The 72,089-nt window shown below is 35.0% G+C and overlaps 1 pseudogene; it reads left to right on the forward strand.

The window, feature by feature from the left end:
* The first annotated feature begins 13,290 nt into the window (after nucleotides 1–13,290).
* Nucleotides 13,291–41,638, forward strand: LOC148754630 (histone H3.3A-like; annotated as a pseudogene).
* The last annotated feature ends 30,451 nt before the right edge of the window (nucleotides 41,639–72,089 follow it).

Here is a 72,089-nt window from a genome sequence, read left to right on the forward strand (position 1 = left end):
AAGTGGGCTCTTTCCCTGCATCCCACAGCTGATCTCTCCTGCCGAGGGGGGGGCAGCCAGTTGGGCCCTAGGTCAGACAAAGGACACAACCTCCATACCTGGGCCCCTCTCCCCACTCTCCCAATCCTACCCCAGTCCTTCCAGAGATTTAAACTGGCCCCTGAACTAAGGAGTAGTGTCAGATTACAGAGGAGCCTTAGTGCTCAGGCTCTGGGAAGACTGGCGTGTAGCTCTGACCCAGGGAAGAGGCTGGGAAGAGTGTGATTTTTGCTGGGCTAGGAGAGAAGAGACTCCACCTCCACCCCCAGCCACTACCTTTTCTGGCCTGTGGGAAGAGTGTGACATGGCTGGGCTGGGAGAGAGAAGACCCTCAATCCCCAGCCCCCATCCTTTTGGGCCTGCCTAGAGCAGGGCAATTACAACTGCAGAGAAACTCCCAGGGTCAGCAGTAGGTAGCAGATGCAGCTCTGGGCTTTTAGCAGTTCAGAAATCTCCCACCTGCTACACACACACAAACACACACACACACACACACACACACACACACACACACACACACACACGGAAGAAGTGCCCTAAGATTCAGGAGAACTGGACACAGGGCTGGTGGTGCTACTCTCAGTGTGCATATGTGCAGGCAAGAGCAGAAACTGCACTGACTTTGTAGAAACTACCATCCAGACCCCTCAGCCCCACGCATCTAAATCTGCAGTCCCAACGTCAGTCTGAGCACCAGGTGACCAGCTCTGCCTGCACAATACACAGGGGAATCTTTGGTACAGCACAGGGCAACCTGGAGATTACTTGGTGGGCTTACGCCAAGACTGGTGTTGCTTTTTGTTGTTGTTTTTGTTGTTTTCTTTTGTCTTTATATTTTTGATATCTTTGTATATGTTGAGTGTGGGTTGTCGGTTGTTTTTACACGTGAATGTATTTGATTTTTTCTTTGTTGTTGTTGTTGTTGTTGTGCTTGGTGATTTGCTTTGTTCTGAAATTGCCCTACACCAGGACCCAGCTTAAGAAACACAAGATTCAACACACCCAGAGGCCAACTCCAGACCAAACCAGAGTACTACCAGGTTTGAACTACAAGTGACACACCCAGAGGGAATTCTCTACAGGCACAAGAGCCCATAGAGGCCAAACCACATTTAAATGGTCAACCCTCACGCAGCAGAACACCCTGCAGTGGGCAGAGCCAAGTATCACAAATAGTCAGCCTAGGAGTTAACCCCACCTACTCACAAGCGAAAAGCAATGAAAGATCTTCTTTAACAGGACAATATACACAATGCAAGAGTCACCTTTGGAGCACACGCAGAGGAGAAGAACGAAGTAGTGCAAGTCAAATATAATGGACACATACTACATAAGATAACCCAGCAAGAACTAAGAACTCTAGGGGATCTATCTAATACATCCAAGCAAACACAGAGAGTCAGCCAGAATGGGGAAACAAAGAAACATGTCCCAAATAAAAGAACAGAAGAAACCTCCAAAAATGGAACCAAATGAAACAGAGGTAACAAACCTATCAGAGACAGATTTCACAACACTGATGATAAGAATGTTTAAGGAGCTTAGAGACGACATCAAGAAGGATGTAGAAATCATAATGAACAAACAGTTAGAAATAAAGAACACAATTACCAAAATAAAGAACGCACTTGAATGAATTAACAGCAGGTTAGATGAAGCAGAGGATCAAATCAGAGACTTAGAAGACAAGTTAGCAGAGATCACCCAAACAGAACAACAGAAAGAAAAAAGAATAAAAAACAATGAATTATATCAGATAAATGTATCTTTTATCTTTTAAAATCCCCTTTTACCTAAATTTATCATGTGAGATATGAACTAATATGGATCAGTTTGGAAAAATCATAAATACGAGCTATTCTTTTTTGCAAATTGTTCTGAACCTAAGAAAACGTATAATTAGACCAAATAATATTCTATGTATTTCTTATGTTCCAAAGCCTTCTGGGAGTTTGATTTCTGTAATAAATATTAAAAGAAAAATTACTAAGAAAAAGAAAAAAAAAAACAATGAAGATGGTTTAAGAGACCTCTGGGATAACATCAAGTGCAACAACATATGCACCATAGGAATACCAGAAGGTGAAGAGAGGAAGCAAGGGATTGAGAAAATATTTGAAGTAATAATGTCCGAAAACTTCCCTAACCTGATGAAGGAAACCAACATACAAGCCCAGGAAGCTCAGAGAGTTCCAACCAGGATAAACCCAAACAGGTCCACACCAAGACACATTATAGTTAAAATGGCAAAGGTTAAAGACAAGGAGAGAATCCTAAAAGCAGCAAGAGAAAGACAGAGGGTTACATACAAGGGAACTCCCATGAGACTATCAAATGACTTTTCTACAGAAATATTGAAGGCCAGGAAGGACTGGCAGGAGATACTCAAAGTGATGGAAAACAAAGGCCTACAACCTAGATTACTTTATCCAGCAAGGCTATCATTTAAAGTTGATGGAGAGATAAAGAGTTTCTCAGAAAAGAATAAGCTAAAGGAATTTCTTACCACCAAGCCAGCATTGCAAGAAATGCTAAAAGGACTTCTGTAAATAGAAGTAAGATGAAAACAATCTAACTACAAATTTAAAAATGGCAATAACTATGTACCTATCAATAATCACTTTCTTTTTTTTAAATTTATTGGGGTGACAATTGTTAGTAAAATTACATAGATTTCAGGTGTACAATTCTGTATTACATCATCTATAAATCCCATTGCGTGATCACCACCCAGAGTCAGTTCTCCTTCCATCACCATATATTTGATCCCCCCACCCTAATCTCCCACTCCCCACCCACCTTACCATCCAGTAACCACTAAACTATTGCCTGGGTCTATGACTTTTTGTTTCTCATTTGCTTCTCTTGTTCTTTTGTTGTTTTTGGTTCATATACCACATATCAGTGAAATAATATGGTTCTCTGCTTTTTCTGTTTGAATTATTTCGCTTAGCATGATATTCTCAAGATCCCTCCATGTTGTCACAAATATTCCTATGTCATCTTTTCTTACCGAGGAATAGTATTTCATTCTGTATAAATACTACAACTTCTTTATCCATTCATCTATCGAAGGATATTTTGGTTGTTTCCATGTCTTGGCCACCGTAAACAAAGCTGCAATGAACATTGGAGCACACATGTCTTTATAGATAAATGTTTTCAGATTTTTTGGGTAGATACCTAGAAGAGGGATTGCTGGGTCATATGGTAATTCTATTCATAATTTTTTGATGAACCTCAACACTGCCTTCCATAACGGCTGAACCAGTCTGCTTTCCCACCAACAGTATATAAGGATTCCTTTTTCTCCACAGCTTCTCCAACACTTGTTACTATTTGTCTTCTTGATGATAGCCATTCAGACTGGGGTGAGGTGATATCTCATTGTGATTTTTCTTTGCATTTCTCTGATTAGTGATGTTGAGCATTTTTTCATATGTCTATTTGCCATTTGTATGTCCTCTTTGGAGAAATGTCTCTTGAGGTCGTCTGCCCATTTTTGAATTGGGTTGTTTGTTTCTTTGTTGCTGAGTTTCATGAGTTCCTTGTATATTTTGGATATTAGCCCCTTATCAGAGGCACTGTTTGCAAAAATCTTCTCCCTTTCAGGTGGTTGTCCCTTTATTTTGTCGATGGTTTCTTTTGCTGTGCAGAAGCTTTTAAGTTTCATATAGTCCCATTCGTTTATTTTAGCTTTTACTTCCATTGCCTTTGGAGTCAAACTCATAAAGTGCTCTTTGAACCAAGGTCCATATGTTTAGTACCTATGTTTTTTTCTATGAAGTTTATTGTGTCAGGTCTTATGCTTAAGTCTTTGATCCATTTTGAATTAATTTTGGTGCATCGTGACAGATAGCAGTCCAGTTTCATTTTTTTGCATATGGCTATCCAATTCTCCCAGCACCGTTTATTGAAGAGGCTGTCCTTCTTCCATTGTATGTTTTTAGCTTCTTTGTCAAAAATTATCTGTTCTTATTTATGTGGATTTATTCCTGGGTTGTCAATTCTATTTCATTGGTCTATGTGTCCGTTTTTCTGCCAATACCATGCTGTTTTGATTATTGTAGCCCTGTAGTACAAGCTAAAGTCAGGGAGTGTGATGCCTCCAGTATTGTTCTTTTTCCTTAAGATTGCTTTGGCTATTTGGGGTCTTTTGTGGTTCCAAGCAAATCTGATGATTTTTTGTTGTATGTCTTTAAAAAATGCCTTTTTGATTTTGATGGGGATTGCATTAAATCTGTATATTCCTTTGGGTAATATGGCCATTTTAACTATGTTGATTCTTCCATCCCATGAGTATGGAATGTCTTTCCATTTCTTTTTGTCTACTTCAATTTCTTTCAAAAGTGTCTTATAGTTTTCAGCATATAGGTCCCTCACATCCTTGGTTAAGTTTATTCCTAGGTATCTTATTCTTTTTGCTGCAATTGCAAAAGGAATTGTTTTTTGTATTTCTTTTTCTGAGAATTCATTGTTAGTATATAGGAATGCAATGGACTTTTGCACATTGATTTTGTAGCCAGCAACTTTACTATATTCATTGATTGTTTCTAATAGCTTTTTGGTGGAGTCTTTAGGGTTTTCTATATATAGCATCATGTCATCTGCAAAGAGTAGTAATTTAACTTCTTCATTCCCAATTTGGATGCCTTTTGTTTCTTTCTCTTGCCTGATTACTCTGGCAAGGACTTCCAACTCTATGTTGAAAAGCAGAGGTGATGGGGGACAGCCCTGTCGTGTTCCTGGTTTCCAGGTTTCTGTCTTCGATGTCACTGATTCTTTTCTCCATCTGGTCAACTCTACTACCTAAGCTGGTTATTTCATTCTTAATTTCTTCTATTGAGTTATTAATCTCCAGAAATTCTATTTGGTTCTTTTTTAAAATTTCAATCTCTTTTGTAAAATGCTCATATTGTTCTTTGATTGTGTTTCTGAGTTCATTAAACTGCCTTTCTGTGTTTTCTTGCATCTCGTTGAGTTTTTTCAGAACTGCAGTCTTGAATTCTCTGTCATTTAAGTCACATATTTCCATATCTTTAAGTTCCTTTTCTGGAGACTTTTCAGTTTCTTTCTGAGCTGTTTTGTTGCCTTGGTTATTCATGGCAGTTACTGATTTATTATTTCTCTTCCTAGACATCTATAGGAGTGGCTTCTGCAACAGGTTGATAGGAAGAAGTCTTTCTTTTGTTTTCCAGTACTTGTTGGTAGAATGTTTTATTTTCTCTCCGACTGCAGCCATTTTCTTCTCTCTCACACGGAAGTGCTGTGTTTTCTCTGCACTATTCCAGCTTCTCACATGATGGTGGGATTCCCTGGGAGATGGGCTTCTCCTCTGTTAATAGTTTGTCTGGGTCACAGGGCACAGTGTCTTTGTGGGTATGCGGAGAGCTTTTGAAGTTCCAAAGATCTTCCTGCACCAGATTCACAGCTGGTATGTTTCGGCAGTTCTGTTCACTCCTGCAGGGATCCGCCCAGATAGATGGGGCCAGAGGCTGGGTGAGTTGTGAGAGGTGGCCATGAGTAACAGCGGCGACCACCAGCACAGTCGGTCCTGCTTCCACAGCTCCTTCCCCTTTGCTGGAACTAGTTGGGCTATGAATCTGTGTCTGTGGTCCACAGTTCTCAGAACAGCAAACATTCTGTTCCTTTGATCTGACATTGCCACCATTCCACTTCTAGCACCAGGCAGTTGGGGGAGGGGCGAGCTCTGGGAGGGTAGGGAGGGGGTGGCTAGTCTCAGTGCCGAAGGCTTCCATTCTCTGCTTGGTAGTGAGGGCCTAAACCACCCTTTTCAGCCCTCTTCCCTCAGTCTTTGCTCCGAGGTCTCTGCCATGAGTGTTGGGTTCAACATTGTTATATGCTGCCCCCTCAGCCCTGTGGGCCATAAGCGGAGCCCCAGCAGTCCAAGTTCCTAATTCTCCCACAGCTGCGGCAGTTCCAGGATGCAGCAAGCAGAACACTGAGCCAGGTCTGTGTCTTACACCTGCGGGGCTCTGTTTCCGCACTTCTCCCTTCCCTCGTCCCCCGCTCCTGCGACTCGCCCACCTCTAGGTGTACCCAGCAGTGGGCCTCTTTGTCTTGCCTGTCTGATATGCATGGAGTCCTTTGTGGAGTTATTGTTGTTCGATTAGTTGTAAATTGCAGGGGAGCCTTAGAGAGGCTCACCTCTTGCCGCCATTTTGATGACGTCTCCAATAATCACTTTCAATGTAAACAGATTAAATGCTCCAATCAAGAGACATAGAGTGGCTGAGTGGATAAGAAAGCAAGACCCTTGTATATGCTGTATACAAGAGACTCACCTCAGATCAAAAGACACACACAGGCTGAAAGTGAAGGGTTGGAGTAAGATATTTAATGCAAAGGGAAATGAGAAAATAGGTGGAGTTGCTATACTTATATCTGACAAAATAGACTTTAAAATGAAGAACATATTAAAAGACAAAGATGGACAGTATATAACAATAAAGGGATCGATACAACAAGAGGACATAACCCTCGTAAACATCTATGCACTCAGCACAGAAGCACCTAAACATATAAAACAGATATTGACTGACATAAAGACAGAGATCAACAGTAACAATATCATAGTAGGGGACTTCAACACACCTCTGACAACAAGGGACAGGTCTTCCAGACAGAAAATCAATATGGAAACAACAGCCTTAAATGATACATTGGACCACTTGGATTTAATCAATATTTTCAGAGCATTTCACCCCAAAGCTGCAGAATGCACGTTCTTCTCAAGCGCACATAGAACAGTTTCCAAGATAGACCATATGTTAGGCCACAAAACAAGTCTTGATAAATTTAAGAAAATTGAGATCATACCAATTGTCTTTTCTGACCACAGTGCTATGGAATTAGAAATGAACTACAGGAAAAAAAACTGGAAGACACACCAATTCATGGAGGCTGAATAACATGTTACTAAATAATGAATGGGTCAACCAGGAGATCAAGGAAGAAATCAAAAGATATCACAAGACAAACGAAAATGAAAACACGGCAATCCAAAATCTATGGGATGCAGCGAAAGCAATTCTAAGAGGGAAATTCATAGCATTGCAGGCCTACCTAAAGAAACAAGAAAAATCACTAATCAACAGTTTATCTTCACACTTAAGGGATCTGGAAAAAGAACAGCAAAATAAGCCCAAAGGGAGCACAAGGAAGGAGATAATAAAGATCAGAGCGGAAATGAATGAAATAGAAATGAGAAAAACAATACAAAAGGTCAATGAATCCAAGAGTTGGTTCTTAGAGAATATAAACAAAATCAACAGACCTTTAGCCAGACTCATTAGAAAAAGAGAGAGAGAGGACCCAAATGAATAAAATCAGAAATGAAAGAGGAGAAGTGACAACAGGCACCGCAGAAATACAAAAAAAATTTAAGAAATTACTATGAGCAACTATATGCCAACAAATTTGACAATCTGGAAGAAATGGACAATTTTCTAGAGGCGTACAACCTACCAAGGCTAACTCAAGAAGAAACAGAAAACCTGAATAGACTGATTACCACCAGGGAAAATGAATCAGTAATCAACAATCTCCCAACAAACAAAAGCCCTGGACCAGATGGCTTTACAGGTGAATTTTACAAAACGTTCAAAAAAGAATCATCACCTATTCTCCTCAAGCTCGTCCAAAAAAATCCAGAAGGAGTGAAGACTCCCAAACACTTTTTACGAAGCCACTATCACCCTGATCCCAAAATCAGACAAAGACACCACAAAAAAAGAAAACTACAGGCCAATATCTCTAATGAACATAGATGCAAAAATCCTCAACAAAATATTAGCGAACAGAATTCAGCAATACATTAAACAAATAATACACCACGATGAAGTGGGATTCATCCCTGGTATGCAAGGGTGGTTCAACATCCGCAAATCAATTAATGTGATACACCACATTAAGAAAATGAAAAATAAAAATTGCATGATCATATCAATAGATGCAGAAAAAGCATTTGATAAAATCCAACAGCCATTTATGATAAAAACCCTTAAGAAAGTGGCAATAGAGGGTTCATATCTCAAAATAATAAAGCCCATATATGATAAATCCACAACGAACATCACACTCAATGGGCAAAAGCTAAAACCATTCCCCTTAAGATCAGGAACAAGGCAAGGTTACCCACTTTCTCCACTTCTATTCAACATAGTGCTGGAAGTTTTAGCCACAGCAATCAGACAAGAAAAATAAATAAAAGGCATCCAAATTGGTAAGGAGGAAGTAAAATTGTCATTATATGCAGATGACATGATACTATATGTAGAGAACCCTAAAGACTACACCAAAAAATTATTAGAGGTGATAGATGAATTTAGTAAAGTAGCAGGATACAAAATTAATATTCAGAAATCAGTTGCATTGTATACACCAATAATAAAGCATCAGAAGGAGAAATTAAAAAAAACAAAAAACAATTACTTTTACAATTACTTCAAAGACTGTAAAATACCTGGGAATAAATTTAACCAAAGAAGTAAAAGATCTGTACTCAGAAAATTATAAGACACTGAAGAAAGAAATGAATGAAGATACAAATAGATGGAAACACACACCATGTTCCTGGATAGGAAGAATTAATATAGTTAAAATGTCCATACTGCCTAAGGCAATATACATATTCAACGCAATTCCTATCAAACTACCAACAACGTTTTTCACAGAAATAGAACATATAATCCTAAAGTTTATATGGGAACATAAAAGACCCCGGATATCCTCAGCGATATTGAGAAATAAGAACAAAGTGTGAGGTATAACAATACCTGACATCAAATTATATTACAAGGCTATAGTAATCAAAACAGCATGGTACTGGCATAAAAACAGACACATAGATCAATGGAACAGAACAGAGAGTCCAGAAATAAATCCTTGCCTATATGGCCATTTAATCTATGACAATGGAAGCAAGAATTTATGGTGGGGTAAAGACAGTCTATTCAATAAATGGTGCTGGGAAACCTGGACAGACACATGTAAAAAAATGAAGCTGGACCACCTCCTTACACCATATACAAAAATAAATTCTAAATGGCTTAAAGACTTAAATGTAAGATCCAAAACCATAAAATTCCTAGAAGAAAATATAGGAAGAAACTTCACAAATATTACCCGTAGTAAAATTTTTACTGATATATCCCCTCGCACAAGGGAAGAGAAAAAGTAAACATGTGGGATTACATCAAACTAAAAAGTTTTTTCACAGCAAAGGAAACCATCAATAAAACAAACAGGGACCCTACTGAATGGAAAAAGATATTTGCCAATGATATATCTGATAAGGGGTTAATATCACAAATTTATAAAAAACTCACTCAACTCAACTCCAAAAAAACAAACAACCCAATTAAAAAATGGGCAGAGGACATGAAGAGACATTTTTCTAAAAAGGACATACAGATGGCAAACAGACATATGAAAAAATGCTCAAACTCACTAATCATTAGAGAAATGCAAATAAAAACCACAATGAGATACCACCTCACCCCAGTCAAAATGGCTATCATCAATAAATCAACAAACAACAAGTGCTGGCGCGGATGTGGAGAAAAGGGAACTCTTGTGCACTGTAGGTGGGATTGCAGATTGGTGCAGCCACTATGGAAAACAGTATGGAGGTATCTCAAAATTCTGAAAATGTAACTACCTTATGATCCAGTAATTCCACTCCTAGGTATCTATCCAGAGAAATCCAAAACTCTAATTCAAAAAACGTTATGCTCTCCTATGTTTATTGCAGCAATATACACAATAGCCAAGATATGGAAACAACCGAAATGCCCATCGGTAGATGTCTTGATTAAGAATCTGTGGTACATTTATACAATGGAGTATTACGCAGCCATAAAGAAAGAAATGTTACCATTTGCAACAACATGGATGGATCTAGAGAACATTATGTTAAGTGAAATAAATCAGATAGAGAAAGACAAATACCATATGATCTCACTTATATATGGAATCTAAAGAAAAGAATAAGTGAATGAACTAATCAGAAACAGTTTTAGAGATATAGAGGAAAAACTGAGGGTTGCTAGATGGGTGGGGGGTGGGGATAAGGGGGAAGGTGAGGGGATTAGAAAACAGTCAATAACCACAGGATAGCCACGGTGTTTTGAAAATTAATTTGGGGAGTGTAATCAATAATGTTGTAAAGATTTTATAGGGTATCCGATGGACACTTGTCTCATTAGGGAGACCACCTCAGGGATGATTTAGATGCCTGATTACTGCATTGCACACCTGAAGCTGAAGCTGAACAATAATGAATGTCAACTACAATTACATATGTATATGGTTACAGGAAGCGGAGTACAGCATAGGAATAGAGACAGTGGAAATGTAATGCCTCTGTGCGATGTCAGAGGGATAGTGGATGGGGGAGGGGGTTCACACAGTGTGAGGGATATAAAAGATAAACGTCTAAGTTTTACTTTGTCTTGTGCACCTGAAATTAATAAAAGTATTGAAAAAAAAAAACCATACCTGTTAACACATGGATCTTTTCTGAAAACACCAAAATATAGTGTGAGACTCATGGTGTTGTTTTTTTCTCCCCCACACAAGTTAAATGCTCTGAGCAGTGTTCAGATTCAGAATACTAGATTACACTGGCAGAGTGATTGTAATTTACCAAAAAATTTCTTAGTGATCTGAACGTTTTAACAATAATTGCAAATAACATCACATCTACTAATATTACTCATCAATGGGATCCTATCTAACATATTTTTCTAAATCATTGCAGAAAATATGCATGAGAATTTTGACAGAAATTTTTATTGTTTTTGAGTCTTTTATTAATACTCTGGTCTTAATCACTTTTTCATTTACAAAGCAAGAATTACCTTTATCTGACTTAGAAGGCTTTCTGAATTATTTTAAATTAAAGTTTATTGAGGTGACAATTGTTAGTAAAGTTAAATAGATTTCAGGTGTATGTGCTCCAAAGTTCATTGCAGCTTTATTTATGGTGGCCAAGACATGGAAACAACCAAAATGTCCTTCGATAAATGAATGGATAAAGAAGTTGTGTTATATATACACAATGGAATACTATTTGGCTGTAAGAAAAGATGAAGTAGGCTTTCTGAATCTTGATCAATTGGTCTATCCTTGATTTTTAAAAATTCTTTGATAAAGACCATTGGAGACTCTGGGTGGGGAATTATTATCAAAGATAATTACTATGGCAGAAATTTTTAAAGTATCTTAGTTTTCACATTATTTAGAAGATAGGCAAATGGTGTTGCATTTATATCCATGTTTTAAAGCATTATTATACACACACACATATGTATATAATTTTTAAATTTAAGTCATCATGTTGTATTCATTAGGTGTACACAGCATCCCGGAATAATTTGGGCTTATGACAATTCTGTGTGTTTAGTATTCAAGTTTTCTTAGGAGAATTTGGATAGAAATTATTTTATATCAACAAATGCAAAATTTTTACTTGGTAACTTGGTTTGTGGCAGGGTGAAAACAAGGTATATTTGGTTAAAATGTGTAAATATGCAAATCAGCAAACTAGCTCTATGCCTCAAAGTATATAAAACAATGAGGTAATAAGTTTTTATATTTTCAAACTTCATTTTATCAAAAATTAGAGGTATTTAAGGACAAAAAGTCAATGTTGATGTTAGGGTGACAGTATATCCTTAAAGGTAAGAACATGATCTTTGGAATTAGATAAACCTGTGTTCAAATATAGACTTCACCACTAAGAATTGTGTTGCTTTGAGTACATTATTGTAAAATGAAGATAATTGCAGGTTGTGTGAAGATCAAATAACACAATGTTTATAAAGCTTTAGAAAATGTGTTAAATATACATTAGCTAAAAGATGTAGAGTTTGAATAATAGAAAGGTAGCCAGAGTGTAGAAAGGGACACATTTTTTCTCTAACCTGTACAGTATCCTTGCATGAATTAGAAAAACATTTTATCTCTGGGTGGATACAACCTCAAGAGTGCAGCTTGGCAACTGGATGGAACCTTGTGCAAAGCCAAAGAAATCTCTCCAGATTGTGGCAGATTTGCACTGGAATGCAGAAATTGGCAAACCAAGTGTAGACTGAATTCCAGCCTTCATTTGTTCCATCTCTCAGATGTTCTTATAGTTAACAACTTATGTAACATAAAACTCTGTCTCAACTTTTCTACCGAATATGTTTGTCAATTAATTTCTTCTTCTAGACAAATAAAGCCCTTTCCCTAATGTGAATTCCATTGACTACATTTTTCTCTATCTCATTACAAAAGTTTAGTTGAAGAAAACTTGTCCTAAGAGAAAAGAATTCCCCGACAATTCTCTATTTTGTCAATACTTGGCCAGGTGTCCTACTATAATGTCCTAATGGATCAAAGAAATGTAGTCCAACATTCTGGTGTTACTTCTAGCAAATGGACTTTAAAAACACGCCTATTAAAGGATTAGACTGGTTCTTCCAAGCTGTGATCACAATCCTCTCTGCAAACGTAATTTAAGAGTGCTTTGAGATATCAAGAGATGGAATCATTCTTGAACTGGTCAGAACCCAGACAAGGAAGTGGAGTATACTGGTTAAGGGGTGTGGGTTTGTGATCGAATAGGGTTGGATTTCATCCTGCTATTTCGTACTGCTTATTTGGCCTTGATCAAGTTCATTGATCTCTCTGAGACTTAGGGTTTTCACATGTAAAGGAAGATAATATTACCTTTGTAAAGTAGTTGTGAGGATTACCTAAGAATCTATATAGAAAACTGACATATTGTAGTCATTCAATGAATGGCAGTCATTTTCACTGACTACTGATGCACGTTCTGAAATGCCCAGTGTTATGTTCTGCAATTCCTAGCGTGAGTCAGATTAGGTCAATTTAGAGATGAATAAGCTCATTTGTATTGTATCCAGACACTGGAAGAATATTCAGACCATTTCTGCACATGATTGTGTGAGGCTCTTTCATGATCTTGAAAGAGATCCTGACAGAAGGCAAATGTCAGTTTCCTTGAAGGTAAATGATTTAGTCTAGGCAGTATGAAATCAATTTGACTGTTTGCCATTAGAAGGGTAAGACATGTAATTTTATATCGAACTTCAAATATGATGCTCTCATGTGGGCACTGAGAGTCTATGAAATTACAGCTAAAATTTAAAAGTATGTTTCTGAGTCTTCTGTAGCTCTTTGAGCTGTGGCTGATGCTCATTCTGTGGAAGGAGGGTGGCCATGGAGCACCTGGGGCCCAGCGAAGTGACAGGCTCAGACATATTGGGACTGGACCCGCGGCTGGCGGTCACCATGGGCTTCACGGGGTTTGGAAAATAGCTCACACATTTGATTTGGAAGCAGTGTTTGAACAAACTCGAAGAACAGCTGTGGGAAGAAGTGAGAAAACACTGGCGAAACCATTATTTGGAAGGCTGGGCGACAGGTGGCTCTCAGAGCTGTGTACACCACTGACGATTGACCCAGACAGTATAGAAAATTGAGACATATAACGAAAGTGGCTGTTGCTATTGAATCCCTACATTAATAAATTGTATCAGACATTTAATTGAGGTCTTAATTTCATATTGTCTCATTTGATACCAGGTGGTTGGCAATTCTAGGTACTACCTCAGGGTCTTCAAAGGAGACTGACTCCTCCACTGCTTTCTTTGGATTTGTTACAGATCATTCTTACACCAGAGAAGGGATATGTGCAACCTAATACAGCAGAAGGGGCTAGAAATCAGACAGGACTCCTGGAAAAATTTTAAGTAAATGTTGTTCTGGTACTTGCATTGTTAGTTTTAAAATTATAAATGTATAGCAGTAATATCTAATACTTAGGAAGTGAGCTTCACATGAAATAATTTTGGTCTCTGGAAGAATGACAGTTATTTGTTTGTGAAAAGGTAGATCTCTACATGTATTATTTATTATGTGAAATTTCAAACTCATACAAAAGGAGCAGTAATGAACTCCCATGTACCTATCACAAATTTAACTACTATAACAATTCATGGCTAACGTTATTTCCATTCACTCCCCCCTCAGATTATTTTGACACAAAATTTTGATACATTGTTTCACTCATAAATATTTTAGTTTGTGTCTTTAAGAATTAAGGATTTTTTTATTTCATTTTTTTTCAATTACAGTTGACATACAATATTATATTAGTTTCAGGTGTACAACATAGTGAGTAGACATTTCTACAACTTATGAAATGATCACCCTGATAAGGCTAGAAGAGATAAAGATTAAAAAAAAAAAAACTTAACCAAAATACAATTACCACATCCAAAAATATTAAATAATTTATTATCATCAAATAAGATACAAGGACATGCTATCTGAGGCATATTTACAAATGCTTTAAACACTTAATTTTTAAACATTTTAGTGAAAGAATAGTATACTATATTACTATAGTGTAGCTTTTTTGTATTTGCCTCTTTTATCGTGTGATATAAAATATTTTGAACAAGGATTGTCTTATTCACCTAAGGAAGTTTTATAGTCCTCAGTACCATGCCTTGCAAGATAGGTTCTCAATATGTATTTGAGATGATTTAATTGAATATAGAACCGTGTTCCAGACATCAGAAACATAGCAGCGTGAGCGAACCTCCTTGATCTCTCCCTTTGAAGTTACAACAAGTTGAAAAGCTGTAATTCAACACAGGATCCCTTGTGCAACACACAAACACATCTGAGAGATTCACACATCAAAACATCTGAAGGTGGGCGAATCAGGACAATCAGGGGAGAAGGGAAAGGACTAGAGCACAGACAGATACCATGGGCACAGTCCAGAGCTAATTGCAGTTCCCAGAGAGGGAAGGATTCAACCTGCAGGTGCACTCTGTGTGGCCCCAAGTATTCCTGCCTGAGACATGAGCATATAATATGGCTGAACCCAGCAATTGGAGCAGACCTTGGGGCAAAGACCAAATACAGAAATGCAACAGCTGTGGTCTAACAGCCCTCACTGCCAGGTAGAAAACTAAGCCACAGAACCTGGCCGGCTTCCCCCACCCTCCCAGAGCTCACCTCCTCTGTACCCTCCCAGTGCTAGCAATGGGCCCCAGAAGAAATGGTAACAGTTTCAGGTTAAAGAGCTGAAAATTTACAGCCCTGAGAAATGGAGAGACAGTTCCAGAGCAGTAGATGCACACTGTGGCGAATCCGAGTGACAATGATGGAGATACAGAGGCAAGGGAGCTGAGGTCTGGCAGTCACAATTACTGGCAGGAGAACAAAGCCACAAACACACTAGCTGCTTCTCCCATTCCACGCCACCCCACCCCCACTTTTACCAGCTGACCCCAGCAGGGGCAACCAGGGCTGCTGAGGTACACAGCTCTGCATCTGGCTTCAGGGGCAGCACTGGGATTTCAGAGGCTCAGAACCCATCACCCACCACATTCTCTCACAAAGGTGGTGCCCAGAGACCGAGGTGACCTGGTCACAGAGGAGATGCTAACCTCCTCAGGGAATGTTCCACTGAAAAATCATGAACAGGGCAAGAGAAAATAACTCTCCAGTGCTACCTACTAACCAACAAAAGAAAGGCCTATTACCATCAACCTGCTGCAGAATTCATTCCTGTAGATGCCCAGGAAGAGAAATAATCCATTAATTACTAGGAATAACCAAGGTAACAATGCATCTCAAAAACAAACTGGAAAATCTCCAGAACATAAACTTAAAGACATGGAAATATGTGACTTAAATGACAGAGAATTCAGGATTGCAGTTCCAAAAAAACTCAATGAGATGCAAGAAAACCCAGACAGGTAGTTTAGTGAATTCAGAAATAAAATCAACAAACAAAATGAATATTTTACCAAAGTGACTGAAAATTTTAAAAAGATCCAAATAGAAATTCTGGAGCTGCAGGACTCAATAAAAGAGATGAAAAATGAAATAGCCAGCTTAGTAAATAGAGCTGACCAGATAAATAACAGAATTGGTGATATCGAAGATAGAAATCTGCAAATCATGCAGATGGAATAAGAGAGAGACTTAAGAGTTGAAAGAAATGGAAGAACTCTACAAGAACTATCTGACTTCATCAGAAAGAGCAAATAAGAATAATGGGTATACGAGGAGGAGAAGAGAGAGCGAGAAGGGCACAGAGAACCTACTCAAACAAATAGTCAATGAGAACTTCACAAATCTATGGAAAGAAATGGATCCTCGAATCTAAGAAGCAAATAGAATTACCTCAATCCCAACAGGCCTTCTCCAAGGCATATTGTATTGAAGCTGTATAAAATCAACAACAAAGAAAGAATCCTCAAGGCAGCCAAGGAAAAGAAGATGGTAACATACAAAGGGAAGCCCATTAGATTATCATCAGATTTTTCAGCAGAAACTCTACAAGCCAGGAGGGAGTGGAACCAAATATGCAAGCTATTGAAAGAGAGAAATTATGAGCCAAGAATAATATATGCAGCAAAGTTATCCTTTAGATATGAAGGAGGAATAAATGTCTTTCCAGATATACAGAAGCTGAGGGAATTTTCCACCACAAGGCCTGCATTACAGGGCATACTGAAGGAGGTTATTCTACCTGAAACAAAAAGACAAAAGGATATAAAACTATGTGTAAGATTACTAACAGACAGACATCAGTAGGAAATGGCAACCCCTGCAGAGAATAGGGCACTATACACTTAAAAATACCGTAAAGGGTAAAGGAGGCAAAAATGTTTTTTAAAAAAAGAGAGAGACAGAAAAGAAGACAATTTGCTACTGCAACTCAGTAATGAATGCACAGCATAAATAGGGATAATTTGTGACAACAAAAACATAAAAAGGGAGGCAGTAAAAGTCTGAATTTGCAAAGGGGAATGCAGATAAGAGGTATGCTGAAGGAAAAGGACTACTGTATATATGAAACTTTCTTTTTCCTAAACGTAATGGTAAGCACTCAAAAGAAAATAAAAAACAGAACTGAGACAAATAACATAAAAAACAGAGGGCAAATAATCATAGACTAGCACCAAACTAAAACAACAGACAGAAACACAAAGACACAGAAACAATGGAGACACCAAGCTCCCAGAAAACGAAAGATAAAATGGCTGTAGAAAATCCTCATATATCAATAATTTAAATGGACTGAAATAACCAGTAAAAAAGGCACAGAGTAGCAGATTGGATCAAAAAACAAAACACAACCATATGTTGCCTTCAAGAGACATGTCTCAGCTGCAAGGACAAATATAGATTCAAAGAGAAAGGGTGGATAAGGATACTCCAAGAAAATGGCATCCAGAGAAAAGCAGGTGTAACAATACTTACATGTGACAAAACAAACTTCAGGATAAAAAAGTTACCAAGAGACAAAGACGTACATTTTATAATGATAAAGCTGACATTACAACAAGAAGATATAGCACTTATCAATATATATGCTCCCAATCAGGGAGCACCAAAACTACAAAGCAACTAAAGGGAGAAACTTACAAAACTAAAGGGAGAAACTTACAAAAACACAATGATAGTAGGGGACCTAAATACACCATTGACAGCTATGCATAGATCATCCAAACAGAAAATCAATAAGGAAATATCAGCCTTAAAAGACACATTAGACCAAATGGATATAATTGACATTTACAGAGCATTTCATTCTAGAACACCAGACTACACATTCTTTCCTATTGCACATGGAACATTCTCAAGTATAGGCTATATGCTAGGACACAAAAATAGCCTCAGCAAATTTAAGAAGACAGAAATCTTCCCAAGCATATTCTGTGATCCCAGTACTTTGAAATTGGAGATCAACTGTAAAAAGAAAGCAGGAAATACCACGAATATGTGGAGATTAAATAACATGCTACTGAAGAATGACTGGGTCAAAGAATAAATAAATGGAGGGATCAAAAGATACATAGAAACAAATGAGAATGAAAATACATGGTATCAAAATTATTGGGGTGCAGAGAAAGCAGGATTAAGAGGGAAATTTATATAATTACAGACTATCTCAAGAAACAAGAAAAATCCCAAATAAACAACCTAACATTACATCTTAAAGAAGCACAAAAAGAAGAAGAAATGAATCCCAAAGTCAGAAGAATGGAGTAAATAACACAAATTACATCAGAATGAAATGACATAGAGAATAAAAAGACAATAGGAAAAATTAATGCAACAACGACATACTTCCTTGAAAAGATTAATAAAATTGACAAGTCCCTGGCTAGACTCACTAAGCAAAAAGAGAAAAGACACAAATAAAATAATAAATGGAAGTGGGGAAGTTACAATGAATACCACACAAATACAAAGGATCATATAAGAACACTATGAAGGACTATATGCCACAAAATTCAATAACATCGAAGAAATGGACAGGTTCTTGGATATAGCATATAACCTTCCTAGAATGAATCATGAAGAACTGGAGAATCTAAATAGACTGATCAACCATGAGGAAATTGAAGTAATCATCCAAAAACTCCCTAAAAGCAAAACTCCAAGACCAGATAGCTTCGCTAGTGAATTCTACCAAAAACGATTTAATACCTGTCTTCCTCAAATTATTCCAAAACATTAAAGCAAAGGTAATATTTCCTAACTCATTTTATGAGGCTAACATTACCCTGATATCAAAATCTGCTGAGGATAGCACAAAAAAACGAAAACTGCAGATCAATATCTCTGATGAATACAGATGCAAAAATCCTTAACAAAATACTAGCAAATTGAATACAACAATACATTAAAAAGACTATACATCATGATCAAGTGGGATCCATTCCAGAGGTACAAGCATAGTTAAACATATGCATATTGATTAATGTGATACACCACATAAACAAAATAAAGCACAAAAATCGTATGATCACATCAATAGATACACAAAAAGCATTTGACAAGATACAACATCCATTTATGATTAAATCACTTAATAGAAGGAAAGTACCTCAACATAATAAATTATATTATATATATATATATATATATATATATATATATATATATATATATATATATATCCTCAGCTAATATCACACTTAATGGTGAAAAACTGAAAGTTTCTCCTCTATGATCAGAAAGAAGACGGGGATGCCCCTTCTCACCATACCAAAGTATTGGAAGTCCTAGCCAGAGCAATCAGGCAAATTAAATAAATAAAAGGCATCCCAATGGGGAATGAAGAAGTTAAAATGTCACTTTTTGCAGATGACATGATGCTATATATAGAAAACGCTAAAGACTCCATCACTAAGCTATGAGAAACAATAAACGAATACAGTAAAGTTGCCGGCTACAAAATCAACGTACAAGAGTCCACTGTATTCCTATATATTAACAATGAAATCTCAGAAAAAGAAATTAAAAACAAACAATTCCTTTTGTAATTGCAGCAAAAAGAATAAAATACCTAGGACTAAACTTAACCAAGGATGTGAAAGACCTATATACTGACATTTTTGAAAGAAATTGAAGAAGACACAAAGAAATAGAAAGACATTCCATGGTCATGGATTGGAAGAATCAACATAGTTAAAATGGCCATATTACTCAAAGCAATATACAGATTTAATGCAATCACTGTCAAAATCCCAGTGGCATTTAAAAAAATAGATTAAAAATCATCAGATTTGTTTGGAATCACAAAAGACACCAAAGAACCAAAGGGATCCTAAAAAAAATGAACAATGCTGGAGGTATCACACTCCCTGACTTCAGCTTGTACTACAGGGCAACAATAATCAAAACAGTATGGTATTGGCAGAAAAGCAGACATACAGACCAATGTAGTATAACTGAAAAAAAACCCAGAAATAAGCCCACATAAATACAAACAGATAATTTTTGACAAAGGAGACAAAAACAAACAATGGAAAAAAGACAGCCTCTTTAATAAATGGTGCTGGAAGAATTGGAAAGCCACATGCAAAAGAATGAAACTAGACTGCTATCTGTCACTGTGTACCAAAACTAACTCAAAATGAATCAAAGACCCAAACATAAGTCCTGAAACAATAAACTGCACAGAACATAGGTACTTGGGTGACTGGTTAGCTCAGTTGGTTAGAGCGAGGTGCTGATAACACCAAGGTTGCCAGTTCGATCCACACATGGGCCACTGTGAGCTGCGCCCTCCTAAAAAAAAAAAGAAATAGAAAAAACGAAAATAAAAAGGACATAGGTACTAAACTTATGGACCTTGGGTTCAAACAGGATTTTATGAATTTGACCTCAAGAATGCAAGGGAAGTAAAAGCTAAAATAAATGAATGGGACTATATCAAACTAAAAAGCTGCACAGCAAAAGAAACCATCGACAAAATAAAGAGGCAACCAACCGAATGGGAGAAGATATTTTCAAACAACACCTCGGAAAAGGGGCTAATATCCAAAATATATAAGACAGTCATACAACTCAACAAAAAACCCAAACAATCCAGTTAAAAAATGGGCAGAAGACCAGAATAGACATTTCTCCAAAGAGGACATACAGATGCCCAATAGACATATGAAAAAATGCTCAACATCACTAATCATCAGAGAAATGCAAATAAAAACCACAACGAGATATCACCTCACCCCAGTCAGAATGGTTATCATCAACAAGACAAATAGTAACAAGTGTTGGAGAGGCTGTGGAGAAAAAGAAACCCTCATACACTGTGGGTGGGAATGCAGACTGGTGCAGCCGCTATGGAAGACAGTGTGGAGGTTCCTCAAAAAATTACAAATAGAATTACCATATGACCCCGCAATCCCTCTCCTGGGTATCTACCCAAAAAATCTGAAAACGTTTATCTGTGAAGATATATGTGCCCCAGTGCTGAACATTCTTGATTTAGTATTACATCCTTTGTCTTGGACTGGTGTCGCATGAATCCAAAGTTTGACTCACTTTCTTAAAAGAAAAGTTACAAAACTCTGATATGGGCATTATTTATATCATGATTGGTATTGGAGTCTTTCCCTGGGTATTGATATCAGACTTGAGGAAAATAAGAACTTTGGTTCCTTTTAATAGCAAGTATGTCTGTGTATATGAATATGAACTGCTTAGTTTTTAAATTCTCTAGTAAAAAGGATGAGTTGCTATAACACCTCAGTAAAATATAAGTTATGTAAAATGTCAGGAAGTACTAATGGTACACATTGCTATTTAATGCTTTTTTTTTGTTGTTTGTTTTTTTCTTGAAAGCTGTAAGTGTATCTTGGAAATATGAAAGACCCTTTCGTAGAACTAGTATTATATTAGATTGGTGCAAAAGTAATTGCTGTTTTTGCAATTATTTTTAACCTTTAAACCACAATTACTTTTGCACCGATCTAATACTATGATGAGATAAATTAGGAAGAAAAATTTCTTTTTATTCAAATGCTAATTTTGGGTCTGGCCATGCTTTGGATGGATTATGAACCTTCTCTGTTATATGTCTGGAAAAAAACTTCCTTGAAAAAAATGATTAAGATAGGATCAAATATGATTCTAACAGATGAATTAATGATCCTATAATGAAATATTGTCACAGAGATTTTAGAAATTAGAAAAGCTCTAACTTTTTTTTTAACCTGAAACCCTCTTCCTACTTAGTTAAATCCTATATCATCCTCTAAGGCCTTGTTCATTTTCACCTTTTCTAGGTATTATTTCAAAACCCCTCTGGACATAATAAGTGTTCCCTGACTTTGTTTCCATAACTTTTTGAAAATGTCATAAATTTATTTTAGTATTTCTCATGTCTTTAGGATAAGACCCTTGTTCTTCATTTTTACACTTAAAATGTGTAACACAGAGCTTGCTACATGCTAGTTATATTTCTAAATGTTTAATGGAGAAATGTAACCAATGTAGTTAAGGTGATGTCTTTTTACTTTCTAGAATTTTGACACTAAACATTTAAAATTAAATTTCATTTTTTTATGAAATTGATAGGCTAGTGAATTGTTTAAATTCTAATAATAAGAACATCTAGATAAATCTTTAATAATATCTAAAAACATTTATTCTAGCTTATATTTATAATTATTTTATTTCCTCTGTATTTTGTTTATCTTAACTCTCTTCCTTTAAGTTAAATGGTTGCTATAATGATTGGCTCTGAGATTTTCAGGTACCAAATTACATTCATTTGAATATATGCACACACACACACAGTGGTACCTCAGTTTTCGAGCATAATGCGTTCTGGATGAGTGTTCGAGTTCTGAAACGATCGAAAACTGAGGCACGGTTTCCCCATAGAAAGTAACACAAAATGGATCAATCTGTTCCAGACCTTCAAAATCAACCCCTAATACTGCAAATTTCGCATGAATTTTGCTATCTAATGATACCATAGATCCATAAAATTATCACATTCGTAAACCGAAATGTTGGTCAATGGAGACGTTCGAAAACCGAGGTACCGCTGTATATATGTTTTTCTTATCTCCATCATCAACACACTGTGCCATTATGCTTCCAGGGGCCCTAAGTATTGCATAAACATTAAGCTGTGTCATTGCTTCATTCTCTTCACAGAAAGTCAAGCACACAAGGAGGTTAAATGATTTGCCTAAGGCAGTGTGTTGTGCTAATAACAGAACTGGGAATTGAATGAGAAGTCAGGCTCCCAGGTAATGTAAAACCTAAATGAGAAAGTATTTTTGTTGTTGCTGGTTCTGTTGCTTATCCTATTGTTCCTTATACTAATACATCAAGTATATTCTCTCTCTTTATGATCTTGTTCAGTGTTTGTGGGGCTGTACTAAATCACTGGTGCTTGTTTTAGATGAGAAACTATGAGAAGGAAGGGACTGCATGTATACTACAAAGACAAATGAAATTAGAAGTCAGCTCTACAATAAGCCTACAATTTTTTTTTTTATAATTTTACAAACCCTGCAATAAATGTTACTAGAAAATCACTATATGAGGAAGAACTGGGGACTTTTCCTACAAGTATTTGTCTTTGCACTTCCTTTCCAAATTATTATTCCAAGAAGGTATTAGACATATCATGATAGAAGAATTATTTCTCTCAACCAGCAGCAGAAAATAGAGAGATCTTGAGATTTCTGTTGCTCACTATGATTAAGAAAAAAAATTGACATGGATTGAGTATAGTTTATTTTTACAATGCCAATAATTATTGAAAAAGTTCGTTAGTCATTACTAATTTTACCATCCTGCCCCTAGTATGACAGAAATTCATTTGACAGACAATCTGGTAGTAAAATGAGTCAAAGATCATAAAGTCACAGCCTCATCATAGTAATAATTTAAATAGCATGCTAAGATTTATAAAAGATATTCCAACACAACATTACATGTGATTCTCACTTAAATTTGTATCCCATGTTATTTGTGATCTATCTTGACACCTGACTAACAAACGACCTATTTAAGACTAGAGAGAAATATCTTCTTATCTCTAGTCCAGGGTACTGTTCAATATACTACACTTCCAGAAATACCTTCAAAAGCATCAGATCTGGATTACTGACTTTAGTCAAGAAAGATAGTATTTCCATTTACAAGACGGGGTACCATGCTGCTTTATCTCTAACTAAATTCTTACTCCTTTCCAGATCCCATATAGTTAAATTCTCTAGCACAAATCACTGTTGTCTTTTTAAAACATTTTTTTGTTGTTGAAAACATATTCAAATTATAGAAAGTCAACATTTTTCACACCTAGTGGCTCTTATGATTTAACAGACACCAAAATACACTCTATTTGTCACACACATTATATAAATTCCAGTCATTATCATCTCTGCTGTTTTTCCTATTCATTGCCATATTGCTGTATATAAGTCAGGTGGGCCAGTGGTATGCTGCTAAACTGATTTGGGAGGAGAAGGAGAAAGCCTAATTTGTAGCATTTGATTATTTTTTATTGTGTAAACACTACCACCATTACTGACTTCAAGCTACCAATGAGACAGTATTGAACACAGAATTGTGAGGAGTTGTACATAATCAGCTCTTATAAGCTGGTATGACCTGGCTCTAGAACACCATGGAGAGGGAGATCCAGAACGTGAAATTGTGAGGACATGGACAGACTGGGTGAAGCATTTATTCATTGATTCAAGGATGTACTAAGCACCTACTCTATAACTGGGGTTCTGTTAAGTGCTTATGGGGGGAGATGGAGATAACATTTACAATTTTTTGAGGGTGTATTATGTGTTGAGCAAAATGTTAGGCCCTTTATGTACACATCCTAATTTTACCTTCATAACTTCCATATAAAACATGAATAATCGCCCTCTTTTTTTAAGATGAGGAAACTCATGATCACTGAGATTAAGGGATTTGTCCAGTGAGCAAGTAGCTAAGCCAGCATTCTAGATTATATCACAGTGTATCTTCAAAACACTTTACATTATACCTTCCTAGAAGAAAACATAAGCAATAAACACTGACATAGGTCTTAGCCATATATTTTTGGATATATCTCTTAGGGCAAAGACAAAAAAAAAAAGCAAAAATAAATGGGACTACATCAAATTAAAAAGCTTTTGCACCGCAAAGGAAATTATCAACAAAACAAAAAGGCGACCTACTGAATGGGAGAAGATACTTGTAAATTACATACCCAATAAGCGATTAATATCCAAAATATACCGGGGGTGCCATAAAAGTGTATATAAGCAGACACTTTGGTCAACGTCGGTCAAGTAGCAGTTCGCCATAATCAGAAGTGTCTGGACACTGATGGTAACCACTTTCAGCACCTCTGTAATTGCAGAAATAAAATGTGACTTGTATTCATCTTTTGTTATTGGTATACAGGGTCTGACAATTACATTCGTGAACTTGTTGCAACGATGTTGCTAACCTTTTTTGATATCAGAGGGATTATTCATTATAAATTTGTACCAACTGAACACACAGTTAACCAAGTTTATTGTTTGGAAGTGCTGAAAAGGCTGCGTGAAAAAGTTACACGACCTGAACTTTTCGCCAACAATTCATGGCTCTTGCATAACAACAATGCACCAGCTCACACGGCACTGTCTGTGAGGGATTTTGTAGCCAGTAAACAAATAACTGTATTGGAACACCTTCCCTACTCACCTGATCTGGCCCCCAATGACTTCTTTCTTTACCCAAAGAGAAAGGAAATATTGAAAGAAAGACATTTTGATGACATTCAGGACATCAAGGGTAATGCAATGACAGCTATGATGGCCATTCCAGAAAAATAGTTCCAAAATTGCTTTGAAGTGTGGACTAGGTGCTGGCATCGGTGCATGGCTTCCCAAGGGGAGTACTTTGAAGGTGACCATAGTGATATTCAGCAATGAGGTATGTAGCACTTTTTCTAGGATGAGTTTGCGAACTTAATTGTCAGACCTTGTGTGTGTGCATTAGTCATATATATATATATATATATATATATATATATATATATATATATATATATATATATATATATATATATTATTCAGCCTTAAAAAAGAAGGAAATCCTGCCATTTGAGACAACTTGGATGAACCTGGGGGACATTATGTTAAGTGAAATAAGCCAGATACAAAAGCACACAACCTACATTATATCACTTATATGAATAATCTAAAATAGTCAAACTCATAGAAACAGAGAGTATAATGGTGGGTGCCAGGAGCTGGGGGAGAGGAAAATGGTGAGGTATTAGTCAAAGGGTAGAAAATTTCAGTTTATACAAGATGAAGAAGAGCTTGAGATCTAGTGGACAACATAGCGCCTATAGTTAACAATACTGTAATGCACACTTAAAAATGTGCTAAGAGGGTAGATCTCATGTTAAGAGCTATAATGACGATGATGATGATGAAAAACCAATTAGCTAGGCTATTTACAAATCTGCCTTAGCCTTCATTTCCTGCTTGAATTCAGCTTAGAGATCAGCCAGAGATTAAAATTTACGGTCTTCTCAGGTCTTTCTGAGCATGAGTCCTGCACTGACGTGTATGGCTTTCTGAATTCTTTGATATTACACAGACACTTTAGAATACCCTAATTTCCCAAATAACATCTCCCCAGATTTTCAGTCCATAGTCTCAACCACAATCTTTACCCTATGTAGCCACTGGTTTTTAGTTCACTTTACAATGTTTTTGAGCAATGCACACAAATGAAAATGTTGGCACTTTTCAGCCCTGAATGAGTTCTGAGTTCTGCAAAATTAGATGAGTGCCTTGTGTCAGTCCTTCAGGTAGCTTCTTGACAAGTTAGAACAGAAAAACACAACAATTTGTGAATAAGGTATTACCTGCTTCCTTTGGAACCAGGGACCAGGGTTCTACACTGGGAATGTGGTCTGCTGTCTTCAAGATTATCTCTGAGCTGGGGACAAGGTGGAGCAAAAGCAAGTAAAAATGCCACAAACCTTTTTTACTATTTTAAGTTGCCTATTTCTTGATTTAGCATTCACTTGGTTACTGTAAATCTTTGCCTGTTTTCCAGAGTTCTGACAAAGTTGGTTCTGACAGTTGCTGCCTTTTAAAAAATTTCTGTGGAGGGTGTAGAGTTTGAGCTTCCTACTCCACCATTTTACTTATGTCATTCCCCACAAGAGGGTTTATTTTTAAATGGAAGAAAGTTGAGATATTTTAAGTGTGAATGAAAGAACCATTGGAGAGGTAAAGATTGAATCTATAAATGAATAGAAGATAATTGATGGAGCAAGTTCTCAGAAGAGGTGAGAGCTACAATGTGAAATGTTATTTCGCATAAAGAATTGCAACTCTTTTGATTCACATGTCATTTTAGATACACTTTTTTATTTAATGGAAAAATTAGACTGAGGCATGAAGAAGTGTAAAGCACTGCTGACATATATTACTATTTATTTTTAAAAATTTTCAGGGGAAAAGTTAAAGATCCATGGGATTGAGGATTCAATAAATGAAGTTTCCAAAGAGTCAAGAGTTCGAACCAATAATTGAAGCAGCAATAAATTTTATATAAAATTTTAAACTTCATTGAAATTTCATTTTTCCCTGTAAAAATGGCAAAAAATAAAACCAAAATTGGTTGTATTTGGATTTGGGGAGAAAGTAGAATAAAAGGTGCACTCATGAACTCTTTGTGGGGTGTACCTGTTTAGAAGTCAATTCAGCAGCTTCAATCCTAATTTAAAATGCATTCTGCCTTTGACATAGCAATTATATTCTAGAATCTCTATTTTTAGAAGTTGAATGAACATGTATAAGGATGTTCATTCCAGGCTTGTTTATAAGTCAACAATTCTGAGGCTACTTAAACACCCAGAAATATATTAATAAGAGAAAAATTGCCCACAAATAAGATGGGTGTTGGGTCCTACATACTACTATAGTGTGTATGTCTCTGTGTGTGTGTTTATATAAGCACAAAAGGCCTGGAAGGATCCATGTCAAACCTTTCATTGTGATTCACCCTGGGGGATAAGGGAAGAGTGCTTTCACTTCTTACTTTATACATATTTACATACTTTAATTTTTACAATGACCATGGCTTACTTCATAATTTAAAAAAATATTTTATTCTTGAAAATTTAATTATCACAATGAAGAGCACGATACCTTTATGTTATCTATCACCAACCCCAAAAGAATATATAAATTGTCAAGCTTTCTGATAAGAAGTATAATATGGCAAGTTGCCTGACCCAAGCTTACATTCAGCAACTATAGCTAAATGGACATAAAACAAAACAAAATGCAGTATAGTTTCTATTTAGTGAGAAGCAAATTTATCTTTATCTCTTTGTTTTTCTTTTCTTTTTCTTTCTATTCCTTTCATTCCGCCCTTCTCCCCCACTCCGCCCAAACAGAATGAAAGGATAAAGCTTGTTTGGTATGTAAAAAGTTCTTTTTCAAAAGCTCCGAACTTTCATACCACTTCAAAATAGTTTTCCACTTTCTTAAATAAATATTCTGTGTTCCTGGTATGTGATTTTCCTTCAGCTGTGTTAGCACATGATCTCTGAAACTGAGCTTACAAACCATGCCGTCTTCTATTTCTGGTAGTTTTCTCACATATACTGTGGGAGTGTGTATATTAATTAAGAAATAAAACATGTAATTTAGGATTCATTTATATCGGTATGATTTTGCTCCCTGTATCCTGGTTGAGAACCCACCATGCCTACATTGTTCTAGAAATCATTTATTTCTGTCAGTAGTCTGTACATTTTTTCTGGTAATGTCTTTCTGATTGTGTCATCCGATACCCAACTAATCTGGTATTTTGAAGCAGTTCTTCTGCTGAATAGACCAATTAAAGAGGCTTATATCACTTTCTGCGGTAATCAGGGAATTTTTTTTTAATTTACTTCTCTAAATTTCTTTAAGTATGATTTGCAGATCAAATTATTTCACTTCCCCAGCTTTCTTGCTGCCATCTTCAGACAGTATACATTACATATGGTACAAATCACTCTCAGTTCTCATTTTATTTGCACAGTTTTTGGCAATGAAAGACCATGATTTCAGAGCCATTGAGAGGAGCAGCTTTAGTCATTTAAATTAGTTGAAGATTTAAAGTGTGCTTTTTTGCCAAGAGATTAAATGACTTCTTTATTTTATTTCATTTTTTATAAATTATGTTTTTATTTATTTTTTTATTTATTAAATTTATTGGGGTGACACTGGCTAGTAAAATTCTATTGGTTTCAAGTGTACAATTCTATAAGACATCATCTATATATTGCATTGTGTGTTCACCACCCAGAGTCAGTTCTCTTTCCATTACCATATATTTGACCCCATTTACCCTCATCTACTACCCCCCTCCCTCCTTTCTCTCTGGTAACTACTAAACTATTGTTTGTGTCTATGAGTTTTTGTTTATTTATTTGTTTGTGTTGTTCCTTTGTTGCTTTCAGTATTATATCTCACATATCAGTGAAATCATATGGTTCTTGACTTTTTCAGTTTGACTTATTTCGCTCAGCATAATAAACTCAAGATCTATCCATGTTGTCGCAAGTGGCAGTATTTCATCTTTTCTTATGGCAGAATAGTATTCCATTGTGTATTCTGTCCACATCTTCTTTATCCAATCATCTATAGAAGGATACTTTGGTTGTTTCCATGTATTGGTCACCATAATTAAAGATGCAATGAACATTGGAGCACATATATCTTTACAAATAAATGTGTTGTTGTTTTTTTATTTGGGGAGTAGATATCCGGAAGAGGGATCACTGGTTCATATGGTAATTGTCTTCTTAATTTTTTGAGGAATCTCCATACAATTTTCCATAGTGGCTGTACCAATCTGCATTCCCACCAACAGTGTATGAGAAGTCCTTTTTGTCCATAACCTTTCCAACACTTGTTATTATTTGTCTTGTTAATAATAGCCATTCTAACAGCTGTGAGGTAATAGCTCATTGTGGTTTTGATTTGCATTTCCCTAATAGCTAGTGAAGTTGAGCATTTTTCATATATCTTTTGGCCTTTTGTATGTCTTCTTGGGAGCAATTTTGATTAAAATCTGTAATAGACAATAATAATGAAGCAACTTAACTTAAAAATGCACCAATTGCCTCTCTGTTGCAGAAACTGCCCAAATAAACAAAACCTATTTTGCTTAAACATTCTCATTTTAATGTATTCATACATATAAATCTTGAACTTACAGATAATTTCAGAAGCACATTCTATGAATAGACAAATGAGCACTTATTCCAGAAAGTACGTACAATTTATGTGCACATAGGAAATTACCACACAATACTTACTTCAGGAATCTGCACTTTGAAAATAGAGTTATAGCCTCAGGCACTATCACAGATGAATGCCCTGCAAATTATTCTATAGTAAAATTGGAAAATGTCAAAATGAGAATATGATGTTAGATGTTATAAAAATAACCATGAATTCCCTACAAATGCTCCAACACACCTATATTTCTTTGGTGTAGGCATTTTTGACTTATAATTTATATATAAGCCCAGGCTCATTCTTGTCAAAGCTAAAATAGTAGATTGTTCTAATGTGACTTTTGCCATGCAAATTGTTAAGGCAATAGCATGACTGAAAATCACATAATGCCACCAGAGTATAGGGTAATACTATTAGATAGCTATAAAAATACTCATGTACTCAGCTTACAAGCCATTTTTAACTATGCTGTCCCACCTATAACATGCTACAAATTTTCATTTTTTTACCAAGATGAGTGAATATGCATGCACTATAAAGACTGTACCTTTTATAAGAGATACACTTTTAATATGCAGGAATTAGATTTCTGTATAAAAATTATTAATGATAATTAGGTCATCAGCCCTTAGTTTATCATCTCCCAAGTTCCATTAAACTACCCAATAAAAGATAAAAACTCACAAAAGCACTGAAAACCAAGGATGTGGAATAATTCACTGAAGAAAAATGGCACAGGCAGCAAAAGTGTAGTCATGAAGAGGCTTGGCCCCTCCTATATCACCTGCCCATGGTAGCAGCCATCTATTCAGATAGTTCCTGAAGTAGAACTGCCTCATTTTCTCAAACCTAAAGTTGACTATTTCCCTCCATTCAATGGGAAAGAACAATATACAACACAGAGATGAAGGCCACAGAGGCAGAGCACACCGGGGATATAGTCTAAGTAGAACGACATGCTGCCTAAGACAGAAATTGTTCTCTTCACAGGAAACAAACAATAAACAAACAAGCAAACTGAAAATCTGCACAGCAAAGACAGAATAGTCTCTCCCTCAGTTCAATAGAGTTGTGTCTTTTGGTAGCCTATTGCTCTGTCACTCACTAGCTATGTGACTTTGAGCAAATTATTTAACCCTTTTGAGCCTCAGTTTCATCTTTAATATGGATATAAAATAACATCCAGTCTCATGTGAATAATGAGGAATATATATTAAAGTGCCTAATATAGAATTTGGCTCATAGTAAGTACCCACTAAATATTATTAATATTTTTCCTTCTTGTGAAATGTATTAACCATATTTGCAGCATTGCTGTGTACATAGTATATGTTGGACCTACATTCCAAGGACTGTTATCTAATAATCTTTCTAGGAATCTAGTTTAAGGAAATAATCAGATTTTGGAAACTCTTCGCTCATATGGATGCTTACTGCAGCATTATTCAGAATAGTAAAACTAAATATTTTAACTGTGCAAAAATAGGCAAATATGATGAAATATCATTAAAATATAATTATGAGAACTTTTCAGTAGCATAGAAAAATGTCAAACTTATAATGTTTGAAATGAAGATAAATACTTTATATAAGTGAAAAATGCATAAAACAACTGGAAAAGAAAAGAATAAAGTGTTAATATTTGCATTGAATGACAGGAAGTAGGGTGATTGTATTTAGATAAAAACTTTCCTGTGATGCTCAAATTTCCTACAAGAAATATATATATATATATATATATATATATATATATATATATATATATATATACTTTTATGCATATATAATACTGGCTGGCTTAAACAATAAATTTATTTTCTCACAGTTCTGGAGACAAGAAGTACGAAATCAAGGTGTTGGTAAAGTTGGTTCCTTTCGGAGGCCTCTCTTTTTGGCCTGTGGATGGGTCTTCTCTCTGTGACTTCACATGGTCTTCCCTCTGTACATGCACATATCTGTGCCCTAATTTCCTCTTCTTACAAGGACACCATTTATATTGGATTAGGGCCCACCCTAATGATCTCATTTTAATTCATTATCACTTTAAAGACCCTATCTCCAAACACAGTTACATTCTGAGATACTGGGGTTTAGGAATTCAACAAATGAATTTGGAAGCACACAGTTCAGCCCATAGCAACACCCCTTCCTAGATTATTTTTAACCACTTACCTGATCTAACTACTATTTCACAAAGAAGTCAATCATCTTGAGCAAAGTACAAGTAACATAATTTACTGAAATCAACTGACTTGCTTTTTTATTCCAACTCTGCCACTTAGTACCTATATGATCTCGGTCAAGATAGTCAAACACTCAGAACCTCAGTTTCCTTAACTGAGAAAGGGGGATGATAATATCTCTCTCATAGGATTTATTATGAACCAAACAGTGTGCTAAGTATTTCACGTATCTTATTTAACTAACTTTTGAAAAGAACCATATCAAGTGACTCAATGAATTCTCCTTCTTTTGCATAAGCTAGAGCAATTTGGCCTTCTTCATTCTGTAGCCAAAGAACAGTTATTCATAAAGTAGTCAATTTTTTAACATTTCAACAAGAATATAATTTGTGATAAAATGTCCACCAACTAAAGTATAGTCTTTCTTGATATATATTTTATTCTCATTTTGAATCCAATGCAATAAAAGTATTTTCTTGTATAAGTAACAAGCACCATTAATTATATATGGTATAAAAACCACAGTACATAGCCCCGATGTTCTCATCTCTACCAAAAGAATAAGAGGCAGCCTGAAGTGATGCGAGATTGGCATCAAAAAATAAAAAAGTTGGGAAACAGGCTGAAGAAATGAACCATTCTTTGCTTATTGAAAGATGAATTACACTACAATGAAGTATCACTTCCCCCTTGTTAGAATGCCTACCATCAAAAAGACAAGAAATAACAAGTGCTGAAGAGGATGGGGAGAAAAGAGAACCTTCATACACTGTCGGTGGGATTGTAAATTGGTGCAGCCACTACGGAAAATAGTATGGAGGTTCCTTTAAAAATTAAGAATAGAACTACCATATGATCCAGCAATTCCTCTTCTGGGTATTTATCTGAAAAATTTGAAAACACTAATCTGTAAAGATATATGTACACCTATGTTCATGTAGCATTATTTACAACAGCCAACATGTGGAAACAACCTAAGTGTCCCTCAACAGATATGGATAAAGATGATACACACACACACACACACACAAACACACACACACACACACACACACACACACACACACACACACACACACACAATGGAATACTACTCAGCCATAAAAAAGATGAAACATTACCATTTGTGACAACATGAATGGATCTTAAAGGTATTATGCTTAAGTGACAGAAGTCAGACAGAAAAGGACAAAAACCGTATGATTTCACTCATATGTGAAATATAAAACAAAAAAGTAAAAAATTAATTGACAAAACAAAACAAAAACAAACTCATAGATACAAACAACAGAATTGTGGTTACCAGAGGGGAAGGAGGGTGAGGTGAGGGCAAATTGGGTAAAGCAGGTCAAATATATGGTAACAGAAGAAAACTAGATTTTTGGTGGTAAGAACACTGTAGTGTATACAGATATCAATATTATACACCTGAATCGTATACTATAATGTTATTAACAAGCATTACCTCAAGAAATTTAACTTAAACAAACAAAGATGAGTTACATTCCGATACACACGCACAGAGAGAGAGAGAGAGAGAGAGAGAGAGAGAAAGAGAGAGAGAGAGAGAGAGAGAGGAACAAAAGGTATCCTTTCATTGTTGTTAGAAATTTTATTTTTTCTTTATTTTTTCCAGCTTCTATTTTTCCTCCATTAAAATATTCTAATTTGCCTTCCTGCTGAGGCTCTTTCCCAAAAATAGATAGGGTGAATATAGCAGGCCAAACTGAGTTTAAACAAAATTAATGTTTCAATCTAAATAAGAGGCGATGTATAATCCACATACGTATTAAATACCACCCAAATGACATTTTGTCATCAGATCCTACTCCATCTCATCTCTTCCTACACAGTGTAAATGTTTGAAGACTAAGACTGACCACAGGAATATTTTAAGGAAAATCAGTTTGCCTTTTCTGCTCATCATCCTCTAGCCTTACTTTGAACCTGTAATACCTTCAATAACACACTTCTTCCAAACTGACCAATTTATTTTACTTCGTAAACATCTTTTGTAGATTCTCTTCTCCACTCTCAATATGCTCCATGCTTCAACCACAATGATATCTCTAAAATTCAAACCTTGCCACGTATCTATCCCCATTGAAAACCTATTAAACACCCTCCACCACTGTCTTCAGGATGAAGCTCAAATTCTTCAGTTGGAAAGCAAAGCTCTCCATGTTCTCACTGCTACATATCTCTCCTGCCTTTCATCTATCTCACCATGTTCTCACAAAAACTCTGCCTGAGAGCATTTGAACTTGCTGGAATGCTTTCCTTCAGATGTCAGAATGGTGTGCATCCTCATCTGCGTTTCTAGTCAAATACCACTTGCCAGGACACAGGACAGGGGCTAGGGTAAGGATGCTAAGGTACCCAAGACACAAAATTTAAAAATACACTCACTCTCAGGCTTGTGCATGTTCAGGGTCGGCAACTAAGAGTGAGTGTCTCCTTAAATTTTATACTCTGGGTGCCTCCTATGCCTCACCCAGGCTTCCCAGTCTACACCCCTTAATATTGCAACCAACCCCTGACATCAACTACTCCTTGTTTCTTGTCTCATTTTCCCCCAGCATTAATTACCACCATATGTACACACACACACACACACACACACACACACACACACACACACACACACGGTGTCAAAAAATGTATACACATTTTAAGACAGGAAAAAAACTGTATTAAAATAACTCTGATGGTAACCACTTTGAGCACCTCTTGTGATTGCAGAAGTCAAACATGACTTGTATTCATCTTTTGTTATTGGTATATATTGAGTATTACAATTTTAATAGAGTTTTTTCCTTTCTTAAAATGCGTATACATTTTTTGGCTATATATGTAATATAAAATCTCTGTCCCTCATTTTGTCCCTAATACAATGTAAGCATGTGTGTGTGTGTTTGCATATATATATATATATATATATATATATATATATATATATATATCACATTTTCTTTACCCATTTATCTGTCGATAGACATTTAGTTTGTTTACACCTCTTGGCTATTGTAAACAGTGCTGCAATGAACATGGAAGTGTATCTATCTTTTGGAGATCCTGATTCCAGTTATTTTGAATATATACACAGAAGTGGGATTGCTGGATCATATGGTAGTTCAATTTTTAATTTTATGAGGAACCTCCACACTGTTTTCCATAGAGGCTGCACCAATTTGCAATCCCACCAACAGTGTACAAGGGATCCTTTGTCTCCACATCTTCGAAAACAGTTATTATTCTTTTTACAATAGCCATCCTAAGAAGTGCAAGGTGACATCTCATGGTCATTTTCATTTGCATTTCCCTAATGATTAGTGATTTTAAGCACCTTTTCATGTACCTGTCAGCAATTTGGTATGTCTTCTTTGGAGAAATATCTATTCAAGTCCTTTGCCCATTTAAAACATTGAGTTATTTGTAGTTTTGCTATTGAGTTATATGAGTTCCTTATACATTTTGGATATTAATCCCACATCAGCTATATGGTTTGCAAATATTTTCTCCTATTACATATCCAAGAAATCCTTGCCGAGACCAACGTCAAGAAGATTTGCCTCAATGTTTTCCTCTAGGAATTTTACAGTTTCAGATATTATAATTAAATTGTTAATCTCCATTTATAGTTGATATGGGGGTATGGTGTAAGATAAAAGTCCAATTTTATTCTTTTGCATGTGGATATCCAGTTTTCCCAGCACCATTTGTTGAAGAGACTAACCTTTTATAATTGTGGGGTTAGGGGTATGGTTAGGGTTGGGGTTAGGGTTAGGGTTAGGGGGATCACTTCATAAATTATATAAATGTCTAACCAATATGCTGTACACCTGAAATTAATATAAAATAAAATTTAAAAAATAAAATACAATAATATTGAATGTCAACTATAAAAATAGTTACATGAATATAAATACAGCTTAGAGAATGTAGTCAACAATATTGTAATAACTATGTATGGTGTCAGATGAGTAATAGACTCATTTGTGAGGTATATAAATGTCTAATCTTTATGTTGTTTTGTACACCTGAAACTAATAAAAAATAAATAAAATGAAATACATTTTGAGATCAGAATGTGTAATGCTTCCACCTTTGTTCTTCTTTTTCAAGATTGTTTGGGTTATTCAGGGTCCTTTGTGGTTCTATATAAATTTTATAATTATTCTGTAAAAAATGTTATTGGGATTATGATACAGATTGCATTGACTATATAGATCATTTTGAGTAGTATGGACATATTAATAGTATTAAAACTTTGAATCCATGAACATAGGTTGTCTTTCCATTCATTGTGTTTTTAATTTCTTTCATCAATATTTTGTAGTTTTCAGTATACAAGTTTTTCACCTTCTTGATTAAGTTTATTCCTGTTTTTCTGTTTGTTTTGATTTTGATGCTGTCATAAATGTGATTGTTTTCTTAATTTCCTTTTTGGATAATTTTTTGTTAGTGTTTGATATGCAACTAATTTTGTACATTGATATTGTATCCCAAAAATTTATTAAATTTGTTTATTAGTTCTAACATGCTTTTCATGGAGTTGTTATGGTTTTCTGTATAAAAGATCACATCATCTACAAACATAAATTATTTTATTTTTTCCTGTCCAATTTGGAGAGCAGGGGCAGTTCCTCAAAAAGTTAAACACGGAATTACCATATGACCCTAAATTCTATCCCTAGGTATGTACCCTAAAGGTAATTTTAAAAAGCACTTAATCACGTACAAAATATGCACGCTCATGGCAGCACTATTCATAATAGACAAAAGGTGAGCATAGGCTAAATGTCCGTCATGGATGAATGGATAAACAAATTATGGTACATACATGCAATGGAATATTATATAACCATAAAAATGAAATCCTGATAGATGCAACAACATAGATGAACCTCAAAAATATTGTTAAGCCAGGCCCAAGAAGTCACATATTGTATGATTCCATTTATGTTAAATATACAGAGTAGATAAATCAATCGTGAGATAATGCAGATTGGTGGTTATAAAGAATTTGGGGATAGAGGAATAGAGCAAAACTGCTTAATGGTTGAGAGGTTTTGCTTTACAATGATTGTAATGTTTTGGAGCTAACTAGATACAGGTAGTGATTGCATAACATTGTAAATGTACTAAAAAATGCCAATGAATTGTTCATTCAAATTGATGAATTTTATGTTTAATAAATTTCACCTCAAAAATACTTCTTAAAAATAACCCTCTTGTGATCCTCTATGCATCTCTAGCTATCATTATATTGCTCCTTCTCTTCTTAGTCAAACTTCTCAAAAAGTAGCCTACACACACTGTTTAAATCCTGACTTTCCATCACTTCTCAAACCACAGCAATCTGATTTCCACTTGAACAACAACCTTACTGAAAACCATTTCCAGTGACTGCCTTATTGCCCAAGTGGATGTTTTCCATTGTCTTGCTAGACTTCTCTTGCATTTTATAGTCTGCTCCTCTATTCTTATTAACCCTCCATTTCCCTGTTTTCTCTTGTACTTTTCTAGTTGTTTCCTGTTGTTCACCTTCATGGGTTTGGGTGCTCTGTTTCTTAACCATGGAACTCGCCCAGCGCTGTATGCTTAGCAATCTTTTCTCTCTTAATCTTATCTACTTCCATGATTTTAAAGAGAATTTGACTGGCTAACCCCTAAATCTATATTCCCAGCATCAATCTCACTCCTGAGCTCAATTATATATAGCCAATTGCCTGTTGATCATATATACTTTGCTATATGTTATAGGCTCCTCAAATTCCAAATATCCAAAACTGAATGTCTCATACCACTGCTTATACCTACTCCTGCTTCTGCATTCTAGACCACTGTAAATGGCATCACTATCCATCTGGCTATCAATATCAGAAACCCTGGGTTCATCCTAGGCATGTCTTTGACATCCAATTAATATCCAGTCTACTTGTTTTTCCTTCTCAGTGTATCTCAGACTGTTCTCATCCTCTTCATCCTTACTTCCATTAGCATAATTGAGTTGTTTCTCCTATGGACCATTATAATGACTTACTAACCACTTTCCCTGCTTCATCTCCAATCCACCCACCAACCACCATTCATAGGAACATAGGTAAATACAAAACAGATCATCGTACTTCGGTGTTTAGAATACTTTTTCGCTTCTTCATTGCTTACAAAATAAGGCCTCACATCCCTGCTTGCTACCCCAAGATGTACAAAATCTGATTCTCTATTTCACCAGTCTCATCCTTCACCCTTCCTTGTCTTACCTTTGATGATGTATATCAAACTGCTTATAGTTCTTCAACATGTTCTGCTTTTCTCACCTCCTTTCCTTTGTTCATACTCCTTTCTCTCATACGCCTTCCTCTCCCTGTACATGTGCTTCCTACCTTTCAGTTAGTTTCTGAAGTACTCTTAGTCATCTTTCAAGATTCAACTAAGGTATCACCTACTGCAGAAAGCTTTTCCTGATCTGCAAGGTCAGGGAGAAATATATCTTTTTGTGTTCCTATAGGATTGTATGCATATATCTGTCTTAGCACTTATGTTAATTGAAACCATGAAATTCTGATCAACTCCCTCATTTGACTATAAGATCCTTGAGGCAGACACCATAGTTCACTCGCCTATGTTCCAAGTGCCTTTTACATTTGGTTAATGTTTGTTGTACCTGAAGGTGAAAGAACCTCTCAAAGATATAAATATGTGTAGTGCAGACCTTACATATATTTTTGTTATTTGTAGTCCCACAGCTTTCTTTAGATTTTTGCCTGTCTTGCCTGCATTTTCTTTGCCGGCTGTTTTCTGACTCATGTTTTAGTCAAGGAAATGTTCCTTTGCTAATTTCCTTTGGTGAGAAGCTATTACATTTCTCCAAGAAGGCCATGACAAAAGTTAAGTCTCCAATTTTGCAGCACAATAATGTCAGTTTACTTTGCAAACATCATCCCTCTGGCAGAAGTATTAACTAAGGAACACTACTGTGGGTCTGTTTTTTTTTCTCCCCTGTAGACTTGTAGGCTATATAGACAGGCTACATCCTGCCATTTTGTTTTAGAAGATACCTAGTAAAAATATCAAGACAGAAATAAAGAAGCAACTTTTGTATGATTGATTGATGTGCACTGCTTATTTATGAACTTGTGTAGACAGGGATGCAGATACATTCTATAAAAGATGCATATAAATAGAAAAGAGCTATTTTAATAACAGAACCAAGCATATCTAGGTCCTTTTTAGATATATCTCATAACCCAACAGAGTGGTGAAAGACTGATCCTCAATTTTACACATAGGTATCAGAAACTTGAGAAGAAAAATCTCAAACTTAGGAAGTTTGTTATTAGACATTGCTTTTCTGGTTTGTATACTTCATTTGTGGAAAAATCAAACTACAACCCCGAATTTTGGCTTCCACCAAATATTTAGACCTTTTCTTTTGATCAGTTCTTTTTGGTGATGTGCAAAAGTCTCTATCTACTTATTGATGCTAAATATGGATCAAGACAATTAGGGCTTTCTTTGATCAAATTACACATTGTGCTTTTCCACCCATTAGTAATGTAATTGGTTGGATTTCAGTTGTTATTTTTGCAACATTAGTAAGACAGGCATTATTTTACCTCTTGTGATGTATAACTTTGTACAAATCAGTTGCTTTTCAACAGTTTGATTTGCACTGTTGAGCACATGATATTTTTGGTTCTTGTTTATAACTCTGGAAATTTGCACTAGAGAAACAACGAGCAATCATTTGGACTATAATTATTGCTGTTAAAGCATCCTATCTAATCTTAAGAAAATGCCAGAATTGTTGCATTCCAGATAATCTTCTAATGTAGTTTGCACTTTGTCTACAAAAAAGAATTACCTCTTACTGGTTTTTTTTCTTTGCATATTCTTCTTCAAGGCTAGTTCAATCTGGTACAGATATGGATAAGAAAATGCTTAAGAATATAATAATTTAGACAGTTTTATAGTGCTACAATTCTTAGATTTTGATTCTACTTTCAAACAGATTTGGCCAAATATTTTCGTTTCAAACAGATTTGGATAAAGGAGAGAAATCACTCAAAATTAGAGTTATTTTTCTTGGACCTGATAATTATTGGATCACTCAATTTCAGAGCCAAAGACATTTCTTAAGTATACATTTCAGTTTGATCTCACTGATGGAAATATTAACATCATTATCTATTATAGCATATGAAGAAAGAAGAGTTATTAGTTTAAAAAATCAACCAACTAACCAAACAGAAAACCTTAGAAACCCATTAATTTAATACCTACGTGTATTTTTATATGTCTGATAATTTATTATAGGTATTTGCATATATTAAATCCTATCTTTGATGTCCTCCCTGCTTCTGCCAATAATCTTCTTGACAGTTTTGGTGAAATTGCATTAAGGAATAAGCCCTTCTTCTGATGTTTCTGTAAGAAGGTGATATGGGCTTTGTATCCTATAGCTTTTGATTTTTATCTAAACTCTATTATTTCATTTTACCTAAACATGGTTATTTGTGAGTTTATTCTTAGCAACAGCAAAACTAAACAAGTTTAAACATTACAGTTAGAAATGTGTGTATAAAACCAAATGAGGACAGTTGATTGTACTTCTGTATCATCTAACATACACTTCACCTTTTTTTGTGGTAATCCGTTTTCAACTTTATATCCCTGTCATAAGGAGGGATAATGGCAGGAGAAGGGGATCCATAGTCTAGGATGATTTCCTAACAGTTATCTAAATTCAATTACCTTGCGTCTTGGCGGGGTTCCAGAGTCTGCTTCTTGAGCATGAATTCAGCACTCCCCAAAGCAGCGCTTCTTTGAAGATGGTGGTAGCTTACTTTGTACCTTGAATGCTGGATAGATATGGTAGAGTTCCAGTGGGAATCTGGTAGAAGAGGAGTGCATACATATGACGTGTTCTCATTTATTAACACATAAGGAACATTGCCTGGGACCTCTCAGAAATGTTTTCCTAAGAAGGGCAGATTATTCAGTGAAACAGAGTATCAATCTACATAGGCAAGAACCAAAAGGCAAGAAAATGTGAGTTATGGATGGATGCTAATGTGATTTTGCTTATGCCAGTTGGCTTTGGGGGCCTAGGGAGATTCAGGTTAAATGTGGATATCAAAAAGGCTTAAAGCTTTACAGAACGCTATCCCAATTTACGGTATCATTTTACTACATCTTCACCAGCACTGAGCAAGAGCACTTCTTTTCTCCTTTAAGAATTGTAGAAGTAGGTATTCGCAGCCACAGCCATGCCACTGTTGCTTTCTTAACACCAGCTCCGCCTCTAGCTCGCCAAGCTCCAGCCGGAGGAGAAAGGGAAGAAAGGCGATCTCTGTACCAAGGCTCCTACAAAGCACAGCAGACTGCCCACAAATTAACCAGTGGTAAATAAACCACCAAGTAAACAACTGGCTACACAAGCTGCTCACAAGAGTGAACCCTCTACTGGAGGGGTGAAGAATCCGGATTGTTACAGGCCTGATACCGTGGCACTCCGTGAAATTAGACATTATCAGAAGTCCACTGAGTTTCTCATTCCCAAATTTCCCTTCCAGCGACTGGTGCGAGAAATTGTTTAGGACCTCAAAACAGACCTGTGTTTCCAGAGTGCAGCTATTGGTGCTTTGCAGGAGGCAAGTGAAACCTATCTGGTTGGCCTTCTTTGAAGACACCAACCGGTGTGCTATCCATGGTAAACGTCGAACAATTATGCCAAAAGACATCCAGCTAGCACAATGCATACATGGAGAACGTGCTTAGGAATCCACTATTATGGGAAGCATTTCGTTCTTAAATTTTTTTTTTCTCTTCTTTCTGTCATTGGTAGTTCTGAACTTTAGTTATTTTCCCCCATAGGGGCAAAAGGTACCTAAGTATATGATTGCAAGTGGAGAAATAGGGGACAGAAATCAGGTGTTGGCAGTTTTTCCATTTTCATTTGTGTGTGAATTTTTAATAAAAATGCAGGGACATAAAGCATTAATGCAAGTCAAAGTGTTTCAGTGAACAAGTTTCAGTAGTTCAACTTTATAAGAATTATAAATAAACTTGTTAAATTTTTTCTGGACAATACTAGAATTTGGATTTTTTTAAAAAACAAGTTAATTTTTTATTGATGGCGACTAAATGGTGTTTGTGGCATTTTTATTATACAGTAGTTTCCATTCATTCACTATACTTTTCTAACTGAGTTGTCCTATATACAAGTACATGTTTTTAATGTCTGTCTTCTGTGCTGTTACTATAAGTTTGCTATTAAAATACATCAAACTATAAAAAAATTGTGTAAGTAAAATATGGTAAATTTGAGTTGTTAAAATTAATTTGAATGAATGTATTTTCTTATTTTTATTATCAGCTATATTTCTTCTGGAAATTGTCCTTCTCTGTCCTTTGGCTATTTTATTATAGTGTTGTTAAAAAGATCTTCATATAACAATTATTATACATATATTCTCTGTTGCTTTTGTGGAAAATATTCCTACAGTTTCCCATTTGACTTTTAATTTTATTCAGAATTCATTGAATTAGGATTTACATATATGTGGCTTTACATATGTGACTTCTTCCATTGAGATTCTCTAAGATTATTCTACTTGATTCAGAGTTCAGTTAAAATTTATTTCATTACATATTTCACTTAGCATGATAATCTCAAGATACATCCATGGTGTTGCAAATGGCAGTATTTCATCTTTTCTATGGATGAGTAGTATTCCATTGTATATACAGAGGGTGCCAAAAAATGTATACACATTTTAAGACAGGAAAAAACTGTATTAAAATTGTAATACTTAATATATACCAATAACAAACAATGAATACAAGTCATATTTTACTTCTGCAGTTACAAGAGGTGTTCAAAGTGGTTATCATCAGTGTAATTTTAATACAGTTTTTTCCTTTCTTAAAATGTATATACATTTTTTTGGCACCCTCTGTATATACCAAATCTTTATCCAATCATCTATAGAAGGACACTTTGGTTGTTCCATGTCTTGGCCACTGTGAATAATGCAATGAACATAGGGGTACATATATCTTTATGGATAAATGTTTTCATATTTTTGGGGTAGATATCCAGAAGAGGAATTGCTGGGTCATATGGTAATTCTATTCTTAATGTTTTGAGAAACCTTCATACTGTTTTTCATAGTGGCTATACCAATTTCCATTCCCACCAGCAGTGTATGAGAGTTTCATTTTCTCCACAACTTCTCCAATATTTGTTATCATTTGTCTTGTTGATGATAGCCATTCTAACAGGTGTGAGCTACATTACAAATATTTTAAAATAGTTTTTTAAATTCTATTTTAGAGAACATGGGTCACATTCTTAAATAATATGAGTAAGGGAAACTTTCAACACATGACACAAAGCTATAAGGAAGACTAAAATAACAAGCTATTGTAACTGATCTCATTTGAACAGCTCACCAGATTAGACAATTCTCTTCATTTCCTATATCAAACATATCAGTTTGTGTACCTGGTATTCTGAATGTTCGTGCTAAATAGATTACTCTTTAGTACTGGAGAGAGTTTGAAGAAATACCACTCATCTGCTGCTGCTGGGAACGTAAATCACTGTAAACTATTTTAGAGTGCCATTTGAGAACAAACATCTTTATGAAATACATACTTTTGGTCTGTAAGAAATTTATTATATATGTATGCAAATATTTGCCAACATATACATAAAAAAGACTTTCATCATAGCACTTCTGTATTTGTAATTGTTTTAAAAAGCTGGCAAAAATTAATGTCCATTAGTAGAGGACAGATTTAGTAAAGTTATGTGTAAGCATAAAATGGAATACCATTAAAATGAATGGAAGTAAATGTATATTTTATGATATAAAAGATGGCCAATAAATATTGCCATTAAGTGAAAATAGACAAGTTACAGAACAAAATGCATCGTAGGAATTTATTTATACGAGGAAAATTTCTCAAAGGATATGATTGTGGATACTTCTGGTGAGTGGGACTAGTGGCTAAGGGTGGGAAAAATCTTTTAATTTCTATTCTTTTATATTATACACCAACTGCATTTTATTATGAGCATATAATCTTTTAGATATTTATGTTAAAAAATCAATCATTTTAAAATTCAGTTCCTTTTTCTTTTTTGTGAAAGTTTTTCCAAAGACAAATACATGGTAAAATAGAGAAATTAGTCCTCCTTCCTCTGTGAATCTGTCCTGGTAATCTGTGTGACTATACAGGCCTCAATTATACTCAAACTTCAATGGGGGAAAATGTGTGTTTTAAGTTGAAACAAATATTCTGAATGTATATTAAAAACTTAAATTCACTCATGGGTTGAATCTGGCCCATAGGCATGTTTTGTTTGACACAAATATTTGTAAAATTATTTTTAAATACTAAACTGTTGTCTATGAATTTTTGTTTGTTGCTTTCAGTTTTATATCCCACATATGAATGAGGTCATATGGTTCTCAACATTTTCTGTCTGACTTATTTCACGTAGCTTGATGGTGTATTATAGAATTGTACACTTGAAACTTACATAAATTTACTAAGCAATGTCACCCAAATAAATTTAATTAAAATCATATGAGATTTTGGGGGGTTGTACATTATGCATAAACTATAAATTTTACCAAAAAATTTTAAACAATCGAAAGATTATGATTTTAAGTTTAAAAATGACATTTTTTGCTTCTTTTGAAAAATTAAGATATTTTAGTACTAAGACTCATGGAAGCAATCAGCTTGAACTGAGCAGAAGTTGCCACCTTTATATGGGGCATGTGACTCAATTTGTCATAGTCTCACCACTCATAATTGTCATATAACTGGATAACTGAAAACTCCATGGCCCCTGTAAATAGTATGAATTGAGTCATGCTCTAGAACTCATGGGACAATCATGTAAAGGGGGGTGGGGGGTGGGGGGTGGGAGATGAGGGTAAGGGGGATTGAATATATGGTGATGGAAAGAGAACTGACTCTGGGTGATGAACACACAATGGGATTTATAGATAATGTAATACAGAATTGTACACCTGAAATCTATGTAATTTTACTAACAATTGTCACCCCAATAAATTTAATAAAATAAAATAAAATAAAAGTACATTTCCTCTTTCCTTGTTAAGTTAATAAAAGGATAGCAAACCATTTTTAAAAATTTAAGCACAAGCAATGACACCTTTTGTGTAAATTCTCAATGGTCTGCTCTGGACTTTGATCAAAGTGCGATAAACTCACAATAGCTAGTCAGGCTCTTAGGATTAATGCCACACCTCAAATTGATTTTGGAAAGAAGCAGGGAGAAAATAGATAAATGAGACACCAGCATATAGTTAGGATAATATAAAGACCTATTTATACTGCACAAAACAATAAAACTAAAACTATAGCAAGATTACAAATTACTTAAGACTATTCATATCACTACAAAGTTTATTTTGAAGAGCACTACAGAGAGAAAAGTTATGAAGCAGACACTAATTACTAAAACATGGTATTTGTATTTCCCAGAAGGTTAGAAACAGAATAAAGTTTCTTGTCCAAGGTTACTAAGATCATTTGCAGAAAGATCAGGAATGAAAACAAAGCCTTTCAGTTCTGTGTCATAGTCCAGAGCATGTCTTTTTTTCATCACAGCTTTGTTAACTGAAAGACAGAAACAAATAATAATCAGGTGAATCCTGTATCAGCTTTACACATTAAGTAATGATTATGTGAGACAGAATGAATAAACAGAGAAAGAAAAAGTGGACAGATGTACCAATTATTTTTCTTTTTGTTCATCTCACTGTTGATTTGAGTGACATAAAATACAGAGCTAGAGGTGGAGAGAACAATAGTCTAACTTCATTTAAAATATGAAAACAGAGCAAAATAAACAGAGATGGCAAAACACTATTGATTATTATAAATATTTTGCTTGGATTTCAAGTTTGCCAGGATTTGCCATATTGGCTGATGGAAGATTTCAGACAGCTACACCAAGTGATCCATCAGGATTAAAGTGGTTGGTGGACTCAAAACTAGAATGAATCAAAAAGAAAGAAAAAAAAACTCTCTCCCAAATTTTAGGCCAAATCATAGCTAACCTTCTAAAGAAGCTGAAACATCAAGAAGGATAGATTTAAAAAAAAATTTTAGAGCAGTTTTAGGTTTACAAAACATAATTGAGTGTAAAGTACAGAGAGTTTCTGTATGCCACTCCCTCTCTCCTTACCCAGTTTCTCTGTTATTGACATCTCGCAGTAGGGTGGTGCATTTATTACAATGGATGGGTCAATATTGATATTTAACTATTATTAAATGAAGTCTATAGTTTTCATTAGGGTTCACTCTTCATTTTGTACATTCAATGGGTTTGGACAAAAGTATGATGTCATGTATCCACCATTACAGCATCACGCAAAATATTTTCATTGCCTTATAATGCTTTTGTGCTCCACCTACTCATCCCTCCCTCCTCCCCAATTTCCTGACAACACCTGCTCTTTCTACTGTATTCATAGTTTTGCCTTTTCCAATATGTCACATATTTGTAATCATACCATATGGAACCTTTTCAGAATCACTTCTTTCACTTAATATGCATTCAAGTTTCATCCATGTCTTTTCATGGCTTGATAGCTCAGTTCTTTTATTGCTGAATAATATTCCATTCTATGGATGTAGCACAAAATTTTTATCCACTTAGGCATTGGAGGACATTTTTGTTGTTTCGCAGTTTGGGCAGTTGTTTTCATTGTTTTTACTGTTATTTATTTTTTATTAATTTCAGCTATACACAACAACATAATAATTAGACATTTACACACCTCACAAAGTGATAGCCCCAACAAGACTGCTACCCATCTGACATTGTACATAGTTATTACAATACCTACCATTGACTGTACTCCTCATGCTGTACTTCATATATATATATATCTTTATTATATATATATCCTTATAATATATATATATATATTATATATTCATTTTATATATTCATTATATATATCTTTATAATATATGTATATCCTTATAATATATATATTATATATTCAGTTTACATATTCATTATATATATATATATATATATATATATATATATATATATATATATATATTCATTCAAGGGATTTTATATATATATACACACAGAGGGTGCCAAAAAAAAGTATACACATTTTAAGCAAGGAAAATTGTATCAAAATTTTTTTTAGCAATTCTCATGTTTATAGGGCAGGAAAATAATCGTAATACTCAATATAGGTATACCAATAACAAAAGATGAATACAAGTCATGTTTGACTTCTGCAATTACAGGAGGTGTTCAAAGTGGTTACCGTCAGCATCCAGACACTTCTGATTACGGTGAACAACTGCTTGAGCAACATTAACAAAAGTGTCCACTTGTATACAATTTTTTGACACCCCCAGTATATTAGGTATACTTTTTTATATTAATTTCAGGTATACAGCACAGTGGTTAGGCATTTATATAATTTTGAATAAGTCTGATACCCATCTGGCACCATACGTAGTTTTTACAACATTAACTATATTCCCTATACTGTATCTCACAACCCCGTGACTATTTCGTGACTACCAGTTTGTACTTCCTGATCCCTTTACCTTTCTCACCATCCCCCAAACCTCTTTCCATCTATCAACCATCAGTTTGTTCTCTGTATCTATGAGTCTATTTCTGTATTGTTTGCTTGTTTATTCTGTTCTTTAGATTCCCCATATAAGTGAGATTGTATGGAATTTGTCTTTCTCAGTCTGACTTATTTCACTTAGCATAATATCCTCTACGTCCGTCCATATTGTTGCAAATGCTAAGATTTCATTCTTTTTTTGGCAGAGTAATACTCCATTGTATAAACGTACCACCATTTCTTTATCCAATGGTCTGTTGATGGGCATTTCAGTTTTTTTCATATCTTGTCTATTGTGAATAGTGCTGCAGTAAACATAGGGGTGCACACATTTTTTGAAATAGTGTTTTGGATTTCTTTGGATAAATACCCAGGAGTGGAATTGCTAGGTCATATGGTAGTTCTATTTTTAATTTTTTGAGGAACCTCCATACAGTTTCCCACAGTGGCTGCATCAATTTACAGTCCCATCAACAGTGCACAGGGGTTCCCTGAGCATCTTTTCATATATTTATTGGCCATCTATGTCTTCTTTGGAGAAATGTCTATTCAAGTCCTCTGCTCATTTTTAATTGGATTATTTGTTTTCTTGGTGTTGTGTTGTATGAGGTTGTTTTTATATATAAATTTTGGATATAAACCCCTTATCAGATGTATCATTGGCAAATATCTTCTCTCATTCAGTAGGATGTCTTTTTGTTTTGTTGATGGTTCCTTTTACTATGCAAAACTTTTTTAGTTTGAGGAAGTCCCCTTTGTTTATTTTTTCTTTTTTTCCCTTGCCCGAGGAGATACATCAGTAAAAATACTACAAAGGGCTATGTCTGAGAGTTTGCTTCCTATATTTTCCTCCAGGAGTTTTATGGTTTCGGGTCTTACATTTAAGTCTTTAATCTCTTTTGTGTTTATTCTTATATATGGCGTAAGAAGATGGTCCAGTTTCATTTTTTGCATGTATCTGTCCAGTTTTCCCAACACTATTTATTGAATAGACTGCCTTTACCCCAATGTACATTCTTGCTTCCTTTGTCATAGATTAAATGACCATATAAGCATGGATTTATTTCTGGGCTCAATTTGTTCTCTTTTGTGCATAGCAAATTAGCTGAGATTAGGAGCCAACACTGTATTTACAAGTGTGGTGCCAGGAATCAATAATCTATGTTGTGATGGCTATGCTTTTTTATAAATAATAAAACTTACAGACAAATATTTTAATTATTGTTAAATATTGTTATTTCAAATATGCCAAAGCATCCTTGTTGCTTTGAAGCAAAGCGATTTCATAGTAAATGTCCTTAATCTGTATAATCAGGGTTTAAATGGGATTTGGTAGGGCTAGTATTTCCCCCAAATATTATGAAAAACTCTGTGTATATTTGCATATATTCTTTTCCTGTGGAAAGAACTTATAGCTCTTAGATTCTCAAAATGGTCCATGGAAGGGGGGGAGATTAGGAACTACTTCTTTGGAAGAACAGGATTCAGTCAAACAGCATCTGCAGATGAACCCCAATGCCCACTTTATTCTTTTTTTTTAATTTATTTTTTAAATTTATTGGGGTGACAATTGTTAGTAAAATGACATAGATTTCAGGTGTACAATTCTGTATTACATCATCTATAAATCCCATTGTGTGTTCACTATCCAGAGTCAGTTCTCCTTCCATCACCATATATTTGATCCCCCTTACCCTCATCTCCCACCCCCCTCCCCCCTTACCCTCTGGTAACCACTAAACTATTGTCTGTGTCTATGAGTTTTTGTTTCTCATTTGTTTGTCTTGTTCTTTTGTTGTTTTTGGTTTATATATCACATATCAGTGAAATCACATGGTTCTCTGCTTTTTCTGTCTGACTTACTTCGCTCAGCATTACACTCTCAAGATCCATCCATGTTGTCACAAATGTTCCTATATCATCTTTTCTTACCGCCAAATAATATTATATATCTATCCATCAACATAGCTCCAGAAGGTGTGTGAGACTTGTTAGGTTCATCTTATAGTAATGGTTTCATAATTAAGATATGAAACAGAACCTTTTTTGTTTATTTGTTCAGTTCTAGCTATGTGTCTTCCAACTTTATAATGAATCATATTCAGGATTATCTGGGTACATCCAAGGATCTTATGCATCCACTAAACCTATGCTTTTAAACAATGCTATGAATCTTGTTAAATGAATGAAACACTGGCCATATCACATTGCAACTACAAAAGTTTATTTACTTTGTAAATAAACATAGTTTTCAAATTAAACACCATGTGTTATCACTGTTTTGGGATTTCTTTGATTTAGATCATGCTTAAGTAGAATGCTACAGTGTGGCATAGTTGCAAAAGCAAAAGCTTTGTATCCAGACATGGATTCATATCACCTCTCTTTCAGTTAGCAATTGTAAAATAGGGATAATATTATCTACTTTATAGGACTTACAGAATTTTAGAAATAAGATGTGGAAAATGCCTACTGTCCTACCTGGCACATAACAAATATTCTACAATTGGTAGTGATTACATCCTAGATAGCAAGAATTTTGTCTTTATTGTCAACTTTATTGTCAACTAGTATATGTTGTCTTTCAGTCACATATTTTATGCAGTTAGTACCTGGATTCCCGCAGATAGTGGCCAAAAGAAGTTAACTAACCTTCAGAAAGGTTTATTTATAATTCCTGTCTTAGGATGACAGCTGAATGTTGCAGGGATATAAGATCCTAAATTTATTGAAATATTCAAATTCTATAAAACTCATGTGGCTTTGTATGGGTCTACATTTCAAAACTGCAGTTTATTTTCTACAAACTAATGTTTATGCATTACTATATACACAGTACCTCTTATGCTGAAATGAGGATCTGTCTTTCGAGACAAATCAAAAATATGAATTTCAAGTATTGTTACAAGCCTGACAAACATATTCGTAAAATGCGACTTGTCACAAATGCATGTTGCATAAATAGCCATTTCCTGACTTTTATGATGCGATTTTTAACCCACAGAGTTTAATACCATGCTAGGATGAGCAGAGAATAAATAAGATTTTGTATTGTAAGCCTAAATCTTTTCAATAATAGTCTTTCATTTGACACAAACTTATGATTATGCCCATCTCAATAATACTCAAACTGTAAGACAAATGTCTGAAGCTTTTATTAAGTGCACTACAGCAATTTTGTTATATGAAAGGTTATTTTAAGTTTTTTGTAAACATTGAAAGTTAAAAATACGGATATATTAGTTTATACAGAAAAATAAATTACCTGTTTTAGAGCACTTAAATATGAAATGCAATAAAAAAAGCTCATTAACCAACTTATCACAAATACCAAACAGGCCAATGATTTTGGTAATTATCAGGACAACTCAATTTTTGCTTTACTATGCAGAACTTATTTGCTGAACTGAATTTGCGATCATCAAAATTACTTACAATATACTACTTACTGAAGCATGACAGAGTCAAACTGTTATAACCAATTAATTGAACCTAATAAAGCTTTTAAATTATTTTTGTTTATTAGCATTCCTTTGAGGTTAATGATGTGATCTTTCTTTTGGCTAGGAGGAATAAGTAAAAATTTTAGAGGAAAATTAATTTTTTTTTTGTTTTGAGATAACCGAGATTCCCTAACAGCTAAATGATAAAGTATTGTTCTTACCCAAATCTGAAAGAAAATCTCACCATAAATTAATTTATTTGTACTCTTTGTTAAACATTTTTTTCAATCAACACTTTTTGTATGTTAAATTTGTTGGAAGTTCAAGGTCTGTGTTGGTTTGATTTTCTGCTACTGCAAGGTAGATATATAGAAGAAATCATTGCTTTCTAGACCAGTTTAATTTCCTGATTAGGGCAGATATTGCACCATCCGTTGTATACTCTGTGGTGCTTGTGAATGTAATTTTATCTCTTTTCTCTAGAGAAAGTCTGCTTTGAGTCACCTATGAAATGAGCTGTTGTTCTTTGCTCTTTGACTTGTATTTGAAAGGTGATTATAATAGTAAGGCTATTCCATACTTTTCATTATATGTGAGAAGAAAGTTATGTGGGTATATGAGATGTCCCTAGGAGTAGTTAACTGGTTGGCTGGCATGGGCCTTATGAAATGGCATTCACTTTGGTCAATTCATTCAGTCTATGTTCTGATTCTAAGACTAGTAGGTCTAGAATACTGACTTGTTAATATCCTGGAATTGCTGTGTGTTCAAACAAATTCTCAGTATTTAAACCAGAAAGCAAACATATTGATAATAATTTATGATTGATATGTAGACTTGATCGTTTTCATTGACCTGACCTGCATATTCTTTGGAGTTCGAGCCTGGGCTCGAACCTCAAGTCTGCTATTTCCTATCTCTGATATCTCTGTTAAGTTATTCTCTGTAATGTAATCTCAGCTTCCTCAACTGCAACTGAGAATGATTGTATCTGCCTCATAAAATGGTTGTGAGGTTTATATAAAATAAAGTATATAAAGAGTATAACAAAGTGCACAGCACATTGTAAGAAAATGTTATTCTCTCCCTATGAGAAAACATAGACAAAATTATTAAATGATTGCTTGTTGTATTATCTTATCAGTTCAATGATCTTTCCACTACAAAATAATCCAAAATATACTCTGTGAAAGAGAAGAGTTCATTTATTCACATCTCATAGAATGTAGCTACAAGAAATACTTAAAAGCAAACTTCTTTTTCAAAGTTCAAGCCATCTTAAATGTATGTGACTTATGATCCTTTGTATAGTGTTACAGCCTCATAGAAACCAACCAACATCTTTGCATCTTTTTTTCCTCGTCTCCTCTCCCGATGTCTTATGACATCTCATCTATTTTTTCCAGTTACTTTTTTTCAAAATATATGAGTAATTAGAGGCCAAATATAAAATCATACATCAACAAAATATTAAAGATCAGCAAGAACACTTAGAAATTAAGGAATAAAAAATGCATACCAAAATATCTTACCATAATGTATCTAAAATAATCTAAACGACACATTCTATAAACGTCTCATCTCTGGAAAGATACAGTAAGTACTCAGATAACATCATTGATAGGTTCTTGGAACTCTGGTGAAATGACATATAATGAAAACAGTTTTACCATAGGCTAATTGATATAAATAAGAGTTAAGTTCCTAAAACATCTCATCAATTTTATTTATTTATTTATTTTATTTTTTGCACCAGTAGTATAATTGCCTTGTATTATAATTATCTTATACAACTGTTGTTGAAATGGCAGTAAAATATCTGCCTACTGGCACAGTTAAACACACTTTAACAAATGCATACTGTATTACATGCTATCTTATTGATTTTCTTCACTGATTTTATTTTTTTATACTTCCTACAAATAAATTTACTATTGGATTAAGCTATTTCATTGTCAGTTAGGTTTCTATTTTATTTTATTTTTTATTCCCACCCCCCTTCTTCCCTTTGGAAACCATTAGCTTGTTCTCTATATCTATGGGTCTGTTTCTGTTTTGTTTATTTGTTTTGTTTTGTTTTGTTTTTTAGATTCCATATATAAGTGGAATCTTATGGTATTTGTTTTTCTCTGTATGACTTATTTCACTTAGGGTAATCCCCCTAGGACCATCCATGTTTTCTCAAATGGCAAGATTTCATTCTTTTTCATTGCTAAATTATATATATATATATATATATATATATATATATATATATATATATATATATATATAAATTATATATATATATGTGTATATATATATATGTATATATATGTGTATATATATACATACATACACATATATATGTATATATATACATACATATATATGTATGTATATATGATATTAACCCTTATCAGATGGATCATTTGAGAATAGCTTCTTCTTTATCCATTCATCTATCAGTGGACACCTAGGTAGCGTCCATATCTTGGTTATTGTAAGTAATGATGCAATGAACATAGCGGTGCATATATCTTTTTGAATTAGTGTTTCTGTTTTCTTCAGATAAATACCCAGAAGTGAAATGGCTGGGTCATATGGCAACTCTATTTTTAATATTTTGAAAACTCCCCATAGTGTTTTCCAAAGTGGCTTCACCGATTTTCAACCCCACCATCAGTGTACAAGGGTCTCATTTTCTCCACATCCTTACTAGTACTTGTTATTTGTTGATTTATTGGTGATAGCTCTTCTGACAGGTATGAGGTGATATCTCATAGTGATTTTACTATTCACTCCACTGGTGATTAGTGATGTTGAGCAGGTTTTCGTATATCTGACTGTTGGCCATCCATATGTTTTCATTAGAGAAACGTCTATTCAGGTCCTCTGCCCATTTTATAATTGTATTGTTTAATTATGTATTTATTTTTGGTGTTAAGTTGTATGAACTCCTTATATATTTTGGATATTAACCCCTTATCAGATGGATCATTTGAGAATAGCTTCTTCCATTCAGTAGGTTGTCTTTTCATTTTGTTGATCTTTTCCTTCACTGTGCAAAAACTCTTTATTTTGATGTAGTCCCATTTGGTTATTTTTTTTTCTTGCCAGAGGAGACATATCAAAAAAGATATTGCTAAGAGTTATGTCAAAGAGTTTAAGGCCTGTGTTTTCTACTAGGAGTTTTATGTTTTCAGATCTTACATTGAAAACTTTTATCTATTTTGAGTTTATTTCTGTATATGATGTAACAAAACGGTCCATTTTTTTTGCATGTATCTGTCCCATTTTTCCAACACTACTTATTGAAGAGACTGTCTTTACCCCATTGTATATCCTTGCCTCCTTTGTTGTAGATTAATTGACCATATATGTGAGGGTTTATTTCTAGGCTCCCTATTGTATTCCACTGATCTATATATCTGTATATATACCAGTACCATATTGTTCTCATTATTGTAGTTTTATAGTATACTTTGATATCAGAGAGTGTGATGCCTCCCACTTTGTTCTTTCTCAAGATTTCTTTACCTGTTCAGGGTCTTTTGTGGTTCCATATACATTTTTGGATTAGTTGTTCTCTCATCAATGTTTTAACAAATTAACATTGAACAAAATGATGTTATTGGAGGGCCTGCTTTATCAAGTCAACAATGACAATAGTAAGTCCAGAGATAGTGTTTTAATGCGAAGAGAAATGATGAAACAATCTTGAATAAATTGTACAGATGAATTTATTAGCAGAAATAAACGAAAGGTAAATTTTAAAAAAATTATATTTGTTATAACTTACAATAGTAAAAAACAGAAACATTTTGAATGCCCAAATATAAGGAGATTAAATAAATTATGCATACTATATTTATATGAAATATTAAGACCTTAAAATCATCATAGATATCTCTTTTTGAAAATACTTAGTGACATAAGATACATTTATTAAAAGAAAATATATTATTCCTCACTGGTCAAGATGTTGAAGTAGATAAATGAGACCAGCCAGTTCCGCATCTCTACCCCTCCTACCAGGCTTGAGGTGGCTTTTTCTCCCAATATGTATTTCTTAAGCTTGCTATATTTACAGTATATAAGAGAATTTTTCAATGTGTTTGAAGCAAAGAAAATTTAAGATTAACATCAGCCCCTGTAATTGAGCTCTGGAACATTTTATCAAGCCTGGGATCCTTATTATTTCTCAAAATACTGGTAAGAGATTATAAAATCTCCAAAATTTACAGTGAAACTTATTCTATTATCTCTTTATAAAATTTATAGAAGTGGTGTGTATCCTGTCCCATATCACAGAGTTAAATCCAAATTTCCCAACTCTTAAATTTTATTTTTTTCCCTTAATAACTTTGGCTATGAGTATGTATCTCACAAACTACTCAACATTTTGACAAAGAAATATCTTTGCTTCTTTGACAAAGGCTTTCAGTGAAATACTCAAATGGCATATTGATTCAATTTAATTCCATTGATATTTACTTAGTTTCTACCATGTGTCTGGCACAAATTTTGCATATTGGGGTTCTTAAAGACCACAAAATCCAGTGGTAAAGACACATGTCTAAATAACTAGAGAAATACAAGTGGCAAAACTAATGGTGAATTCTCAGTCTTCTTAATGTATTAGCAGCATTTCACCATTGGTGATCTCCTTTCTGAAACACTTTTTTTTTTTCATTTGAATAAACATCTAGAAAATAGTGATTCCTTCTTCCTAATATCCCATACCCTCTTCACTCTGTATTACATATTTCTGTAAAAATTATCATCAGGTGACATATTTGTTTATCTGTATCTCCTTAAGAATAATGGAGGAGACTTTGTTGTGATCAATGCTATAACCCCAGCCCTAGAACACTTCATGGCATGTAATAAGCACTCAATAAATATTAGTTGAATGAATTTTAGAGAAATGTATAAACTACTATCAGAGAAACTAAAAATGAAATAGCAATTGATTCTGTTTCAGAGTGAGGGTAGAATGAATTAATTAAGTTTATTGATAGTAGGTAGTGAACCTTTAATGACAAATAAATGTTTCCAGGTGAAATTCTAGAAAAGTGGATATTTTGTCCAGAGACTGTCAAGTAGTTCAGTGTGGCTAGAATGTAAGCTATTTGTTAGCTAGACATAAAACTGGAATCTACTCAACTGGGGATAGTTTGTGAAAAGTCTAGTATACCATACTAAGGAAAGTTGACCTAGACTATCAGACAGCATCAAGAATATTTAAGCAGGAGCATAATAAGTTCAGACAGGTTTTAATACTATTGCTATCACTAGCTCATACATATGCAACATATGCTATGTTCCAAGCACTGTTCTAAGCGCTATACATATTTGCATAATTAGAATAATCCAGTGAAGTAGATACTATTATGATTCCCATTTATCAGTGAAAGAAAATGACATACAGAGAGGTTAAATAACTCCTTTAATATCACAAGCTGCTAAATGGCAGAACCAGGATAACAAACCCAGGCACTCTGGTTCCAGAGTACACACTCGTTACCTGTATGCTATGAAGGATGAGTTGGTTTGGTGAGATTTCAAGTACAATACCAAATTAGAAAATCACTGAAAAAACGGTAGAGGCCAGTAATTGTGGGGATGGAATATAAATAAACACTTAAAACAAGTGCTTTCAGTTGAACAAATATAGAGTGCTATCCTTTGTCTTTAGTTGAAATATATGTTATGGCTGTCATTCCTCTCAATAAATTATTAAACTTACATAATTCACAGACCATTTCAATAGGCTGCAATAGCTACAATGATGGGGTGGGATTACAAAGAATGTTATGGCGTACTTTTGAAGAACACCTAGCCTAGTCTTAGAGATAATGAAAAGTTACCCTAAAAAAATGACATCTTAGAAAAGAACATTGGGAGGAAGGTCCAAGATGGTGGATTAGGTAAATGCTATGCCTGCTGCCTCCCAGGATCACACCAACATTACAAATAAATTATAGAATAATTAACCTCAAGAATCATCTGAAGACTAGGTGAACAAAACCCCTATAATTAAGGATCTAAAAAAGAGGCCACATTGAGACTTGTAGGAGGGATGGAGATGCAAAATGGGCTGACCCGGGAGGGACACCTTGGTGGCAGAGGTCCCCCTAAGGGGGGAAGGATCCCAGACTCACATTGGGACCCCCATGCCAGGGGTCCTATATCAGGAAGAGGAATTCCCACAACACGTGGCAGTGAAAATCAGTGAGGACTCTGTCTGTCAGTGCTGGTTAGACTGAAGGCAGCTGGAAACCCACATGGCCTCTTAGAGGGACTGCACAGACTCACTTGCTTTCATACACTCACCTGGTCTCCGATGGAGGGGCAGCAATTCGAAAGGCACCAGAAACATAAAGGGAAAGACTGAGTTGTGTGGCCTTGGGGCAAGGGCTGAAGGGACAAGCTATTGTCCCTCTTGTGGAGCCTGCCTCACTTGTAGCCTACAGTAGGGTGCCATATTTTCTATGTTGAACCTACCCCCAAAGGGCAAATCTGAGACCATATTGGTCTGGTAAAATCTGCACATTAGTACCACCTTGGTGACACCCTGGGTCCCCACCCCACATAGCTAGAACTTCATCGCTAAGGGAACTCTCAGCTATGGAGTGGCCTGACCTGCCCCATGAGCTGCAGAAGACTTCTGCAACAGCAAATGGCCCACTGTGGCCCAGTGACCCAAAACATGCAACATAACCACTATTTGGTAGCTCTCGGAGATTTACGAGCCTAGGGCAAGCAGTGGCTTGCCACAGTATTTTCAAGGCATATTTGCAAAATGGTTGCAGACCCAGCACCAGTACAAGAACAAAAACTGTGTTAACTTTGTAAAAACTACTGCCCATACCCCGTAAATCCCCGGAACCCAGCCCGGCCCACCTAGGGCTGCATTGCCAGGGCACTCTCAAGAACAGTTCAATCAACCTGGCCTGTGCACCTAAGGAATCTCTGTCAATGGCTGAGGCTCACAGTTATTTGGCAGGTGTCAACAGGCACAGGGGACTCTGGGACTCTTTGTAAGCTGCCACAGGCCCAATATTGGTGGCAGCCAGCTTCAGTTCACAGCGAGACCACCCCCACATGCCTCCAGGTCCAGCACAGGCAGCAGCCAACCACATATAGCTGTGTAGCTCCTACTGGGTAGCCCCAGGCCCGTCACAGGCAAAGCTAAAATTGGCCTGGATGGCAGCCCTTCCCGAGAGATACCAGACAATACACTCAGAGACTGGCTTTATACTACACCAGAGCAGTACCTGGTTAGCCTCAAAAGTGGCACACTCAAAGGGTGGACTCAGCCCATGGGAGTGAACCCCACTTGAAAGGATCAGTTCCCATACAGCAGCTAATACACTGTGGGTGAAGCCAACGCTCACAGTCAGTCAGTCCCACCCACTGACACTCCAAAAGCAATCTAGGCTCAACTGCAATAGACCACAAACAACACACTCAAGGGACACTCCTGGAACACACATAGGAGATTAGGGAGACTGTGCCATTGGACCACAGGGACACATACTGCATACGGCCACCCAACAAAGACTGGGAGACATAGGAAATCTACCTAATATATAGAAGCAAACACAGAGAGGTAGCCAGAATGAGGAAACAAGGAAACATATCCCAAATAAAACAACAGAAGAAACCTCCAGAAATAGAGCTAAATGAAATGGAGGCAACCAACTTACAAGAGACAAAGTTTATAACATTGGTCATAACAATGCTTAAGGAACTTAGTGAGAATTTCAACAAAGAGACAGCAAGCATAAATAAGGACATAGAAACCATAAAAAAAAAGAGTCAGAAATAAGGAATACAGTAATGGAAATGAAGAATACACTTGAAGGAATCAACAGCAGATCAGATGAAGCATAGTACAAACTCAGTAATTTAGAAAAAAAAAAGTAGCATAAAACACCCAATCAAAACAACAAAGAGAACAAAGAATTTTTAAAAATGAAGATAGTTTAAGGGACAACATCAAGCATAATAGCATTTGTACCACAAGGAGAAGAGAAGGAGCAAGTCATTATTTGAAGAAATAATGACTACAAACTTCCCTAACCTGGCAAAGGAAATAGACATACAAGGCCAGGAAATGCAGAGAGTCTCAAACAAGATGAACCTAAACAGGCCCACACCAAGACACATAATTAAAATGGCAAAAGGTAAAGACAAATACAGAATTATAAAAGCAGCAAGAAAAAGACAACTACTTACTTACAAGGAAGCTGCCATAATAATACTATCAGCAGATTTCTCAATAGAAACTTTGCAGGCCAGAAGAGAGTGGCAGGAAATACTCAAGTGATGAAAAGAAAGGGCCTACAACCAAGATTACTCCACCCAGAAAGGCTATTATTTAAAATTGAAGGAGAGAAAAGAGGTTCCCCGACAAGAAAAAGCTAAAGGAATTCATTACCACCAAGCCAGTGTTACAAGAAATGTGAAAAGGATTCCTTTAAGCAGCAGAAAGAAGAAAACAAGCAAACAAACAAAGACCAAAAACATGAATAATAAAGTGGCAATGACTATATAATTATCAATAATCCCTTTAAATGTAAATGGAGTAAATACTCCAATCAAAACACAAACGGTAGCTGAATGGATAAGAAAACAAGACCCATGCATATGCTGTCTACAAGAAAACCACCTCAGAATGATAGACACAAACTGACTGAAAGTAGAGGGATGGAGAAAGATGTTTCACACAAATGGAAACCAAATAAAAAGAAAGAAAAGCTGGAGTAGCTTTTTTTATATCGGAAAAAATAGACTTTAAAATGAAGACGATAATAAGAGACAAAAAAGGACATTTCATAATAATAAAGCGATCAACCCAACAAGAGGATATAACCCTGCTAAACATTTATGCACCCAACATAGGAGCATCGAAATATATAAAATCATATTGACCGACATAAAAGCAGAGATCAATAGTAACAGAATCATATGCAGTAGGGGACTTTAACACACCACTGACACCAAAGGACACCATAGAAATACAAAAAACTTTGAAGAAAATACCATGAGCAACTATATGCCCACAAATTGAACAATCTGGAAAGAAATGGACAAATTCCTAGAAGCTAGGATTTTACAAGATTGAATAAAAGAGAAACAGAAAATCTGAACAGACTGATTACTATCAATGAAATTGAATCAGTAATCAACAAGCTCCCAAAAAAACGAAAGTTCTAGACCAGATGGCATTACAGGTGAATTTTACCAAACGTTCAAAGAAGAATGAACACTTATTCTTCTCAAACTATTCCAAAAAATTCAAGAGGAGGATAGGCTCCAAAACTCATTTTATGGCACCACCATTACCCTGATTCTAAAACCAGATAAGGACATTACAAAGACAGAAGATTATAGGCCAATATCCCTGACGAACATAGATGTAAAAATCATTAACAAAATCTTACCAAAAAGAATTCAGCAATATATTAAAATGATTATACACCACTATAAATTGAGATTTATTCCTTATATGCAAGGTTGGTTCAATATCCACAAATCAATTAACGTGACACACCATGTAAACAAAATGAAAATAAAAATCATAAGGTCATATCAACAGATATCGAAAAAGCATTTGACAAAATCCAGCATCCATTTATGATAAAAACTCTCAACAAACTTGGAAGAGGGAACATGTCTCAACATAATAAATGTCATATATGATAAACCCACAGATAATATCATACACAATGGGTAACAGCTAAAAGCATTCTCCCTTATGATCAGGAGCAAGACAAGGATGTCCACTTTCACTACTTTTATTTAACATAGTTCTGGAAGTCCTAGCCACAGCAATCAGACAAGAAAAATAAATAAAAAGCATCCAAATGGGAAAGGAGAAAGTAAAACCATTATTATTTGCAGTTGATATAATACTATATAGAGAGAATCTCAAAGAATCCACCAATATATGTTAGAACTGATATTTGAATTTAGTAATGTAGAAGGATACAAAATGAATATTCAGAAATTGGTTGCATTTTTTATACACCAATAATGAACTATCAGAAAGAGAATATTAAAAAAAATATTTACAACTGCATAAAAAAGTACTTAGCAATAAATTTAAACAAGAAAGTAAAAGACCTGTACTCAGAAAACTATAAGACATTGAAGCGAGAAATAAAAGAAGATAAAAATAAATGGAAACATATACCATGCTCATGGATAAGAACAATTAATATAGTTAAAATGTCCATACTACCCAAAGCAATATATAGACTCAACACAAACCAATCAAAATACCAATGGCATTCTTCACAGAACTAGAAAGAATAATCCTAAAATTTATATGGAACCAAAAAAATCCCAAATATTCATTACAATCTTGAGAAAGAAGAACAAAGCTGGAGGGATCATGCTACCTGATATCAAATTACACTACAAGGCCATAGTAACCAAAGCAGCATGGTATTGGCATAAAAACAGACACATAGATCAATGGAACAGCATAGAAAGCCCAGAAATAAATCCATGCCTGCCATAGTCATTTAATTTATGAAAAATGAAGCAAAAATTTACATTGGGGTAAAGACAGTATTTTCAATACATGATGCTGGAAAAACTGCACACATACATGCAAAATAATAATAATAATAATGAAACAAGACCACCTTCTTATGCCATAACAAAAATAAATTCAAAATGGATTAAACACAGGAAATAACAAAAATCAGAGCAGAACTAAATGAAACAGAGAACAAAAAGATAATAGAAAAAATTAATGTGACAAAGAGCTGGTTCTTTGCATAGATTAACAAAATTGACAAACCCTTGGCTAGACTCACTAAGATAAAAAGAGAGAAGACACTAACTAATTAACAAAATCAGAAATGAAAAAGGGGAAGTTATCACGGACACCACAGAAATACAAAGGATCATCCAAGAATATGTCAACAAATTCAATAACCTAGAAAAAATGGACAAGTTCTTAGAAACATATAGCCTTCCAAGGCTGAATCATGAAGAACTGGAAAATCTAAACAGACCGATCACCAGTAAGGAAATTGAATCAGTCATCCAAAACCTTCCCAAAAGGAAATGTCCGGGACCAGATGGCTTCACTAGTGAATTCTACCAAACCTTCAAAGAGGATCTATTACCAATCCTGCTCAAACTCTTCCAAAAAGTTGAAGAAGAGACAGTACTCCCTAACTCATTTTATGAGGCCAACATTACCCTAATACCAAAACCTGGTAAGGACAACACAAAAAAAGAAAACTACAGACCAATATCTCTGATGAATACAGATGCAAAAATCCTAAACAAAATACTAGCAAATTGAATACAGCAATGCATTAAAAAGATTATTCATCACGACCAAGTGGGGTTCATCCCTGGGGCACAAGGATGGTTCAACATCCGCAAATCCATCAATAAACAAAATCCATCACATAAACAAAATACAGGATAAAAATAATATGATTATATCAATTGATGCAGAAAAAGCATTTGACAAAATACAACATCCATGTATGATTAAAACACTTATTAAAATAGGTATAGAAGGAAAATACCTTCACATAATAAAGGCCATATATGACAAACCCCTGCTAATCTCATAATTAATGGTCAAAAACTGAAGCCCTTTGCTCTACGTTCAGGAACATGACAGGGCTGTCCCCTATCACCTCTGCTTTTCAACATAATGTTTGAAGTCCTCGCCAGAGCAATCAGGCAAGAGAAAGAAATAAAAGGCATCCAAACTGGGAATGAAGAAGTTAAATTGCGACTCTTTGCAGATGACATGATGCTATATATAGAAAACCCTAAAGACTCCACCAAAAAGCTATTAGAAACAATCAACAAATACAGTAAAGTTGCAGGCTACAAAATCAATGTACAAAAGCCCATTGCATTCCTATATACTAACAATGGAATCTCAGAAAAAGAAATACAAAAAACAATTCCTTTTGCAATTACAGCAAAAAGAATAAAATACCTAGGAATAAACTTAACCAAGGATGTGAAGGACATATATGCTGAAAACTGTAAGATATTTTTGAAAGAAATTGAAGAAGAAACAAAGAAATGGAAAGATATTCCGTGCTCATGGATTGGAAGAATCAACATAGTTAAAATGGTCATATTACCCAAAGCAATATGCAGATTTAATGCAATCCCCATCAAAATACCAATGGCATTTTTTTAAGAAACGGAACAAAAAAATCATCAGATTTGTTTGGAACCACAAAATACTCTGAATAGCCAAAACAATCTTTAAAAAAAAGAACTATGCTGGAGATATCACACTCCCTGACTTTAGCTTGTACTACAGGGCTACAATAATCAAAACAGCATGGTATTGGCAGAGAAACAGATACACGGACCAATAGAATAGAATTGAGAACACAGAAATAAAACCACATAAATATGGACAGAACATTTTTGACAAAGAAGCAAAAAGCATACAATGGAGAAAACATAGCCTCTTCAACAAATGGTGCTGGGAGAATTGGAAAACCACGTGCAAAAGAATGAAACTGGACTGCTATCTGTCACCATTTACCAAAATTAATTCAAAATGGATCAAAGACTTAAACATAAGACCTGAAACAATAAATTGCATAGAAGAAAACATAGGTACTAAACTTATGGACCTTGGGTTCAAAGAGCGTTTTATGATTTTGTCTCCAAAGGCAAGGGAAGTAAAAGCTAAAATAAATGAATGGGACTATATGAAACTTAAAAGCTTCTGCACAGCAAAAGAAACCATGGACAATATAGAGGCAATCAAGTGAATGGGAGAAGATTTTTTAAAAGAGTGCCTCCGTTAAGGAGCTAATATCCAAAATACATAGGGAAATCATGCAACTCAACAACAACAACAACAACAACAACAACAAAAACCCAATTAAAAAATGGGCAGAGGACCTGAAGAGATATTTCTCCAAAGAGGACATACAAATGGCAAATAGACATATGATAAATTGCTCAACATCACTAATCATCAGAGAAATACAAATAAAAACCACAATGAGATATCACCTCATGCCAGTCAGAATGGCTACCATCAACAACACAAATAGTAACAAGTGTTGGAGAGGCTGTGGAGAAAAAGGAACCCTCATACACTGTTCGTGGGAATGCAGACTGGTGCAGCTGTTATGGAAGGCAGTGTGGAGGTTCCTCAAAAAATTACGAATAGAATTACCACATGACCCAGCAATCCCTCTCCAGGGTATCTACCCAAAAATTCTGAAAACATGTATCCATAAAGACACGTGTTCTCCAATGTTCATTGCAGCTTTGTTTACGGTGGCCAAGACATGGAAACAACCAAAATGTCCTTCGATAGATGAATGGGTAAAGAAGTTGTGGTATATATACACAATGGAATACTATTCGGCAGTAAGAAAAGATGATATAGGAACATTTGTGACAACATGTATGGATCTTGAGAGTGTAATGCTGAGCGAAATAAGTCAGACAGAAAAAGTAGAGAACCATATGATTTCACTGATATGTGGTATATAAACCAAAAACCACAAAAGAGCAAGACAAACGAGAAACAAAAACTCATAGACACAGACAATATTTTAGTGGTTACCAGAGGGTAAGGGGGGAGGGGGGTGTTAGATTAGGGTAAATGGGATCAAATATATGGTGATGGAAGGAGAACTGACTCTGGGTAGTGAACACACAATGGGATTTATAGATGATGTAATACAGAATTATACACCTGAAATCTATGTAACTTTACTAACAATTGTCCCCCTGATAAACTTTAATTAAAAAAATATATTTTGAGGAACCTCCATTCTGTTTTCCATAGTGGCTGTACCACTTTACATTCCCACCAGCAATGTATGAGGATTCCTTTTTCTCCACAATCTCTCCAACACTTGTTATTACTTGTCTTATTGAAAACAGCCATTCTCGTGGATGTGGAGAAAAGGGAACCCTTGTGCACTGTTGGTGGGATTGCAGATTGGTGCAGGCACTGCGGAAAACAGTATGGAGGTATCTCAAAATTCTGAAAATGTAACTACCTTATGATCCAGTAATTCCACTCCTAGGTATCTATCCGGAGAAATCCAAAACTCTAATTCAAAAAACGTTATGCTCTCCTATGTTTATTGCAGCACTATACACAATAGCCAAGACATGGAAACAACCGAAATGCCCATCGGTAGATGACTGGATTAAGAAACTGTGGTATATTTATACAATGGAGCATTACGCAGCCATAAAGAAGAAATAAATCTTACCATTTGCAACAACATGGATGGACCTAGAGAACATTATGTTCAGTGAAATAAGTCAGACAGAGAAAGACAAATACCATATGATCTCACTTATATGTGGAATCTAAAGAAAAGAATAAGTGAATGAATTAATCAGAAACAGTTTTGGAGACATAGAGAAAAAACTGAGGGTTGCTAGATGGGCGGGGGGTGGGGATAAGGGGGAAGGTGAGGGGATTAGAAACAGTCAATAACCACAAGTTAGCCACCGGGTTTTGAAAATTAATTTGCGGAATGTAATCAATAGTGTTGTAAAGATTTTATAGGGTATCTGATGGACACTTGTCTCATTAGGGAGACCACCTCAGGGATTATGTAGATGCCTGATCACTGCATTGAACACCTGAAGCTGAAGCTGCACAGTAATGAATGTCAACTACAAGTTTATATATATATGGTTGCAAGAAGCAGAGTACAGCATTAGGAATAGAGACAGTGGAAATGTAATGGCTCTGTGCGATGTCAGAGGGATAGTGGATGGGGGGAGGGGGGTTCACACAGTGTGAGGGGTATAAAAGATAAACGTCTAAGTTTTACTTTGTCTTGTGCACCTGAAATTAATAAAAAAATTTTAAAAAAAATGGAAAACAGCCATTCTGACAGGTGTGATGTAGTATCTTATTGTGGTTTTGATTTGCATTTCCCAAATAACTAGTGAAGTTGAGCATATATATATATATATATATATATATATATATATATATATATGTGTGTGTGTGTGTATGTGTGTATATATATATATATATATATATATATATATATATATATATATATATATATATATACCTGTAGGCCATTTGTATTTCTTCTTGGGAGAAGTGTCTTTTCAGGTCTTCTGCCCATTTTTTAATTGGATTGTTTGCTTTGTTGTTATTGTTGAGTTGTATGAGTTATTTATGTATTTTCGATATTAACCCTTTATCGGAGGTGTTGTTCATGAATATCTTCTCTCATTAGGTTGGTTGCCTCTTTGTTTTATTGATGGTTTCTTATGCTGTGCAGAAGTTCTTTAGTTTGATATCGTCCCATTCATTTATTTTTGAATTTACTTCCCTTGTGTTTGAAGGAAAATTTAAAACATCCTCTCTGAACCCAGGTCCATAAGTTTAGTACCTATGCTTTCTTCTATGCAATTTTGTTATTTCAGGTCTTACAAGTATGTTTAAGTCTTTGATCCATTTTGAGTTAATTTTGGTGTATGGTGACAGACAGCAGTCTAATTTCATTCTTTTGAATGTGGCTTTCCAATTTTCCCAGCAGCATTTATTGAAGAGGCTGTCTTTTGTCCATCGTATGTTTTTGGCTCCTTTGTTGAAAGTTATCTGACCATATATAGATGGGTTTATTCCTGGGTTTTCACTTCTATTCCTTTGGTGTCTGTGTGTGTTTTTCTGCCAATACCATGCTGTTTTGAGTTGAAGTCAGGGAATGTGATACCTCCAGCCTCGTTCATTTTGTCAGTATTGTTTTGCTTATTCAGACGATTAAATAATGAGTTATAGTGCTATCACAAACTTATTTCCATCCCCATCTACTTATATAAGTGAACAAGGTTTTTCATTGCTTATATTTATAAAGTAAAATAAAAATAAAAAATAATTTATTCTGAATGCTGTGTCAGTTTATCAATAAGGAATATTCATCTGCAAATACACGTAGTAATTGAAAATATTCTCCTTCATTGATTTAAGAGACACTTCCAATAAAATTTTACTTATATTTAATAGCTATTTTTTTAAACTGTTAGATATTTAGTTGTTTTAATAAATTGCATATCTCTAATAAGTGCAATTATAACTCAGTCTAGAAGAGAAATTTTAACACTTAGAACCTCATGATCATTTTAAACAAAAATAAACATCAGTTTATATTCATATATAATAGATTAAAAATATTTTCAAGTATAAAATACATTTCATTAAGTTAAAATTCAATGAGTGAAGTGGAAAGGAATATTAATTCAGGAAGAAATATAAATAATATAGATTTTGCTAACTTTTAAAAAGTTGTCCATGTGTTTTTAAAAAATGGATTATAACATCATTGGTAGTTAGGATCCATCACATACATTTGAAAGATAGCTGTAACTGTTTTATTTTAAAACACTATTATTTATAATATGTTGGAAATCATATTTTTGCTGCTATTTAAATACATGGTGAAAAGTTGTAGACGTCAACTTAAAATATGCAAGGAGGTGTGCCTATTTTCAAAACTCTTAGAGGTTAGTTGAGAAAAAAAGGTATATCACATTGTTTGTTCACCACCCAGAGTCAGTGATGTATTACAGAATTGTACACTTGAAATCTATGTAAGTTTACTAACATTGTCACCCCAATATATGTCAATTTTTAAAAAATGTTATAAAGGGGTGTGTATTTTCAGCTTCTTCTTGTGGGCTCAGGTAACAACTAATAAAGCCAAGCATTTCTCACTGACCTAGCCACCATAGCAATTGTAATGGACTTAATGTAATGCTTTGTTTTTATCTGTACAATAAATCAGCAGGAACATGACGCCAAATTCATTTAATCAGATGCCATAAAGGTTGAGTGTTGACTAACAAGTTGGCAAATATCTGATTAAGTTCGATCATTAAGATAACAGAAGAGTCAAACCAACCTTCTGTGCTTTGGTCATTTTAGCCCTTTCAATGAGCACGTGAACAGGATTGACAAACCACTTCCAATCTTTTTTGTAGCAAGGTAGGAAATTAATTAATGTAGTTTTGACTGTTTAACCAGATATATGCTTCCATTTTTATTAAATCTGGTCACACATAATGCTGATTTTTGGCTACTTCAAATTAGCTCTTTAAATGCAACTTCTGATTACTATAGAGCAAATCTCAATTTCAAAAACTGAGTCCAACTTTTAATTCCAGAGGAGAAATCACTGAAGGAATATCACTTCTTCCTCCCTCCTTTCCTTTAATCTTTTAGCAGGCTTTTTAGTAAATATCAATTTCAGGTTAGGCACTTCAACAGATGTTAGAATAGGGGCATGAGGACATAATCAGAGGAGATACATAAACACAATCAGATAGTTACTGCATTCAAGGGGTTAATAGCTATTGAGTGGCAGTTAGGAGACACATGAAAAGATAATTCCAATCCAATATGAAAGTGATAATAGAGATAAAATAGTCTTTAGATGGTTAGCATTCACTTTATGAAAGATTAATGTTACCAAGCCAGTGGTTCTCAAACCCAGCTGACTGACCTGTGAAATGCCAGCTCTATCAAAATTATTTAAGGCAATTTTAAAAATAGAGATTCCTGGCCTCCACTTCCATGAATTCTGATTCTGTATGTCTAGAGTAGGGTATTGAAATATGTAATATTATTGCTAGGCCAAGTTTAGCAACCACAGACCTCAAGAGGATAACCACTATTTTCTACAATATGTTTGACATTTATATCACATGATGCATTGGGGGTAGTATTCACTGAATAACTTTTTCTATCGGGTAAGTACTATAGAATTAGTGACTTGAGAAGAAAAATATCTCTTTTGGGACCATGTGGTGATAGCTACCACTTCTCATTTACTATGAGCCAAGTGCTGTTCTTAGCATTTTGTATTCGTTAATTCATTTGAGTTTGATATCCTCATTTAAGGAAATCAAGGCACATTGAGATTAATTAACCTTTTCCAAGGTTACAAAGCTAGTAAATAGTGGAGCTGGGATCTGAAACCAGGCAATCTGGCTCCAGAGAACGTACAACTATACTAAACTGCCTCTCATTTATCACGGTACTTTCTTGAAAGTCCTTTGTCATTCTTTGGCAAGCATTACAAAATGAAAACCAAGTGCATTTACATAGATCCTATGAACTTGCTGAGATTGTTTTTATGTTCTCTTCTCTTTTGTGAACTTCCATCTCTAATTTATTAGACTGCACTCATTTGTTAGACTGTTGTTCCGATTCAAAAGCATCACTAACAAGTTTTCTTAATTTTTCGTGAAGTTTATTGGGGTGACATTGTTAGTAAAATGACATAGATTTCAGGATACAATTCTGTATTACATCATCTATAAATCCCATTGTGTGTTCACCACCCAGAGTCAGTTCTCCTTCCATCACCATATATTCGATACCCCTTACCCTCATCTCCCACCCCCCACACCCCTTACCCTCTGGTAACCACTAAACTATTGTCTGTGTCTGAGTTTTTGTTTCTCATTTGTTTGTCTTGTTCTTTTGTTGTTTTGGGTTTATATACCACATATCAGTGAAATCATATGGTACTCTGCTTTTTCTGTCTGACTTATTTCGCTTAGCATTATATTTTCAAGATCCATCCATGTTGTCACAAATGGTCCTAGTTCATCTTTTCTTACCGCCGAATAGTATTCCATTGTGTATATATACCACAACTTCTTTACCCATTCATCTATCGAAGGACATTTTGGTTGTTTCCATGTCTTGGCCACAGTAAATAAAGCTGCAATGAACATTGAAGCACACGTGTCTTTATGGATAAATGTTTTCAGATTTTTTGGGTAGATGAACAGAAGAGCGATTGCTGGGTCATATGGTAATTCTATTCATAATTTTTTGAGGAACCTCCACACTGCCTTCCATAGCGTCTGCACCAATCTGCATTCCCACCAACAGTGTATGAGGGTTCCATTTTCTCCACAGCCTCTCCAACACTTGTTACTATTTGTGATGTTGATGGTAGCCATTCTAACTGGGGTGAGGTGATACCTCATTGTGGTTTTTATTTACATTTCTCTGATGATTAGTGATGTTGAGCAATTTATCATATGTCTATTTGCCATTTGTATGTCCTCTTTGGAGGAATGTCTCTTCAGGTTGTCTGCCATTTTTCAATTGGGTCGTTTGTTTTTTTTGGTGTTGAGTTGCATGAGTTCCTTGTATACTTTGGATATTAGTCCTTTATCGGAGGCACTGTTTGCAAAAATCTTCTCCCACTCAGTTGGTTGCCTCTTTATTTTTGTTTTGCTGTGCAGAAACTTTTAACTTTCATATAATCCCATTCATTTATTTTAGCTTTTACTTCCCTTGCCTTTGGAGTCAAATTCATAAAATGCTCTTTGAACCCAAGGTCCATAGATCGGTACCTATGTTTTATTCTATGCAGTTTATTGTTGCAGGTCTTATGCTTAAGTCTTTGATCCGTTTCGAATTAATTTTGGCACATAGTGACAGATAGCACTCCAGTTTCATTCTTTTGCACATGGCTTTCCAATTCTCCCAGCACCATTTATTGAAGAGGCTGTCTTTTCTCCGTTGTATGTTTTTTGCTTCTTTGTCAAAAATTATCTGTCCATATTTATGTGGTTTTACTTCTGGGTTCTCAATTCTATTCCATTGGTTTATGTGTCTGTTTTTCTGCCAATACCATGCTGTTTTGATTATTGTAGCCCTGTAGTACAAGCTAAAGTCAAGGAGTGTGATACTTCCAGTATTGTTCTTTTTTCTTAAGATTGCTTTGGCTATTTGGGGTCTTTTGTGGTTCCAAACAAATCTGATGATTTTTTTGTTCTACTTCTTTAAACAAAGCCATTGGTATTTTGATGGTGATTGCATTAAATCTGTATATTGCTTTGGATTATATGGTCATTTTAACTATGATGATTCTTCCAATCCATGAGCACAGAATGTCTTTCCATTTCTTTGTGTCTTCTTCAATTTCTTTCAAAAATGTGTTATAGTTTTCAGCATGTAGGTCTTTCACATCCTTGGTTAAGTTTATTCCTAGGTATTTTATTCTTTTTGCTGCAATTGCAAAAGGAATTGTTTTTGTATTTCTTTTTCTGAGATTCCATTGTTAGTATATAGGAATGCAATGGACTTTTGTACGTTGGTTTGGTAGCCTGCAACTTTACTGTATTCATTGATTTTTTTCTAGTCGCTCTTTGGTGGAGTCTTTAGGGTTTTCTCTATATAGCATCCTGTTGTCTGCAAAGAGTGACAATTTAACTTCTTCATTCCCAATTTGGATGCCTTTTATTTCTTTCTCTCGCCTGATTGCTCTGGCAAGGATTTCAAACACTATGTTGAAAAGCAAAGGTGATAGTGGACAGCCCTGTCGTGTTCCTGAACGTAGAGCAAAGGGCTTCAGTTTTTCACCGTTAATTATGAGATTATCTGAGAGTTTGTCATATATGGCTTTTATCATGTTAAGGTATTTTCCTTCTATACCTATATTGTTAAGTGTTTTAATCATACATGGATGTTGTATCTTGTCAAATGCTTTTTCTACATCAATTGATATAACCATATGATTTTTGTCCTTTATTTTGTTTATGTGATGTGTCACATTGATAGATTTGCGTATGATGAAACATCCTTGTGCTCCGGGTATGAACCCCATTTGGTCGTGATGAATAATCTTTTTAATGCATTTTTGTATTCGATTTGCTAGAATTTTGTTTAGGATATTTTCATCTTATTCATCAGTGATATTGGTCTGTAGTTTTCTTTTTTGTTGTTGTCCTTACCAGGTTTTGATATCAGGGTATTGGCCTCATAAAATGAGTTGGGGATTACTGTCTCTTCTTCAATTTTTTGGAAGAGTTTGAGCAGGATTGGTATTAGATCTTCTTTCAAGGTTTGGTAGAATTCACTAGTGAAGCCATCTGATCCCGGACTTTTGCTTTTGGGAAGGTTTTGGATGACTGATTCAATTTCCTTAGTGGTGATTGGTCTGTTTAGATTTTCCAGTTCTTCATGATTCAGCCTAGGAAGGCTATATGTTTCTAAGAACTTATACATTTCTTCTAGGTTATTGAATTTCGTGGCATATAGTCCTTCATAGTATTTTTGGATGATCCTTTGCATTTCTGTGGCATCCATGATAACTTCCCCTTTTTCAGTTC

The sequence above is a fragment of the Rhinolophus sinicus genome, chromosome 18 (genome assembly GCF_057876585.1).
Source record: "Rhinolophus sinicus isolate RSI-liver-muscle chromosome 18, RSI-T2T, whole genome shotgun sequence".
NCBI lineage: Eukaryota > Metazoa > Chordata > Mammalia > Chiroptera > Rhinolophidae > Rhinolophus > Rhinolophus sinicus.